Raw genomic sequence first — 70,114 nt, 5'->3', positions numbered from 1 at the left:
GTGAAGATGGATTAGCCACCTGCCCTTTTATAAAAGAAGAGAAGGTAAGGTGGGAGGCTAGCAGGCTAGCTTAGCTAGCTAATTTTAGTGAGTTTCACCTGATGCCTGTAATTTCCATAACCACTTGAACCGGCCACAAGAACCGCCCATCTCGAGCCAATTTCTTCACCACCATCATCGACTTCTGGCTCATCTTTCCCCGTTGGCATAAGAATCCTTGGTTCAACCGGGTTCAACCGGGCGGCTTGAACACTCTGTGCATGTAGAAAAGACAGCATCGCAAGTACTAAAATAGCCGACAAAAAATAGGCCTTGTGGGTCTCCATCGGAGAGTTGTTGACCTGTTCAAGAGATATTGATCACAGCAGCAATGGTCAAGAGCAAGAAAAAAAACTAATGAAGAAGAAAAAGAGCCTGGAGAGAAAATTAGGAGGAGCTAGCAAGCCGCTGGCTGGAAGAGAATCGGCGAAGGGGTTTATAAAGTGAGGGCGATGGAGCGATGTAAGATTCCATGCAAAGTAAGGGGTTGACACGTAAGCGAAATGGCTATAGAATGGTGGGTCCCAAAATAACTCAAGTGAGGGGGTGTTTTGATGGATGCTGTGTTGTTTTCATGTTTTTTGGAGCGTGTTAATCAATCTTTTGCTTTGCTTTTCTTTTCTTTTGTTGTGGGCTTGGCGTTCAGGTTTTAGAGATAGGAAAAGTAGTTTTACATGGTTCAAAGAGGAAGGATTTTTAGGTTAGGCCGGCTTTTGTTGATTTTTGTCCACTATTTTAGGGAGGAAAATAAATTGCAGACAGCTCACAGCTCACAGCTCACAGCTCAGTTATGAATTGATGGGTTAATTAAGAGTTAGGACTTCCCTGTGAGGCTAGCTGTCTGGAGCTATACTCACAAAAATAATAACCTCAGCGGCGGATGTATTCTCTCCTCTGTTATTCGAGCAATAAATTTAGAGAGTGTTTGGGAGTGTGGTAGCTGTTGCTTTTCAAATAGCTTTTCGTGCCAAAAAGCATGCCAATAATATTTTTTCATTTTTTAAAAATTATTTTTGATATCAGCACATCAAAACGATCCAAAAAGTACAAACCGTACTCAATTTTAGCAAAAAAAAAAATTTCAAAATTTGTCCAAAAGCAGGTTCGACCTCAGCCCCAAACGGGCTCTTACACCATAACGAACATGAATTCCCCGTAAATCTTGGCTTAGATTTAGATTAGAAAGATAACTTAGTTTTGATGATTTTGTCTTGATATTCTACATAATTATATTTATATTTTAAAATGAACTAACTACAGTAGAAGGAAGGAGATGCCCCCGCCCCTATCGAGAGAAGAGTGTCCAGAACCAGGATATATTAAGGCAGTTGATATCTAACCTTGTAAAACGTGTTTTGGAGCTTGTGAGGTGCCCAAAATAAAAATGTAAGACATGAAAGTCAGGTTAAGTTGAGTCATAACATACACTATTTTGCAAGGGGAAGTGGGCCAGGCCTTACATTTGTTTTCAAGTGAAGTTTGAAATAATACGAGATAAATATTAAGATATTTTTAACAATATAAGTCCCATTTATTAAAGCATTAACATGCGTCTTATTTTTTAATTTTCTCTTAACATTGAAGAAATATCTACATGAAATTAAATGAATGTTTTAATTTTGGTACAAGTTATCCAAGATGAGAAAATATTAACAAATTCCTACTTAAAGTCACTTCTTTGCCATCATCATGTCTTAGTAAGCGGTTGATTTTTGTTCTCAAGTGAAGCTTGAAATAGTATAGGATAAATGTTGAAATATCTTCAACAATATAAGCCTCGCATATTAAAGCCCCAATATGCACCTTTTTTTTTTTAATTTTTGCTTAAGGTTGAACATGTACTCAAGGTAGGTTGCATTGTTGTTCGATTATTTTTCTAGGTCAAGTTTATATTCGTTTGTCTTTTTTAAAGGTCTAAGGCATATCTTTCTTCATGAAAAAGTCTCTATCTTATTGGATGAAGTACTAACCGTTTTAAAATCTAAATTTTAGTATTATATTTATTTTGCACTTTGTATCTTTAATACCTAAGGGTGTACTTTATTGTGTAATTTTACACCCCCCAAATATTAAAGTTTATATCTAAACCCTAATACAAAATGAACAAAATAATTGGTTAAGAGTTTTTGATATTTTAACCAAATTCTAACGGATAATCATAAACTGATTACGATATCCATTTGTTTTGCTTTTTAAAAAACAAAATATGAGAAAGATGCAACTTTTTTTTTATGAAAATATGCTTAGAAAACTTTTTTGAAAGGGAAAATTAATTAAAAGTTTTGAAATTTATTAGAAATATTTTTGAGAAAACTAAGTCTTTTAATATCAAATCTATATCTTATAATATAAAAATACAATCTAATACTATGCAAAATTGATAGAAAAACACGCGAGAAAATCAAAAATATTTTGAAATAACTCTTGAAATGTTTTTTTTAATATATATAATATTATAATATATATTATTATTAAATATATTGGGCTGGGATAGTTGCCTAAACTGTCTTGAGAAAAAAATATTTTATCTAAAAAAACCTATCAAGATACTTATGTATTTATTTATCTCTAATACAAACTCTTCATACCAAAAAAAACTAAATATCTAACTCTTACTTAAAACAATATTTTGAGGTTTTATAAATAAATAAAAAATATTAATAGGTTTTACTTAAAAAATATGTAACAATGTTATCTATTTATAATATTATATTTAAAATACTTATATTACATGTATAGTTATATTTTATAAAATAAGCTATATATAAATATATAATATGATTAAAAAAAAATTTAACCATTACACTTATTATATCTCATTTTTTTATTGTAAATTATCAAATAGTTATATATAATGTTCTATATTATTTAGATAAGCTTGAAAAAAAAAAAATTAATAGATCATTTTCCAACTCATTTTTTATGATATAGCTAAACACTAAAAAGTGTTTTTCAATTTATTTTTTATGACAATACCAAACATTAAAAAATAATTCACTTGAAAAAATTCACTTTGTTAAAATCTATTTTCTATATAAATTACTTATAAAAAAAATATTTTCCGGCATATTAACATGTCCTAAGTTTGAAAAGAAATAGAGAACCAACCATGTACTACCATAGAAGATTTAATTATTAGAAAAGCATACAAGCCACAGCATGCGTCGTAGGAGAGCCTGATCCCAATTTATCTCGTTAAGGAAGCAAGGACCTCCACTAATGTAATTAAACGCAATCAATACATTACAGTCTATAGGATAACAAATTACTACATTTGGTAACGAAATAGAGAAAAAGTTGCCTGAGGAAAGAAAAAAAACCTTCTTCGGAATGTCACGTCACAAGTGTCTCCAGTGCATCTAGTTAACAAGATATTCCTCCCAATCAGAAAATCGCAGCATACCATGCCCCAAGTAGATCACGAAACTTCAAGTACCACTTCACACAGTTTCAATAGCATGCCATGCTATCATTAGAGAAAGATTCCACGAGTCATTAGCATATTTATTGTGGAAGACGATATCCTTATTGTAAAGGAACCAGAAATGTAACAAAACTCTCTCAAATGCCCTTGTATTTCGCTCACCCGGTTCAAAATTTTGATTCAAAGAATGAAAACGATGAATTTTTTTCAGTATTTTCCCCTCCACGAAGACCACTTTAGTTTCAACTGGTACGACAAAGGAGAAATACCCAGAACTCCACGTGCTAAACTTGGATCAAACACATCAAAATGTACCCGACTCAGGGTGTCCAAGAAAACTTGGGCAGGCACAGCTGGCAGAAGCACTGAACGAGCCTCAGTGGGGACTGTTCCAGCCAATGAACGAGCCTTCTGCAAATGAACATTGGCCACTGATGCCATATCAAATACAGCATTACATAGACTCTCGCGTAAATCCAAGCGGATTTCAAATCGACCTCCCTCCTTAACCAGCAACCCATGTTTGGCTGCCACTTCAGTAGGTATGTAACAAAAGTGTCGGTTGCGACTAGCATGATATGGAAGTGATCTAAGCAGCAAAAGAAGGCCACTTGCCTTCCCAGCATGTGATGCTGCATGATCAGCTGCAGTGGACCTGATACCACCAGCTTGAAGAGTCATATACAAAAGGGTTGATACAGTGTCCTCGGCATATTTTTCCAACTCTTCTATTGTTTCTGGGATGTCAGTAACCTCTCTCCTAGCGTCGTTAATCCGAGCTTCAACAGGTCGTTTCAGCCAGCCCTTACTAATTCTATTCTCAGATATCACTGATGAGAGAGCCTGGGCTGCTGGGTGCTCAATTACTTTGTTAGCGTAGATCTTATCAATAGCTTCTTGCCACCACAGAAGGCGCATAAGACCAATCCTGGGATCTGAAGCAACATCCATAGCTCTGGCAGTTTCAACATTGAAGGCACGGAGTGCGAATGCTGCCTTCCGGATGTTAGGAGGAAGTTCAAGGAGGCAGAGATAGTGATGGTAATCATAATTTCGCACTTGCTGTACACAATAGGAGAAAGCTGTTCGTAAGCTACTAGAAGCACCGTTCATCAAATCGCCACTGTGGTTCCTCCTATAAATGCATGATAGTTATACAAATGGCAAGTCTAAATAATGATTTAAAAGAACAAAACTCACTTTTTTATGTCTGGGTAAAGCAGATTATTTAGAAACCCATAGAGGAGAAAGATCCACTTTAGTTCCATGGGATCAGCAATTGATTCACAATTTTGTTCACTTAGATTCTGAATGGTCTAAGTAAAAGGACAGGTAACAATGAAAGGAGTAAAAAATTCATAAATTCATCCATGTAACTTGCAAGTTATAGAACTTGCCAGTAGTGATAAAGCACTTCTAGTCATGCAAGAAAGAGGTGGTGGTTGCTCTAACACCAAACCAAAGATGTTAGCGACAAACTTGAGATGTCAAGCATGTCACACACGGTAACCCTTGTATTAGTGATAAAAGCCATTTATTAAAGAGACTCACTGTGCAATATCTTATACTACAATTGAATTTTCTAACAGAGTCGGTTTCAGTTCATTTGTTGCTCGAGCTGAACCACTTGCATTATTCTAACTCTCCATGTTTTCTCTGTGAGCAAAGAAACAGCTCACAGAATTTCAAGATTTCAAAGACAACGATTCTCATGGAGGACTTCCACATATGATGTCAACGTACACGGGTGGGAACAATAGATTCATTGTTTCCTTGATATGTCCTGGCCATTGCCCAACATCTTTACTTAGAAACACAACCCAGTGCAGAAAACAGAGTGCTTCTAGGGAAATAAATTGTGCCCAAATTTAAGATTACTGTTAGTTCAGAGTGAGGAAATTACAGGCGGTAATCCTTATAGACCAAGCATGTCGATTTTCAAACCACACGAGACCCTAACATTACAGTTTCGTTTGTCTCTAGAAATATGATTGCATAACTGGAAGCTTTAAATTCGAAAATTGATGAGAAATTAAAATCCAACAAACGGGTGGTTGCTGGAAACTAGGAGTAAACACAGAGCTTACAAATTTGACAACAGATCATTGACAAAATGCAGCTTAAGCACGTTTCATATAGGCATTTAATCAAACGAAATGAGGGCATTCTAAAGCATTAGCCTTTTTGCCTTAAAACAGGAAGAGCACAAGGCAACCAAATCTATACGAGGAAGTAACAGTTATAGAGCAAAGAAATCAAGTAATTTAAGAATAATCTTCACGCAGAAATGATTGCAGCTTACCGATAGAGAGAAAAATCAAAGGTGAAGCTTTCAAAAGGCAGAGAGTCCGGATTCCTTATGCGATGTTGGAGAGAGAGAGAACATTAAAATGTTAAAATGATCGTGTGGCATCTACAAAAACCTACCTCGTGGAAGTGAGATTCAGGGCATTGATGTCTCCACGAAACGGCACCATCTCCAACAACACTACCTTCCCTCTCTCCCTAAACGCTGCGTTTTAGCCTTTTCCTATTTGTGTTATTCTCAACCATCAATCAAGCATATGGGATAAATTTATATCAAAAAATTTATATTTGATGTTTAATATTTTTTATTATTATGTATTTGATATAAAAATATTAATACTGATAATAAATTATTCATAAAAATTTAATTCAAATATTTTTTATTTTTAAAATTTTAAAATCCATTTCTAACATGATTTTATCACATTTATTATATTTTTATATTTCAATCATACGTAAAATATAAATATATTATTTTGATATTTATTTAAAAAAAAATTTATAATTATAAAAAAAAAATTTAACAGAAAGAATAATTTCAGTTAAAAATATTGAATTCATTAAGATTAATAAAAAGATTTATCTTGATTGAGAAAAAAATATTTTCAAATGATTATATTTTCATATTTAATAACAGTAACAAACAATTTCCTGAGACCTAAATATTTTTTAGCGTTTAAAGAAACTTTGTCATGTGTTGTGCACTGCAGGCAAACTAGTATTTTCACTATGTTATTTAGGTTAAAAAATAAAATATTCAAATAGAATTATAATATGTTACATTGTGTTTACATTTTTGTAATACTCTAGATCTCTAATTTGATTTGAACGTACTGCTATTTTTTTTCTTCTTTGAATGTTTTATTTGATTTGATAATCTGATATTATAATAGTTTATGTATTTTGCATCGCATATATTTGTATTTTAAATTTTGATTTTGTAATAACTAAAATAACTTGTTTTTTTATTTATAAATATTTTATTTTTATTTATTTTGCATGTAAAAATTTATTTTATAATTTTTTTAATCAAATATATATTTTTAAACTTATTTTTAAAAAACTATAACTAAAAATATATTTTTTAAATCTATAATTTTTAAATTGAAATTGTAAAACCTACCACAATATTAAACATACATAGTTTGCTGAAAGACAATTTTAAGACTATTATTATAAATAATTTAGTGTGAGTTTTCTTTATGTTATTTTGAAAGACTATTTTTAATATTTTATTATATAGTGCAACAGACAGAGATAGTTAGTTGAAACCAATGCGAAATTAATATTTTTAGCTTAATTCTTTTTTATTCAAGTTTCATACTTTTTTTTTATATCCTAAATATTAAAGACTGATTTTTTTTAATATATACTAATCACATAAATAACCCTTGTCATTTTGTATTTTTCTTTACATGAGGTATGATATGATTAAATAGGGATATTAAAAAAAACTAACCAACCAAGAAAAATACAACATGAATAAAAAAAATACAACAACAGTAAATAAATTGGAAAAAAAAAAAGACAATGAAAAGAAAGTCAAAAGAAGCAACGTGGGCCTATCCAGGTTAGCACTCCAAATATGCGACTTAGTCAAAATACTAGGGTAAGCCCGCTAGAAACAAATTGAATAAAACTATAAATCTCAGTTATCAAACAATTCAATGTTAAAGTGTGAAATTGAAGGGAAAATATCAATTTAAAAAAAACAACGAAAAAAAACTCAAGTCAAACCGGATTAACTCGTTAACCCCGTAATGATGGGCATAAAATTGAAATAACCCCATAGAAAGAAAAGAAAGTGAAAAAAAAAAAGACATGAAGACCAATTCTCAATCAAATAAATTTTAAAGATAAAATTATTTAAAAAAAAAATGTTGAAGGTACATGATAACGAAGCAAAAAATAAATGTGAATACGATAACTTCATAGAAAGCAAAATGAAAAAAAAAAAAAACATTCAAAGCTCAATTTCTAGCAAAAAAAAAAATATTGAAGGATTAAATTGAAGTAACAAATATAATCTAAAAAAAAAAAAAACTCAACCCAAGCTCACTTGGGTTAACATGCAAAATCTGCGACCTAGTTGTGATACTAAGATAACCCTATCGAAAGCATATTGAATAAAGTTTAATTATCAAATAACTTAACGTTAAAGGGTGGGATAACTCATATTATTTTCAAAATCAGTGAAAATTCAAAAGAAAGAAAGAAACAAAAAATCGATAGAGCACAATCTTCAATTAAATAAATGTTGAATAATGAAACTAAAAAAAACAAAAAATATGATCTTGAAAAAAAAGGACAAACCAAAGAAATCTCCTAAACTTTGGTTAATATTTCAAACTCACAACCCATGAAATCCTAGACATTGCTCAATTAAGAAGATCAATTTTCAAGCAATTTAATGTAGAAGCATAAAGCTAGAAACAAATATCAATTAAAAGAATAAGGATTAAATCTTATAGGAAAAAAAATAATAAAAAAAGGATGAAATTATGAAAAAAAATCAATTGTAGAAATTACATAAAATAAAATAAATAGCAATCAAAAGAATAGATACCGAATCTAACACAAGAAAGAATTAAAGAAGGGTAAGATTAAAAAAATTAATTATATAAATTATTTCATATAAAATAATTATTAATCAAAAGAGTAGATACCAAATCTAAAGAAAAAACAATTTGAAGAGTTGCTTTGAAAATTTAAAAAACTAGGTTTAGAAATCGATGAGGAGAGAAAACAAAAGGAAAAAACAAAGATCATCCTTGCCAAATCGAAGGTTCATTGACTACACGCACTACCCAAGAATGAAGGGGGCACAAAGATTATTTGAACAATGCCTTGAAAAATAACATTTAGTTTTCGGGCGATATCCCATGTGCTGCCCAAAAAACATAATAAAAGGTTGAAAAACCTTAGATGTGAGTTAAAGAAATTTGATTTGAAAGGTAGTTATGGGATTTCACTATGCTTAAAAAATTAAAAAGATTAAAAAAAACCCTTTAAGCAAGTTTATTTTTTTTTGCTTTTAAGAATAATTAAGTAATTTTAATGTGCTTTTCATAACCCAAGCTATATGACCTCTGTTTTTAAAATATCTTCCACGAATAAGAAAAACAAAAAATTAAAAAAATATATGTTTTAGATGCATTTCACCCATTCACATGCTTTTTTTTTTTTTTTTTGTAATTTTCAACTATTTTTCTCTTGTTGACGTCTTTTCAAAAAGTTAAACTCAAAGAATAAATTTTTGACACATTCACGTCTATTTGTATTTTTTTAATTACTTTTCTTGTTAAATCGATTTTAACATTCTTTTTTTGAGAAAAAAACAAAATATAAAAAATATAGGGAAATTAAGAAATCAAAATATGTAGTAAAATGCACTACTAGGCTAAAAGTACGAAGTAAGAAAATGAGAGACCAAAATAAAATCAAGTTATTTGAGGACCAAACAATTGGAAGGAAAATGATAAAAATATTGCCCTATTAATAATAGAGGAATCCTACAAGAAAATGGGGGCCACCATGGAAAAACCCTAACTACCATTTCGGCTAAAAAAACCTAAGATAGATAGAGTAAGATATAGAGAAAAGAAGAGTGTGCATGGAAAATTAAAAAATCAAGGGAAAAAGTGTGAACCTCTCTTTCTTGAAAACCTAAAATCAACTCTCTCTCTCTCTCTCTCTCTCTTCCACTCATGCTCTCACCAATTTTATTTATAAACAAATATAAAGACAACATTTATCAATCCCTTATTCTAGCACACAAAGATCAAAAGGAGAAGAAATATAGAAATAAGAGAGAGAGAGAGAGAGAGAGAGAGAGAGAGAAAAGGAAATTCGTGAGTGATTGCCTTTTCAACCCTTTCTCTCGCTCATTTCTTTTTCACTAACTGTTCATCTCTCTTTCACCATTGACTACCACACCGCTTGTAACATAATAGATTTGAATTAGTCTAATAAACTTCAAGATTGTCTATTGTTATCCCCGGTAGTTTAACAACGTCTACTTCATCTACGATGTTTCGTATAAAGCTTGGTGGAAATCTTCATAGTGGTGTGCTTTGAGATCCAATTTCATTTTATGATATTCATTTTCATGAAGTTCTACAAAAAATGAGGTGTTTTAAAAAAATTAATCTCATTTTGTGTGGGTATTTTTGATTCAACAAGTTACTCCAATAATTTATCTATTTCACCTCTTTCTTGGTTAATTGGTCTTGTAAACCAATATATTTTAATTTCAAGTTAGATCTTTAAATAATTTCGGTTAGATCAATTAAACAAAAGGCATCTTTTGATTTTGTGGAATCCCACCAAATTATCCTTAGACGCATTATTCTTTTCAACAAACCCTTTTTAACTTTTCAACAATATTTATTCACTAAAGTTCTTCAAGCATATAGGTAAGAGAAACGCTTTATTTGAGGTTATCATTGATTTTTATACCCTAGTGGAGAAGTTTCCTCAAATAAGGAAGTTTAATTACAAACCATCTCAACCTCTTGATATGTCCTATTTGTTCTTTAATGATGTTAGGATGAGAAAAAATCTCATTAAAATTGCCAAAAATTACTTTCCTTTTTAGTTTATCTTATATCCCATTTTATTATTCATAATTTTTTCTTTAGTTCAATTATGAGTTTGGATCTATGAATCCAACTAAATGCTTGTGGATCATGCTTTGATTAAAAATTTAAATTCATTAATTTTATTTATACACTTGATTCATGCTTTGAATCAATTGTACTTTGTACTTTAGCTTGATATTCGTAACTCACGTTTTAAAATTCACAAATAATTATCTTTTCATTTTTAATATTTGTCATTAGTTTTTTTATTTTGATTATGCATTCATTAATATAATTATCCATTCTCTTACACACATTATACCTTTTTTTTTTTTTTTTTGCTAAAACATCTTTTAGTCAATCAACTCTTATTTTACCTTTTTGACCAATAATTTATTTTATTCTAGTTCAAGCATTCTATTAACACTTTCAATGCAATATCATCAACCTTTCGCACTACAATCGCTCATCCAAAACAACTTTAATTTAACAAACTATGAGCACTTAATTAAATTAGAAATCTTAATATTGTCCAAGGCATGATCTAATTAAAAAATTACATATCAAATGACAAAACAAATAAAGACCACCCAAATTCCAACCTAATTGAAAATGGGGATTAAATTTTCAAATGTAAGCAGTGAAATAATAATGATATTGTCTTAAAAGCCTGCTTAATATTTCCCAAGATATCATCTTCCTTGTAGTTTATCACCTTTACATAATAAATAAAATTTACATACTTTGCCCTTTAACTATTATTTGTCACCTATTTCCCCCTCAAAAACCATGTCTTCTTTTCTGATTTTATCTCTAATCATTCTTGAATTGTCAACCTAATAATTAAATATTTTAAAATTCCAAGAACTTTTAATTCTTTTGTCAATTATTTTATCAATTTATTAATACACTATCTAGGGTAACCTAACCAATCTAACACAATCCTTTTTTAAAATTATCACCTATAAGTTTCTCTTCTTATTTACATCATCCTATACAACATATTGTTCATTGGTAATGCCTTTCAAATTTATAAAATATATTGAACCACAAGTAAAAGCTTTGTTACCAATTGTAACAACATGTAAATTTTAATGCATCTTTACTTATTTTAAGTTATCATACATGTGTAAATAAGATAATTTTCTTTATTTAAGAACCTTTCTTAGTACGGTAATACCCAATATTTATCACACATAATATTTTTTTTTTCATTGCATACATATCCATCTTATAAGAGATTTTATTTTTATTAAAGTAAGAGATTATTTAATTTTAATGAAATTTCGACAGAGTTTTCCATACATAAGGACTATATTTAAAATTTAATCTCATTTAAAAATACCTGCAAATAACCACAAAGACCCAAACAGAATAGCTCACATAGTTTATAATCATAGGTAGCCTCAAACATACCAGTCAAAACATAAACTCAATTATTATCATCCACCATATTTTTTAACCATTATATTTGATAATATCTTCTTAAGAGGAATGCAAATAAACATACATACATACATACATACATAAAAAATTTAAAATACTTCAACAATTCAACATTTTACTAATTACAATCTTAAGATATTTCAGCATAATCCAAACATTAATTAATTACATGTCATGATATAGAGTTTATAAATTTCTACCTAACAAGACTTAAAAGATCTAGCTATTATGATATTATTGTCATGGTAGATAAGATGAGCCTAAAATATATGTTTGTGTGTGTGTATTAAAGACAAAAACAATTAGTTACAAAGAAGTACAATTTGCACTCATATATCATAATATTACTTTAGATGCACATATAAATACAATATTTGGCCTTTTATATAACCATTCCCTTTTCATTTTCAACCTTGCTACTATGGTTTACTCATTTCTACATGACTAATTCTGATAGGAAAACTTACTAACTTTACATAATTAGTCCTCGTCAAAGCAATTGACTTCATTTATATTTACCAATAATTACCTTGCGACTAGTTTAACCACTCTTAATGTAAACTTCGCTCATGTAGTCCATTTAGCTTTCTTAAGAAAACAACCTCTATTAATGTGGCCAGCTTTTATCTTTTAAAATCAATAGTCCTCGTCTATATGTTTGATTTAATTATTTCCACTAGTATTTAGTTGTTGCTCGTGCGATTGGCTTAACTATTTTCTCAGATTATTACTCATCACTCATGCGATCAACTTATTTCTCTTTTTAATGATGATTTTCTATATTTATTTTTAAGAATCATTTCATATTTAAATATAAGTTTTTCATTTACATTGTTGTAAATAAAGAAGCGACGTAAAAGTCACCTACATGGTGCTTTTGTGGAATGTGATCCTTCTGCTTCAAGCTGAATTTTAATATGCATCTCAAATGAATGTCAAACTTTTCAACTCTATTAACATAATACTTTTCACATAATCTATTATCCTTACTCAATCATTTAATATCTAATGTTAGTTATTCATTTTTTTCCCAAATAATTCATTTTAATGCCTACAATTTAATCCAACATATATTTTCATATTTCACATTTCACTAACATGCCAATTTGGACACCGCATATACACAACATCATCTTGATTTGAAATCCCCAACTCAATTTTTAACATCATAACACTATTACAATACTAACATCTACATAATTTCACTAAATTTTCATATTTCCACTTTCTCACATTTAACCCACATAACCAAAAAGTCAAAAATTTATTTCACATAAGTCACCATCAAGATTAACTTGTTTGCATCCTTACATTTTTACCACCCATTATCCAAATTTTCAGGCATTTTATTTAACATGAATCACCATAATGAGCTATATTATTTCACCATTATATCAATAAAATTTAACACAATAACATCATTAAAACATTCACATTTACACAATTTTATCAATTCATATACCTCCCTTTTCACACATTACAAAATAATCCAATATCTAAACACTTTATTTAACATGAATTTCGATCATACTTCAACATAATTCCACCATCGTACCAAACTCAAACATCCATAATATCATTAAAAACATCCAATTCAATGTAATTTCATCCAATTTCCATAACGTAATTAAAGCATAAAAATTAACACAATTCATCCACATTAATTCCCATCAATTTAAACACATTACCATCATTCAAACCAATTTAAGCATAATAACATCACTAAACACTAAACATATACAATTTTCATTACTTTATATATTTCCAACATATCACTAAAACTAGTAAACTTTTAGTAATATGCCTTACTAAAACCAAATCATTCTTAAACAACATCATTAGAATACTAAAATCAACACCATTTAAATCAAATTCTCAAATTCACCAAGTTTCTTAAGCAGTCGACCACTGACACAACAACTTTCCATAAATTGGTTTTCAATTTCTCAAACTTAACCTTTACTTATGTCATACACATTAATGTGAAAACAATTAATATAGTTTAGCATTTCTCTTCAATATTCACATAAAACCTAAAATTAAAAAATTAAGGGTTTTCCATTTCTTCATATAATTGATCTAATTCAAACCATTACTATGCATTCTTATAACTCAACAAAAATTATAAATAACTCAAATTAACATCCTAACACAAAAATTATGAACCTTAATTTCAAGGACTAGGGGTTTTACAATTCAAAATCAAAATCAAAATCCAACTAGAAATTAAAATTAAATGGTTAAAGTCTCTTACCACAACTAAATCATCTAAATGGATGTGTTTCTTGCAAGGATTCCAAAGTTTCCTTATTGCTCTTTAATTATCCATATTTTTTATCTTTGAAACCCAAACTCCCAACCTCACTCTCATTCTAAATTTCCCCTAACTTGATTTTTTATAATGGATAAAAATCACTAAATCATATTGTTGTGCCTATATTCTAAGTGACTTTAGAGAAGAAAAGAGGAGAAAAATCAAAATCTATAAGTTTTTCCCCATTCAATATGGTAGCGGGTTTTAATATTGCAAGAGGAGGATTCCCCCCCTAAAATTACAACAATGCTACTCATTTAAAAACATAAATGGTATTTTCATCAAAACTATAATTGTTGATAGTTGTTGTTGTACATATTCTTATTTAGTTTTGCTTGAGATTAGTAACTAACTTACTAGGGATTTTTATCCCCAACCATAAGAATTGTTTTCTTAGTTGATTGTTTTTTAGTTGAAAACTCCAATATTAAACACAGGTTTACATGTTATGTTTTATTGAATTTTATTTTAAATTATATTCTTCAATAATTGATTGATTTTGAATAGATTTTCATATTTTTTTTTATCATATAATAAAATAAAATAAATTTAATTGAATCTAGTAGAGAGTCCATAACTTGAACCATGGGTTTGACAAATTGATCTAAGTTAACTTGAGCTTTTTTTTTTTTTTTATGAATTTACCAAGTCAACAAAATTATATTATGATAAGTTTTACATAATTTAATTTAAAAAATCAAATTAGAAAAGAGTTGGATTGAGACTTTTTAAATGTACCCCATTGTTCGAGGTTTGATAGCAATACCAAAATAAATTTTACAGCCTAAATCTTATTTGTTATGTTTAGAAAAATCTTGGTCCAATCTCAAGATAACATTTGAAATAACCTAGCATGAACAAAAAGATAATGATGAATGACCTTATATATTTTATTGTGGTTTGGCTAACATGAAAGAGAAATGATAAAAGTCAATTAATTTAACATTAAAAATTAGAAAAAAAATAAATCACAAGAGTTAATTTATCTAAATTGAAAAGATTATAAATTATAAATAAAAAATATTAGAAAGATTTCCTTCTTGGATTCATCCTTAATGTCTTGGATCCTTATTAATTAATTATCCTTATGATATACTCAATTTTATCTCTCTCAATTATTTTCCTTTTATCCATTTTCTTTCAACTTGACAAATAGAGTGTAAAATTTAAAATAAAACCCTTTTAAATTCCAAAAGATTTGATGACAATCTAGTCGAAACAAAAACGCACCTTAACCAGAGCCTTACCCTTACAATCCCCGTCACCAAACACCCTCTTCCCATCCAGCGAATTCGAATCCAATTAGTAAAAACCACAAGAAAGAACATTCCAGAACCCGCTTTCTAACCAGAACTCTCTCGTCCTCTTCTTTTCCTATATGACCCCTCTCTCCCTTCTCACTCTCACCTCTCTCTAAAAGAAAAAAAGTATCTCAAAAACCCCTCCTAATCCCCTAGCCGATTTAACTCGACGCCGTTCAACATGGCCGAAGAAGCCAAAGCCAAAGGCAACGCCGCCTTTTCTACCGGCGATTACACCGCCGCCGTCAAGCACTTCACTAACGCCATTGCTCTTTCTCCAACTAATCACGTCCTCTACTCTAACCGATCGGCGGCTCACGCTTCTCTCCACAACTACGCCGATGCTCTACAAGACGCTAAGAAAACTGTTGAGTTGAAGCCGGACTGGTCCAAAGGCTACTCTCGGCTCGGCGCCGCTCACCTCGGCTTGCACCAAATCCAAGACGCTATCTCTGCCTACAAGAAAGGACTTGAGATTGATCCTAACAATGAAGGATTAAAATCTGGCTTGGCTGATGCTCAAGCAGCTGCCTCCAGAAGCCGTGCAGCGCCACCGCCGAGTCCGTTTGGTGATGCTTTCTCCGGTCCAGAGATGTGGGCGAAGTTAACGGCGGATCCGTCCACGAGAATGTATTTGCAGCAGCCCGATTTTGTTAAGATGATGCAAGAAATTCAGAAAAACCCTAATAATCTGAATCTCTACTTGAAGGATCAGAGAGTGATGCAGGCTTTGGGGGTTTTGTTGAATGTGAAGTTCAGAGAACCGAATGCAGGGGACGATATGGAGATTCCGGAGGGGACGTCCACTCCGCAGCCGCCTGCGCCGGAGAGGAAGGAGGAGAAGAAGGTGGAGGAGGAGAAGGTGGTGGAACCAGAGCCAATGGAGGTAACGGAGGAGAAGGAAGCGAAGGAGAGGAAGGCGCAAGCAGTGAAAGAAAAGGAGTTGGGGAATGCTGCTTATAAAAAGAAGGAATTTGAGAAGGCTATTGAGCATTATACGAAGGCAATGGAGCTTGATGATGAGGATATTTCGTATTTGACGAACCGTGCTGCTGTTTATTTGGAGATGGGAAAGGTAAATTAAATATTTTTGATGGGCTCTATGATTTTCAAATGATGTTAGAATAAGCTCTACATGAGTTAAATGATGCTTAATCTTATTGAAGTAAAGAAATTCTGTTAATGATATCATAAGCTGTTAAAGGGCGAGTCTTTCATGTCAACATAGAGCTCAGATTATAGCATTGAAAATCTCTCTTTAGTGACTATTTGAAAGGAAGAGTCTTAATGGAGACTGAGAGACACATAAGCATGAAAACAAATCTTCTAGTGGAGTTATATATCTGTTCCTTTCTGCTTCCTTTTATTAAACTCTATCATGAAGCAACCTGTTTTCTCTCACCCTTTCCTTCACAAGTTTGGTCCAAAAGGAGTTGCAAGTTTTGGCAATAATTTCAGTGAACTATATTACTTGAGAAAGAGATACTATTTAAGTGTTTGGAAATTTGCCTGGAAATTAATTGAGTAGTGTGAAATTGGGTTATGATGCCCATACTTGAATGGGATTTGGGCATATTTGTTCTGTTTTTCCTAATAGCAATCTAGAGAAATTTAGGTGATCACTTATAGGCTGATTAGCTTACTCTGCTTTGATGAAGTTTGCAATTATGCTAACAGGGACTGGCCTTTTGAGGCTTCTGTTTATGCTTTCTTCTGTCATAAATTTGTTCTTTCTGTTATGTTTTTATCTATATGATGCAGGACAGCTTTGAAGGCTGTTCTGAATCTGATTTTGTAGGCAGGCTGGTTGGGGCTGTATTGAAGTGGGTTTTTGCTGGGAATTGTAGAAACTATTAGAGTCATGTTAATAGGGTTTCTATGAGTCACTCCTAGATGATAGAAAAAAACCTAAAGCTTCACACCTAGGGTTCTTTGGAATCACTCCTAGGGTTCTTTGGAATCACACCTAAGGGAGATTGATTCACACAATGGAAAGCAAATTGCTGGAATTTTAATTCATAAACTGTTATTCATAATATTGAAATTCAACATGCGTATTTATAGAGTTCTAGTAGTCCTAATACATTAAGGACTTAGATTCCTACATAACAAAATACCAAGTCTATGTAGAATAGGAAAAACCTAATAAAGCTAGTTATCCCTTGGGATAAATAAAATACTAAATAGAAATTAAAACCTAGATTCCTGATTTTCTAGCAATTACAGAAATCCCCGTGCTTACAAAACGACAAGTTTTGTATTCTATGGTGTCCACATCATTCTCCCCTGTTTGGAGAAAGCTCGAATCCTTACCTTGATGCAACGCCTTTCAAATAGGAACCAAAAATTCTTGTTAGTTGGTGACAGTAATGATTATATGATTTTTTATTTTTTAACCAATTTCACCATCAAAATCAGGAATAATGAAGTCCAATTGTGTTGCTAATACCACTTTCTCCTTGCTTTCCTTGTGTTCATTAGCGTTGTGCTCAACATGTTCTTTCTTAGGTCGAGCTCCATCAAGTGTGACATAGAGCTCTTTAGGCTTTGTAAGAGCCTGATTAGAGAATTCTTTTTCATCTCTTTTACTCTCTGCATCAAATCTGAAATTCCATCGTTTCTTGTTGAATCTTCCTTTTGGGAAATAATCCCAGTTTCTGATCAACAAAAACATGTGCTATGAGAGTGGCTGTTTCAACAAAATAGTTGTTTAGGATAGCCTTTATCAGCCTATCTAATGCTGCTTGCTCCTTATTGAACCTGGCAGTAATAGATATTTCCATTGAATTCTACCTAGTCTCTGTAGATTTTAGTCTTGTTTCCAAATTGTGCTTGAAGATTTTGAGTTTTGAATTCAATTCAGTGACAGTGATCATGGTTGAAGAAGAATGAAACAAAGTTTCAGAATCTTGAAGCTTTGATACCAACTGATGCAGGACTGCTTTGAAGGCTGTTCTGAATCTGACTAAGTCTATGTAGAATAGGTAAAAACCTAATAAAGCTAGTTACTCATTAAAAATCTGGAATATGAAAAACCTAATAAAGCTGGTTACTCCTTGGGACTAATAAAATACTAAATAGAAAATAAAACATAAACCTAGACAAAGTTTCCAATTGTCCAGCAATACCCTTGTCTGCAAAAAGACACAAGTTTTGCTTCCGTTGTTGTTTTCGCATCACTGTGCATGGTTTTCCACTGAACACAGTAGTAGCATTTAGCAGCATTTGTTACTATTTGATTTCACCTTTACCCTCTCTCTGATCCAATTACTGTAATTTCCAGAATGCTGAATGTATTAAAGATTGTGACCAAGCTGTTGAAAGGGGTAGAGAGCTTAGATCAGATTTTAAGATGGTAGCAAGAGCATTGACAAGGAAAGGAACTGCCTTGGCAAAAATGGCAAGATGCTCGAAGGACTATGAACCAGCCATTGAGACCTTCCAGAAGGCCCTTACAGAGCATCGCAATCCTGACACATTGAAGAAACTAAACGACGCAGAGAAAGCAAAGAAGGATCTTGAGCAACAAGAATACTTTGATCCAACATTGGCCGAGGAAGAGCGGGAGAAAGGTAGCCATTCTTTGTTGATATTCAGTTGCTGGTCATTCCTTTGAATGGCACTTAATTAATACATTTCCTCACATATATGCATATTGTGTTGGTACGCATTTTCTGCAGGCAATGAATATTTCAAGCAGCAAAAGTATCCAGAGGCTGTGAAGCACTACACAGAATCTTTGAGAAGGAATCCTAAAGATCCCAAGGTAATAATAGCCATCCAAGCATTTTCTTATTTAGGCGACAAGTTTCAGCTGTTCCAACTCTAATTCATGGCTGGTTGCTATTTTCAGGCATATAGTAACAGAGCTGCATGCTACACTAAACTAGGAGCTCTGCCTGAGGGACTGAAGGATGCAGAGAAGTGCATTGAACTTGATCCAACTTTTTCAAAGGGTTATACAAGAAAAGGTGCTGTTCAATTCTTTATGAAAGAGTATGATAAAGCTTTGGAAACTTATCAGGAGGGTCTGAAACATGACCCCCATAACCAGGACTTGCTAGATGGTGTCAGAAGGTATTTATGTTCATCTAGATTTGTTTACATATAAGTGTACCCGCAGTTGGGAGAGTCTTGATTGCGCTCTCACTTATTTTACAGATGTGTGGAGCAGCTCAATAAGGCCAGCCGTGGTGACCTAACCCCTGAGGAACTGAAGGAGAGACAGGTAAGATTGCTTTTCTGACTGTTGTTCATTCTCAGAAAGTTAAGTGTTATCTGGATCGTGGTCTTGAGTTTGTGCCTTCCCTCTCGCCAGGCCAAGGCAATGCAGGACCCAGAAATTCAAAACATCCTCTCAGATCCTGTCATGAGACAGGTAAGGATCTAAACTGCCATATTCACTCTTTCCTGGCAAAATCCAAGATGGCTGCACTTGTGCTTGGTAATAATACATTTTGTCCCAATTTACAGGTGTTGGTTGACTTCCAAGAGAACCCTAAGGCGGCTCAGGAACACATGAAGAATCCGATGGTGATGAGCAAGATTCAGAAGCTTGTCCATGCTGGGATCGTCCAGATGAGATAGATTTTTTATGAAAAAAATAAACAGTTACATCAACATGTACCGTTTTTTGGTTTTGTTTTTACTTTTTAACCAGTGAATTGTAATTTCAAATGTGAATTTGAGTGGGACAGACGGTAAAAATTAAGTTGGAAAAGTAGTTTTTGAGATCTTTGATTTTCATATATTTGCTTGCGTGCGGCGGACACTTGTGCTTGCCCTTCATTAAATAGTGTAAAAGGTTTCTCTAGGCTTAGCCACGTTGAAATAGATTCAACCACCACCGAAGTACATCTGCTGTGGCCGACTTGACTACTTTTGCATGTGAAAGACCTGTACTCTGGGGTTCGATCCTAAATGATTGTTGACGTTGTCCTTGTCCCGGTCTCCTCCGTGACTGAAGGAATCCAAAGACAGCTCTACCCCTAACGCTATTCAAACAGAGAGGATGCCGTTTTGAGGTCGTTCCTAGGCATGGGGATTCTTCATTTTTCCTTTTCTATCTTCGAATTGGGGAAGGAAGCCTGAGATCCGTGACGGATGTTTTCAGGGCATCATTTACAGGTTCTAATATGAAGCTCCTTCACACGTGCAATTTACAGCAATTCATATATAAATTTTCTGTTTCAAATCACAATTCACATAAGTAACACAACTAGGTGTACACAATTCAATCCTAACTAACATAGTTAAATACAATTATTAACATAGCATAATATTTTATTAAAATTATATCCCATCATCTATATCTATTCATAATGTTTATGACATATAATGTAACTACAACCAATAATTACCCTAGTTTGTGGACAGTCCTGGAGCACCACCTTAACTTGCCTGACTAGAGGACTAGTGTGTAACATCCTTGTAGGTGTCGGGACTAATATCACCCCTACTTGTGAATGGGTCTAGGATGCTCGTGGAGAGACCTGCACCACCAACACAATTCATCCAACTCGAGGACAAATCTATAACATCCGTGTAAGGACCAACCCCAACATCACTCCAACTCATATATGGGTTTGAGACACTTGTGAATGGACCAATAACCCTAACACTCACACAATAAACAACCTCATCTTCTGCTAATGTTAATTCAAGATGTTCAACCTCTCTAACATTTTAAAGTCCATCACAACACAAATTAAAAGTAGTGTTGGCTATAATACATCTCATTTCATTGACGCCTTCATAGATAGTCATTGCTGCTTCTGAGCCTCTCGTACTAAGTAATGAATCTATATACATACATTAAAAAATAATTAGGACTCATCATCTATAATAACATTAACAATATTTAATAAATATTACATGTAAAAATAAATTGCTTACCAATCAATTATGTCTGCAATATTGGGGCACATAATGCATCGAATTGTGTTGATGTCTTAGAAAACACTACTAGATAGGTGTAATAAAACGTCGTGTAATGGTTAAATACCATCTCATGTAGGTATTTGCACCAATCGATAGATGTTACTATTGAAATATACGATCTCTTCTAGCATCCCAAAGATCTAGGTAAGTTGAATGACAACAAATTCCCCTTAAACACACCCTAACGACTAATATTATACATCTCGTTACCAATATCAATATAATTTGATATGTGTTGAGATAGACTAAATCATCGCATTACTCATTCATTACATCTGTATTGGTCATGCCCACTCACAACCTTAAATTTAAGAGCATAGGTTGTCATGTATTTATTTATAGGCTCAACCAAATTAGCATCCTCATCTTCCTCTTCAACCTCAACTCTATCAATGTGATAATCATATTTATCATCACTTTGTTTGGATTCTATATAGTAATATGGAGAACAAATATCATACCCAATTGAGGTTTCATAGTAAAAAAAATTTATGCTAACATTTGTCTCCTTACATATCTAACCGAGGTTCCATATTAACAATTTCTTATGTTGATGTATGTCTCCTTGCATTACCACCTAACCTAGATGGATAAGTTACTCGTGATGCATGTGTGGTCTTCTGAGTTACTAGAAGAGTAGAGTTTCCTTATCTAGGTTTACTATTAAGTAGAACTATAACATATTAATCTCATTAATGTTCACAAACCCAGACATAAAATTTACACTTCCATCACTACAGATGGTACACCGATATAACAAGCTCAACTAACCTCAATTGAAAATTTTCTCCAAGTAATTTCAACTTTATTTGAAGTATATTATAGCCAAGTTGATGACATAACATTTTAAATAGCTTGTTAAAAGATAAATGTAATTAGGAACTCATGACTTTCTTTATTATAAGTGACATCGTTTTCGATACTGACAATAATATCACCATAAAAACATAATATTTTAATATTACTAGATATTTTGTCAGAAAATACAACATTACATAAGCTTAATTTATTAATATTATGAGATTAATCAAAATGCATAATTTATCAACAAAATCATATCAGTAATATCATTAATTAAATTCATCAGATTTTGCCATCATGATTTTTTTATGAGATCATAGCCTTTTTAATTATGTTATAAAAATCTCTTTTGTATATTTTTTTCATGATTTTCTTATAAAAAATTATTTGGTTGTAAAATTATTTTTGAATGTTGTTTGATTAAATATCATTTTTTTTTTTAATTTCTTTTTAAGAAAGTCATAATGGGCCCACATCACTCACTCTCCTGAGCCACCATTTCTTAAGGCCTTGGATTGTAATTTTTTTTTAAAAAATTCATTTAAATAAAATAAATTTATTTTTAAATTTATCTTTGAATGAGATCCTTACATTTTTGTTATATTAGTGGACCTCTTTTTATGTCAATGATTTTTTTTTTCTTCAAGTTTAATCAGAATCAATTATGATTTAATAAATAATATTATATTTGAGATATAATTTAATTAAATTATCAATTTAATCAGCTCAAACTTTAGTTAGCTCGGAAACTTTTTTAGTAGTTCTAAGAGCACATGATTCTCAAACTTTCCGGAATCAAGTGTGTTTTTTCTCTTCTTTTCTTTCGCAGAATTCAGTGAAGAAATGGACGGCAAGACAATAGATTTCCAAAGAAAGACATTACAATCGTTATGCCATAGGGGAAGACATCAGTGCATATTGTATTAAACTTACGCCATACCATATTGTTGATAACAGCACATTGCAGGTAATTCACAGTACAAGAGTCCCTAAACACACTGTAGTATCCATTAACAAGCTTGCTGAATATTTCATACCAGAGGCCACGAAAGAAACTGGAGTTTTAGTTCAAGAAACCCAACCCAATTTGACTTTGGGGCTATTGCACTTAAAAGAACTGTTTCATATTATAATATCTAATCCACAACCATAGTTTTTCTGAAAACTAGATAGTATCTTCAGAAAATGCAGAAGACGGGGGTAATTCAGGCTAAAAATCCCTATATGCATGAGCTTTGACAGCTTGGGATTGGATTCCTTACAATTTCCACTGGAGGGAGATAAAATAAGGACTTAATTAAGGTAAGTTGGCTTGAGTTGAAGCATATATATTGACGAGAGCCAAAGCATTACTGGTCAAACGTGCAATTCTTTGTACGTGTCTCTTAACAATGGCCGTCACTTTTTTATTCATGACCCCTTCAGCAAATCCATCCAAGCAGGTATCATCATCTGTTAAGGCTGCACTAACCCATGTTTCTATATCACTCATTGCCTTTGAAAAATCTGACCCGCCAGCATGACCCATCTCTTCGATGGACCTTTGTAGCTCATACACTGAGTCCCCAACCTCCTCTACACAATCTAACACGGCTGCAACCAATCTAGGCTCTAGAGCAGGAATTTTTGACACCCTTATCATCAACCTTGATGTCGATTTGGTGTTTATAAGGCTCACATTAAGGGCAGTTTTAGCAAGTAGTTTAGGGTTGGTTTTGATTGTGCTAGCATAGATTGCAAGGGTATGGTAGCATAATTTAGGATAGATTGTAGTTTTATAACAAGAAGTTTTAATATATTCTATGTATTTGTTTCTTGAAGGTAAAGATGTAGTGGCTGAGAATGATGAGTTTATAGGGGTAGAGAACTGGAGAATGAGAATAGCTGCCAGAGCAAGGCCTAAAAAAGAAGTTTCCATTTCTCTCTATTTCGCAAACTAATGTAACTTTGTTGAATATGCGAAGGAAGAGAAAAAGATTCCGAATAATATGAAGGGTCAAGGGCGAACCTGATTTTAAGGATGAATGAGATAATGAAGATATTCGTTGGAAAGGCTTATGAAATTGCGTGTGAACCTTTCCTTAAGTGGCGCCCGTTTGACATTGACATTGATATTGATACTGAAGTTAAATCTGTTTTTTTTATTAATTTTTTAATATTTTTAGATTGTTTTGATATATTAAAATAAAAAATATATTATTTTAATATTTTTCCAAGTAAAAAATATTTTTAAAATAATTTCTATCATATTCTTAAATATCCATGTACTTGACAAGTTATGTCATTGCTTTGAAACCATAAATCATATTCAGATCCGAAAATTTTTGTTTTCTCATGTCATATAAGTTATTTTTTAAAGTATTTTAGTTTGAAAATACATTAAATTAATATATATTTTTTAAAAATTTATTTTTGACATCAATGCATAAAAATAATTCAAAAATATTTTTTTTTAAAAAAAGCAAAAAGATTCAACTTCTTTAAAAACACACAACATGCCCACAAAAATAAACGGACCTACATTTCAAAAACAAGACAAAAGAAAAAGTAAATTTCAAATAAAAAAATTCAATTTTTTTTAAAAACACGACATGCCCACAAAGATAAACGGACCTACATGTTAAAAGCAAGAGAAAAAGAAAGATAAGAGATTAAAAATCTCACCTCTAATATCATATATTATTTTTCACACTATTCTATTCAAAAAGTTAAAAAGTAACACATTCTAAAAAAAATATTTTGCAGTAACAACACAACCATTAATATATCATGCATATAGTCTAGTGGAGACAGACTTAAGTTTAAGAAGAAATCTAGTCATGTCAAGTTAATAAATTAACATAAAAAAATTATAACTTTAGATCTAATAATTAAATCAATCTTAATTTTTTTTTTTTTTGATAATTCTATATACCTAGTTCTATAACAAGCTTAACTCGTTGCAACTAGTTGAGCTCCAAAAAAACCCTAAAATTTGGCTCTAGACATATTATTTGTATCAATTTTGTTATGTTCTTGATTTTAAGTCAAATTTGGATTTTTATTTTTATTTTTATTTTTGGTTCTAAGATTATAATTTTCTATCTTATGAAGGTTAGTTTCTAACCTATTTAAAAAGTAATAAATTTTTTAGAGAGAAAAAATATATTCAAATTATATTTGTTTTTATTTTTTGTTCCTGGGAAAAGCTATTTTCAATAAAAACACCCACCATCATAACCTCTTTGTTTTATCACTGAATGGGCAGTCGTATAACCTCTACCGTAGGCTGTGACCATTTTAAGAGTTTGTTGTGGATTTGACTTATCTTCGATCAAAGTTTTTATCATGCCGTTTTCCAACTAGTTTCATAAATGTCAGACTAAAATAGATTTTAATCTTTGTTGAAGTTGACTCGTGATTAATTAACAAGACACATGATTCGATCAACGTTTACCTTTTCAACTCAGTTTCCTGCAAGGTATCCGTTTCTGTAATCATATCTTTCTAAATTTTCAGGTCATGGTAGTTTTCTAGCCCTTGTTGGTCACAGTCAGAGATTCCCAGCCAATATTATCGTCTCTAATGAGAACCCTATCTCACCACCAACCATGAATAAAAGACCAGAAGTTCTTGAACCAACCAAACTGCGTATAGAAACTTATCACTTTTGATAAAAAGAAAGAGAAACGGACAAATATTATATCAACATCCGATTGATATCAAATCATGCAACGCTGTTTGTATTTACTTGAAAAAACTGCCACAACCAATCAAATTGTTCTCCTTCCTCTCTCTTCTGTCCTTTTCTGGGATTATGAAATTAAAATTTGAACCGGGTAAGGTGTTACCTGAGGCCAGAAAAATGCAGATATCAAGGAACGAAGAAACATCGAAGATATTGTGAAATGTGTGATAAAATTGCCAACTATAATCCATAGATGATTGATTGATTGATTGATTGGGAGGGTGGTTGAGTGGGCCTTGGTTTGTTGGCTCGAAACCAATGATGAAATGCTTCGCTTAAAAATCAGGGTAATTTTACTTTGTCTTCTTCTAAAATAAAATGGATTGCATTGTTCATTAACGTCAAGGTGTTACTGCAAATATGCCAACAAATTTGGCAATTGGAACTCTTATCTTCTGCAATTCGGTAGAAAACCCTCACGGTTCTGCAAAGAAAAACAGAGACACTGGCTACGGATGGTGCTGAACGTGATCAGGCAGCAAAACACTTTGAATCCGAGGGGGAAACGGGACAATGTAGAAGCCATATATTACGTTGATTATGTATAAGAGAAATTTAACATGAAAAGGCCAGTCCAGCTAGCTCTTGCGATGCCACTGATGTTGTAAGATCATCAATATTTAGACATTAGCTAGCTCTGCTACTGCCTGATGTCTTTTCTGTCAGAAGATACATGCAGCTAGCTACTGCTGCTTGCCAATTCCGATTTGTGGGAGCTGCTGAAAACTCAAGCCACGAGGCATTTAAAATCTAACATGTATCGAACCCTATCCTGGTTTCTCGACAAAATACCTTGTTTCAAATCGAGTTTTTAATCCAATGTAACCATATATTTAATAACCTGCATAAAATTTTAATATCGAAAGCAATCTAGGTTCGGCGGCCCCATAGCTACGTGTTAACATACTTTTATTCCTTTTTCTTTCTACACCATTATAGTATTATGAAACTAAACGTCTCTTCACTACGTGGGACCATAGTTACTATCCTTAATTTAACTTCCCATCAGCTCCATATGGCCACACCTAGTTCTTGCCCATTTTCCTCTCCCTCCTCCTGGGCAGTTGAACCTCGCGTGATCATACATCACTTTGTGGGGACAGGGAAACTTCTTTTCTTATCGTGTGCCAGCTTTCATGGAGATTGATTTTGGCTTCCCACAATTCTTCTGAGATAAATATAATATGCCAAACTCATGGTCTCATGTGAAGTCTCCATCCCTCCTCAACTAAAGGGAATTTATTGTAGGAAGTCGTAAAGATTCCAGAGTTTAAAATGCTTTAGACTACTTCAAAGTCTCAGCAAATTTGGAAACATCAAGAGAATAAGCTCATGTAACTTTGAGGTAATAGATTTTGCACAAATTTGAATATATCTAATAATTATCTCTATTCAAAAACTTTAAATTCTTAAAAGAAAAAATTTAATTTTAATTTATGTTATTCTCTAATATATCTCTTCAAATCTAAATTATTTGAGTTTCAAACTTATAAAAATTCACACTGCTATATATTTAATTTTTATTAAATGGAATGAAATGATGGTATTTAAATTTATAATCACTTTATTAATAAAATTTTAATATCTTACTAAAAAGTTATTTCAACTCAAAAATTTAAATTTTTAGATAAAATACCAAAATTTTAAATTATAATTTATATTATTCTGAATAATTCTCTGCTTTATATGTTGGTCTTCAGCATCATTACCTTAAGTGAGGACTTCACTAGAACAGAGACTAGAACAGAGGGGCTTGGATATACCGTGTCCTTTACCATCGTCACCTTCAGTGCACTGCGACTAGCAGAATATTTTAGACAGTCGTCAGCTCATTCATATAAAATTTGCATGGATAACTTAGGAAGATAAGCACTACATAAAGATGTGCCCTACTTTTAACGCTTTAGATTGCATTTAGTGATGTGAAAAATCAACCAGAACCGGACTTGGTCGCCTTCTGGCAAGATAAATCCAAAATTGTCAAAAGTAAACTTGTTTATAATCAAATCAGTAATCATGCTTTAGCTTTAACTTTGTTTTGTTTTCTTGGCCACGGCTTATGGTCGGCCTGTAGCCTCGTTGTCCTCGTGCATAACCATAAAGTCAGCCAATTGTCGTTTCAGTGGTTAGAAAGACGTTATCGTACTATCATCAATAAACGCACTCCCACACATGAAAAAAAAAAAAAAAAAAACTAATATAGTTGCTACTAATTACATGGTCTACACTTCGTCCCGTGTTAAATTTTTATATAAAAAATATAAAAAAAAATTAAGATTTAATAATATTAAGTTTTTCTATAAAACTATATTTAAAAGCCTTGGGCTTGACTGCAACACTTGACCCAAAAATAATATTTATAATATTATTAATAATATTAAACTTACTTGATCCAAGTTTAAATGGATCTGCTTGCAACATCATACCAAAAAACATCAAGTAGATATGGGTATGACTGCAAGGTCGTGTCATCAAAAATATGATAATTAAATAGAAAAAAAAATTAATATTACAGAATGAAATTAAAACAAAAAAAATTAATTGAAATGAAAAAAACAACAAAACAAAGCACTATTCCAATGAAAAGTAAAATGCCCTCATGAGATCACAATAATCTAATAAAAAGTAAACAAAACAAATCATAAATTTTAATTCTTTATCAAATCGATATTAAAAGATGAAATTGGAAGATAAAAACAGCTTAAGAAAAACAAAAAAAAAATCTAAATCAACTGGTTTCACTCACCAAACTAGGTTAACTCGTTAAACTTGAGATCCATGTCATGAGAGGGTGATAATTAAATAGAAAAGAATTTAATATTAACAAACTAAATTAATTAGAAAAGGGATTAATTAAAAAGAAAAAAAGCAAAAAAAAAAAACCTATAACTAATAATATTTTTTCAAATTTATTAATTATTATATGAGCAATATTCATTATAATAATAATAATAATAATAATAATAATAATAATAATAATAATAATAATAATATTTATAATATTAATAATAATATTAAACTCGCATTACTCAAGTTTAAGTGGACCTGGCTGCAATGCCAAGTCTAAGAGCCTTGGGTTTTACTACAACACTAGAGCCAAGAGCCTCGGATGTGAGCCTAGCTGAAAGGTCGTATCAGAAAAGTTTGATAACTAAATAGAAAAAAAAATTTATATTAAAGAATAAAATTAGATAAAAAAAAATATTTGAAAAGAAAAAAAAACAAAATAAAGCACGATTACAACGAATAGTGCTTTGCGAGGAGGGGTACAATAAAATCCTTTCATGAGATTACAATAATCTAATAAAAAACAAATAAAACAAATTATAAAGTTTAATTATCAATCAAATGATATTAAAATATGAAATTAGAAGAAAAAAAACTAATTAAGAAAAAAAAATATGAATCAACTAGGTTAATCCGTCAAACCAGGTTAATCTGTCAAACCTGGGATTCGTGCCACGAGAGTGTGATAACTAAATAGAAAAAAAAATTAATATTAAAAAACTAAATTAAACAAAAAAAATTAATTAAAAAGAAAAAAAAACAAAGAAAAAAACAACAACAAAAACCTGTAACTAAAAGGTATATGTCTTTCACTATAGATTTGCATAGTGAAATTCACAGTGAAAGGTTGATCTCTTTTAGTTATAACTAGCTTGACTGCCCGCGCTTTGCTGCGGGCGATTTTAGGTTATGAATGAAAATACAGTTTTTTAGCAGAATAAGCATAACATGCATGAAAAATAATAATTGCTAAGCAATGATAAAAAGAACTGCAGCTAGGTATATTATCAAATGTTTGATAATATAGATAAAGTTATAAATAACAACAAAATGCAAATAAGCTGTCAGATTGCTGAGTACTTAAAGGACATTGTTTTTTCCAAACTATATCAAAATTACAGAGGCAGCAGTCATGATAATATAAATTAAGTTATAAACAACATCAAAAGTGAAAATAAGCTGCCAGACTCCTCTTCATGTTCTTGCTACAGGAATCTAAATCCAAGTCATTTGTAGAGGAATTGCTAGTTTATCTGTAATGTAAAGACAATAAAATAAATTATGTAAAGACAACAAATCCAAGTCATTGTTGTTTGTATTTTTTGGACATGTTAAATAGCCTTCACAAAAATGTTTTTTTTTTTTTTTTTTTTTATGTTATAGATGCAATTGAAGGTTGAAAATTCTGTGAACATTTGTGTAGTAGATGAAGTTAAATGTGTGGATGAAGCAAGATCTAAAAATTGACCATGCTTTTTTTTTTTTTACATTATTGTATATAAAGTTTACTTTTTTTCTCAAAAAACTCCAGCATCAGATTGCTGTGATTATTCCTTCAGTGAAGATGAAAGAGGGGAGCATTTGAAATCATGTGAGAAGTAACGAAACAAAAGTTTCTTGTGGCATTAAATCATAGTGATGAAATTGAGTGCAGTGTATGCATGGATGGTGTGCTTTCAAAGCCTACAACACCTAAAAAAAGGATTGCAGTCCTGCCTGAATGTGGATCATCCATTGTGCATATCATGTATCAGGAATTGGTGTCATGGTTCCCCAACCTCTGGGATGACTTTAATTTACAGCATTCACGAAGAAAGTAACCATATTTATTGAAATTGTTTAAGTAACATATGCATATATATAATTGTAATGATTTCTTCTTTATCTAAGTATTTATTGTGTGCACATAATAATTATGTCTTCTTCTCATTGTTGCATGTAAAGAAGAGAAGAACTCATGAATTATAGGCTGTGAAGTGAAGAGAAATAGGTAAACGTAAAATAATAAAAAACAAATAGAATTAGAAAATAAATAACAAATAAAAGGCATGTTGGACAAATTGTAAATTGATTTATAAGAATGTGAGGTTAAAAATCAAACCTTCGAGGATGATGAGGATGTTGCCCGTTGTTTTTTCAAAGGTGGAAGTGAGTGATCAAATGTCTCAGATGTAGCTATGTTTCCCAGGTTTCCTTGGACTTCAATTGCTTTGTCATGCTCATCTTCATGACTATTATAACCAAAGGAGTTAAAGAGATGCAAGGCAGAACCATCACAGGTTAATAACCATCAAATTTAGCACGTGTTAAGGAAAAAAAATGTAAAGAAAGTGTGGGGAAATGTAAACTTGCCTGAGCTGCTGTGTTGCATCTTCAAAATCAAGTGCACGTCGTGCTTCACTGTTTATGCTTGTTTCCTTGTTTGGTGATATGTTCCGAGGTGGTGTCTCCAAGGAATCAGGAGCAATCCTGAGTTGTGTGACAGTATTCTGTGGAGTTGATGGAGCTTTGAGAACCTGTTTCATATAGCTTAATGGAGTAGATGTCTTGGATGTAGGAGATGATTTAGCTTCTGGAGTTCCTGTTTCTAGAGGATGGATGCTTTTATTTGTGTTGTCGTCAAAGATATTAGTAATGATAACCTCACATCTGTTGGTGATGGATCTGAAAGCACCAAATCGAAGCTGAAAAATCATGCTTCTGTTTAACTTTGTTGCCATGGCAGGAGGAAGAACTGAGGGATCAATAAATTTTTTATCATAGACATAATGGTGGGCCGATGATCCAAAAAAGTTCTCAGCAGTTTTCCCAAATAGAAGAAAATTAATGACATCTTCTCCATCGGTAACAATGCATTCTAAGTGAAACCTATAATATAAAATTGATTACATGTTCATTAATAAGAAGTGCATGATAATGTATCAAAGGAATATGATTTTTTTATTTAACAACTTAATATTGCTTTAGTTGTGAAATTAGATGACTTACCATGGAACTGGAAGAGAGGTGATAGCATCATGATCCATGCATGTGTAATTCTTTTTGCCCCCACTAAGTTTTTTGTTGCATTTTGGACAGCTTGGATACCACCAGCCATTGGGAAAATCAAAGTCAACAATCGAAGCTTGACAGGTGAATCTTAGATGCTGGTAATGGAAAGGAAATATATGTTTCAAGAGTGTGGTTAAATGAAATTTTAAAAACTAATTATATGAATCAGGTAAAGTATGTTATCAAAGCTAATAATAAAAGGGTTTAAAAAATAACCTTGTGCTCATAAGGATTCATGCAAAGAATCTCATGTATTGTTCTCCTATTTTCTTTGATTTGTTCCTCTATCGATAAAACAACATTTGATGATGAAGGGAGTTGTTGTATTTCAATGGGTAGCTGTGCAAAGCTGCGTGTACAATTGATTAAAAAAGATGGTGAAAAAATAATTAGTTAGAAAAAAATTGATAATGGTAAAGTATAAGAGAGATGGTTGATGTTGGAATAACTTACAAATGTTTATATGCCAAGCATTCTGGTATGTCTGGATTGAAGTACCAAAGAGAGGCGGCTGTACTGTTAAGATTTGGTTTTCCTTGTGAACAAAAGAGTTTTTTGTAATAAAATGAAAGGAGAATTAGTTGGATCAGAATGATAATAAAAACGTTAAAAAGAAATTTTTTAGGAAAAAAAGAGATAGAAGTTAAAATTACCCTTAAATTCCGTGACACGAAATCCAGCAAACGCAATGATAACAGGAGATGGCAGGTTATGAAGATCGAGTCCAGCAAAATCTCTAGCACTATCACCCCAAAGAGTTATGCGAAGCTCCTCACCACTTTGAAAGAAAAGACAAAACAAATTTGATTAATAAGCTTGATAAAAGTGAGGTAATTTGCATTTAATTTATCAACTCACCGAATGTTCTCAAGCATGAATTCTCTCTTATTTTCGAGCGTCTGTCCACGAACCATAACTTGTTCAAGTGGCTGCAATGCTTTAAGTCTTCCAAGGACATCTTAAAAAATAGGAATGAATGCTTTTAAGTGATGTTATCAAGTTGAGTTCAATAATAGAAATGTTTATTAATAGTCTAAATGAATGAAATAAATGGTAAACCTGTAAGAATTCTGGAGCTTTTTGACTTGGTCATAATATGCGCATAGTCAATAAAATTAAAGTAGTATCTAGGAACAGAAGGTGTAATAGCTTCAATGCCTGTAATCTTTGTGTTAGATTTGAGATCAATCACAGCATCATGGGCAGCAACTATGTTTACTGCTCTGTTTTCATAAGTATAGAATCCTTTGATTTCATAGTGATTTCCTTCAATAACTGTTGCTGCAAATGTTGGGAGATCTCTTGTTTTAGCTACAGCTTGAATAGCTCCACCCTATATAAAAAAAAAGATTAACGTTGGAATGAAAAAAATAATTGTTCCCCATGCCAACAACCAAATGGAATAGAGTTTTTAATGCAATATGTAATAAGGTTTAGAATTTTAAATGCAATATGTAATAAGGTTTTGTAAATTATTTCAAGAAGATTTTTGATGACATTGGAAGTGAGGTATTGGTACTACTGGAACATTAAGTTGAAAGACTGTTTTTAATAATGAATTTAAGAGATTTTATGTCTTAATATTTCTTAAAATGTTTAAATTGGTTGTTACGTATTAAGTCTATGAATTTGAAGCAAGATTTTCTAAGTCAACAAACATGTCTTGAGGTGAAGACGAAACATTATTTCTAGCAGGATGCACATATATAATAATTAATTGTTGTAGACCATTGTATAAATGAAAGCTGCATATAAAAGATGTATAGAATAAAAAATAAATAAACTCTTATATGAAATCATGTCAAGTAATAGAATAAAGAAAATAGCTGTATGAGTGGACATGCATTATTCAAACATTTAAATATATAGAAAATAAGATTCATTAGTGGTTATATTTTCATGATAAATTATACCTGATTGTCAACAAAAACACAATTAAAACTGCTTGGCTGACCATTAAATTTAGCAATCCAAACTCGACAGGCCCTAGCTCGTAATGAAGGGTAGAAGTTGTATTTTCTAATCTCTTTTATAGGTAGAGCCATTGTCCTGCAAATGATTAATAAAAAAAATATTAGGAGCAATGAAAAAAAATAGCAGAGCTAATATTAATAAAAAGAACGACATGTATTGCAAATATTTAATTCAAAATGAATGGGGAAAAACAACAAATGGAAACATGCCCAAATTAAAAATGATAAATCGAATAATTTTTTTTTTGTAAAAAACATCACCTTAGAAAAGAAAAAGAGACAGGGAGCAAAAGATTGACAAAAAAATAACATGTGCTTCTGAGAGATCAAGACACTGATAAGGAGCTAAGAACATCTTTATACACAATGTTTTTCACATAGATTGAATGATTTCCTTCAGCATCACATGTGATAATCTTCAGTCCTTGTCTTGATGTAACCCGTGAAAGAGCAACATACAATTGTCCATGAGTGAAAACTTGATCCTTGAGAAAAACCCCGACAACTTTCAATGATTGTCCTTGACTTTTATTTATTGTCATAGCATAACACGGTCTTATAGGAAATTGTCTTCGTTTAATTGTGAATGGACATTTTGCATCATTTATTGGAAAAACAATCCTGGGAATAAATACACGATTGCCAATAAAAGAGCCTGTTATTATTTGAGCTTCTATGACCCTCTCAGCAAGTTGCGTAACAATAAGTCTTGTTCCGTTACATAAACCAGCTGATAAATTAAGATTGCGTAAAAGCATTATTGGTGTGCCAATTCTCAAGGAAATTGTGTGGGATGGCACTCCATTGAACTCAAGTTGATTGATAAATTCAACGGGATACAAAATATCTGCATTATCACCATCGCTCGATGTTTTGCAAACAGTATCAGTACTCAGGTAAATTCGCTTCATTCCTGGCAACATGTTTAAGATAAAATCGTTGATCTCAGAAACTGTAGCATTTCTTGGAGTTACAATTGCTCTCTCTCTAAAATAGCATGAATCAATATCGATATCACGAATAGAGGGATACACTGCTGAAACAATTGCCAATATGGGGTTAGATCTAGGTTCAAGCAAAAGATCTTGTGGTATTTTAATCATGGATGCATCATAATCATCAGGGAATAAAACATCATGTTGAGTTCCATCACCAATTGCAAGAATCCAGTTGGCAAAAATAGCAAGTTCTTTCTTTTGATCATTTGAAAGTCCATTGGATGATAACCTCATATTCTCTGTAAGAGTGAGAACTTTAAATTTAGACCACAAATTAGAGCTGCAAAGAGATGCATGAACAATGTCTTCCTTTGTTCCTCCGGGAATAACAGGTAAAATCTGCCTGAAATCTCCTCCTAATAAAATTGATTTTCCACCGAATGGTTTATCATTGGGCAAGTCATTACCATTTGTTAGGACATCACGAAGCGAGCGGTCTAATGCTTCAAAGCAACTTCGATTATTCATTGGAGCCTCATCCCATACAATTAGAGAGGTCATTTGTAGAAGTCGTGCAAGATCGGTTTTTTTCTTAATCTCGCATGATGAAGTATCAGAAACAGTAAGGGGGATCTTAAATCTTGAATGAGCTGTGCGACCACCAGGAAGCAAAAGTGATGCAATACCCGATGATGCAACAGCAAGGACAATCAAACCATCTGATCTCAACCGATTGATTATTGTATGCCACAAAAATGTTTTCCCAGTTCCTCCATGGCCATGAACAAAAATTAATTCTTGTCTTTTTTCAAGGACAGATTTAACAACACAATCATAAACATTTAGTTGACATTGATTGAGTTGTGGGAAAGCTGATGAATGTTGACATATAAGATCTGCAATATCATAGTTAAGCTCTTCTCTCAAAAGTTTATTCTTTATTTCTGACAATAAACGCCCATCAGGCATTGGAAGCTTCTGCTTTTCAAGAGATGTGCCAACAACATTGAAGAGAAGCTCAAGCTCATATAGAACATAGTTTTTAAGCTCATCATCGAATAATTTAAGATTAGGCATGGCAAAGCTGGATTTGAAACGGGTGATAATATCATCATACATTGAGCGCCAGAATTTATTGAGCAAAACTTCTGGATCAGCAACATCACAGAAAAGAACAACACTGACAAAGAGATTCCTAATTTGAGGAGATGTTGCAGTAGCCATAGCCTCACAAAAGACGTCTTCCCATTCTTTATCATCCCCTAAAAGTCCCAAGGTCTTGCAAGCAAGTTGAAATGTTGGATGCACAACACCCGAAACATTTTTTAGATAATCAAAGCTCAATGCTCCTCTGACATGGTTAAGGAGTAGTCTTAGAAAATAGAGCTCTCCTGAGGCAGGGTGAACATATGTTAATCGACCAAGACTAAAACCTTTTGATCTTGGAATCCATTCTTTTTTACCAGCATCCCAAACATATTTATGTGGAAATTCTGAGTAGTAAAGATGACGTGCTTCATGATCAATTCTATTACGTGTGAACCATTCTGTGAGCATTGTTTTTTCAATACCTGGTTTTCGAAGTATTGATGGTAGACTTTCATTTCCTGAGTAAACAACATTTTGATGCAATGGCAAATGGATTTGAAGTCTCTCAACAGGAGGTGATCTTGAATGTATTGGAAATTGTAGAAGACGCCAGACCGCTTCATATGGGCATATAAAACGACAATTCATATACGTATGGATCTCATCAGCACGATCTTTTTCAACAACAACTCTACATCTGTCAGATCCCTTGCTTACGTACTTAAAAAGATACTTAATTAACATTGACTGACAACAGATCTCAATATTTATGTGGGCATTATATCGTAATAAGAGTTCCCTATTATATGGAACAACATATCTGTTGTTGAGCTGAATGCCATTTTTTATAACAAAATTGTCTTTAAGATCACGACGCATGTAATAAACAAAGCCATTATCATCAAAAACAGTATGTGTCTTGAATTTTTTTGGGAATCTTTTTGAGCAAACTCCCTCGTTCATACACTGAGATTTTGGATTTGCAAGACCACATGGACCATGCATCATGAATCTTGAAACAATTTCATAGCATTTTGGATCTGTAAGTTTGTCAGGGATTTCAGCTGAAACAATGGAATCAACATCTTCAGGTGTACGACATTTAAAATTCGAGTGTAGCCAAATTAATATATGAGTGTGTGGCAAACCCCTCTTTTGAAATTCAATTGCACAAACATCTACAAAATAAAAAGAAAACTAAGCCAAACAATCCTAATAAGAATAGAAAGTTGTAATGTTTAGAAGAAATGAGATAAAAGATAAGGCACCTGCAATTATCTGACCAAAAGGCTTGCCTGATTTTATGAAGGCTAACATATCAATAACCTTCGATCTAAAAACACGTGTAATGATATCAGGCTTGTCTTCATGTTTGTATATTCGACCTTTTGTAAGCTCCCTTCGTATCTCAGGCCAATTAACATTACATGTGAATGTAATAAATAGGTCAGGATTCTCATAGGCTCTACATATAGCCATTGCATCCTGGTAATTATTGATCATATAACGTGGGCTACCAGTTAAAGAAGATGGAACAATGATTTTCCCAGTTGAGAATCCTTCAACATCCCCATTAAGCACAGCTTCATGAATACCTTTATAAATTTCTGAACGCAAATCTTTTTGATTAGCTCTGATATAATCAAGACGGTCTTCTTCAACATTAACAAATGCATCGACCAAGAATTGTTGGTACAAACGACCTCCTTTAATGATGGTATTATCGCACCCAGGCCTTTCATTGATAAGGTAAGCATAATAAGCTCGCATCGGAACTCTTGACCTTTTCCTTGTTTTTTCATGTCCTTGGTTAACAAACATAATATTACAGGAGTAGCCATCTTCACCATAAGGAAATAAAAGGGGATATTGTAATGCCATGAATTTTGGATGTAATTTTGAGATCCTTTTTAAAGAACCTGAAAAGGATTCAATAATTATATCTCGTTCCGAGAAAAAATCTCCAATATCTCCAACAACTAACCCACCAATGTCATTTGATGTAGGATCATCATATTGGCGCGAATCATGGTTTCGTTTTCCAAGCAAGCGAAGTTTATAATCAATAGATTGAATATTTTGAGTTTTGTCTCTAGCTTTGCGAAACAATTTGGCAAGCTCGTTTGTTTCATCAAGCATTCTTAAAAGATCCACAACAATATTCTCATCTAGAGATGATGATTTGGAGTCTCTTGTAAATGGTAAAAGTCTATTTGCAACTTCATGAGCAGTGTCAAACACATAGAGCTGTGCAAACTTTGGTGATTCTCCATCAACAGGTAAGAGGGAGCCCATTAAATGATGACAATGACCGCTTATCTTAAACACATATGGAGCTGGTTGATCATTAACAGAAGTATCAATCTTTGCACCCATTGATGTGAAAGCAAACATAGAGTTATAAGCTCGTATATTGTCCCGAAATTTTTTTGAGGCAGAGCCATTGCTGGGATCAAGAAGAAAATCAAGAATTGGAGGAGTTGGTTGCATAGCTGGAAGGGAAACTCGACCATTAAGGCAACAAAGGAAGAAAGATGGATTCTTTTTGGATGAACGTGCAAGACGTTCTTGGAGCCAAAAAAGCGCGTTACAATGGCGACATGTAAAAGTCTTATCACCAAAGTCAACATACTCGCATGTTTCCCCTAGAAATTACAAAGAAAATGAAAGATAATGAAAAAAAGAACATGGACGATATAAGGTAATATATATATATATATATAACAAATGAGAGCTGGGGAAATTTCAAGGTAAACTCACTTTTTCATTTTTTTTGGTATTCAGATTGGCCACCCAATAGGCTTAGATAAGCAATTGATCCCTGTGTGGTGCTAGTCTCAAAGCTAGTATTGTTATTGATATTTTCATCGATGGTCAATCCATATGCAAAATGTGCCTGACTTGTTGATGCTATCGATGAAGAAGTACTATTATTCGAGATTGAACAATTTGCTTGTAAGGAAGTAGAACACGATGCACCATCATCAGTTGTATGTAAAAGCGAGTGATCACTGATTAGATGATCAGAGTTGTATGGTGTTGCTTGCGTTAATGAAAAAAAAATTTCACCTAAATTTTCTTCACTATAAATATAGATTGTTGAGTTGTATGGTGAAGAAACAACAGGTACATCATGGAATGGTTGTAATCTTTGTCGTTTGCTTGTCATAAAGTCGTCGATTCTAAAAGTCAGAAGATAAATTTAAATGGTCAAAAATAGACAATCAAGACAATTTTAATAACATGGTTAGAATTGAAAATATAAATGGAAAAGAAATAAAAATTCCATGAAAGAATAAGAAATCAAACAGAAAACCTAATCATGAAATAGAGGAAACATGAACGCATGACAAAAGTACCATTGATTTGAAAAAAATGAAGCATAGAATGGAAAAGACAAATATAGCAACAAAGAAAGCATGGAAAAAGAAGGCCAAATTTGAAAATAAAGGTGCACCTATAGCTCCAATGAGATAGGAAAAATGTAGTGTTTTAGCTTCCTGCAACGTGGAGATAGTTGAGCAACAATTGAAATAACATGCCTGCAATAAATGGTGAAAAATAGAAAGTCATGAAGAGAACTTGAATTTGAGAGGTGGACAATAACAATAATAAAAAAAAATACATGTGACTACAAAAATCGCAAGCAAACAATTAGAAAAAACATGTTCATTATGCTGCAAAATTAAGAGTTGCAATGGAAAGAAGCAAATGCAATAATAAAGAAAGTGTGGCATTTGTTGGAATAAACAAAGGTGGTACGAAATGAACATTTTTTTTCTCACCAAATTCTTATTGTAAACCAATTTAACCACAAATTATATGCAATTCAATTAAAAGTGAAAAATGTGTTCATTGTGCTGCAAAATTTAGAGCTATTGCAATAAAAAGAAGGAAATGCAACCAAGTAAAGAAAGTCAGTGGAACTTATTGCAATAAACAGAGGTACTATGAAATGAACAAACTTTTTTCTAACCAAATTCTTGCTGTCAACTAATTTAGCCATTAATTATATGCAATTTAATTAAAAGCATTAATTCAGCCACCATTACATGTCCAAATTAAAATTATAGGAAGTAACAATATAATTTTAACAAAGGAAATTTTCTTAATGCAAGTATTGTTGAAAACAAAATTAGCTAGTCATTATATGTAATTGAATGAAAAAGCCTTGACATGAGCAATTTATATTGTTGTGGAGAAAATAGAACAAAAAAAAAAATGGTTAACCATAATGTTGTCTACCATTTCAACCACATTACTTGCAATCAAATGTAAAGTCATAATTTAACTGTCACTTATCTACAATTTAATTCGAAATCTAATTAAAATTAAATCGTAAGGAAATGATTTCTAATTTTCCAATCAAGCCAATTTTAATAATATGGTTAAAATTGAAAATTTCAATGGAAAACAATAAAAAGCAAATTACTGATGAAAGAAGAAGAATAAAAAAGTCAACAAAAAAGTTAATCATGAAATAAAGGAAACCTGAACATATGAAAAAATCTAAATTAATTCATAATAAAGCAAGCACATGATGGAAAAGAAAAATACAGTGATAAAGTTGCAGGGAAAAAACAGGTCAAGTTTGAAAATAAAAAAGTACCTATAACTGGAGTGAGACAGGAAAAATGTAGCGCTTCAGCTCCCTGCAACCTGGAGATAGTTCAACACCAATTGAAATAACATGCATGTAACATTCGATGAAAAATAGAAAGTCACCAAGGGAATTTGAACTTTAAAGACAATAACAACAATTGAAAAGGATATTTGATTATAAAATTTAAAAGCAAATAATGATGAAAAATGTGTTCAGTTCGCTGAAAAAATAATAGTTGTTGCAACGGAAAGGAGCAAATGCAACATAAAGAAACTGAGTAGAAGTTGTTGAAATAAACAAAGGCAATACTAAATAAATAATTTTTTACGACCAAAATCTTGTTGTAAAGTAATTCAACGACTAATTACATGCAATCCACTTTAAAGCAACAATTCAGCCGCCAATCACATGCAACTGAAATTGATTAAAATCATGGGAATTAACAACATAATTTCAGAAAGAGAATTTTCTTTATGCAAGTGTTGTTAAAAACAAACGTAACCAACAATCATATGTAATTAAACTGAAAGATCTTGATCTGAGCAATGTATATTCGTTGAGAGAAAATAAAACCCAACAAAACAATAATGATTAAGCATAAAGTTATAAAACATTTTAGGCATAAATCATGTGTTCAGTTGCTAATTATATATAATTTAATTCAAAGGCCAAGGGAAAATAAAACAACATGTCAAAAATTCTTCACTCAACCTGTAGCATCTTAGATAACCATGTCAAACCAATAAACAATTTAATTCACTGTTTCCAAGCATAGAAGTAATAACCTTGATTGACTTAATTATTTCATTACTTAACCTAGCAATTGACATTCAAATGGAAAAATCTTCTTATCTCTTATTTTTAAGCATTTTTTATTTTGGAATGTATCTCTTTAAATAACTTGTAACATGAGTTCAATCAGCTCTTTTTTAAAACACATATCACTAAGCATGAGTTCAAGCAACATCTTTTTTAAAAAAAAAAAAAACACAACAGCAAGCATCTATTTTCCAGCAAAGCAAAAGAATACCTCAATCTCAAGCTATCATTCAAACAAAGAATATCTTTAATGTATTTGTTTTTTAAAATCTTTATTTCAATATATCTCTAATATTTCATTAATATAAAATTTGTGAGGCATTGATTTAATATAAAAATGGTGAGATTATGAGAAAAAATTAATATAAAAATCATTTTTAAAAAGGTCCACCCAGCCCAAAAACTTAAGCTTTAAGTTATGCCTAGCCAATCATTGTCCCATAATTTTTCCAGCACTTGAAATATCAGAGAGCTTTAAGTTATGTCTAGCCATTCACTGTTCTTTAATTTTTCCAGCACTTGAAATTTTAGAGCAACTCAACACAATTACTTTTCTTTTTCCTTTAAGAGCAGTTACATTACAGGATTGAAACGCAATCCATGTATGCATTGAGGTGCTTTTATGAACGTGGAAAAAATTCAAGAACATCCAAAAATTTTATAAAACCAACAAATCCAACTCAGAATCAACATGTAGCAAGAAATCGCCATGAAATATCCCAACAGAACCAAAACCAAAACCAGTATCAAGCATCCAAATAATAGCAAAATATAAATCCAAGAAAACACATAACAACCATATAATTAAGTTATGGATTGAAACTTAGTTGTTGTTGTTCCTTTTTGCTACACAATAAAAATGAGTGGAAAATTCTTATATATACACAACAATATAATGATCTAGTCTATTATAAGGTGCTTAAGGAAATTCCAGGCTCTTGTGTGTTCACACCTCATGAACTATATGATTAATGAAATACATGAAAGGCAATTTAAACAAACCAGCTAAGTGATGACGTCGATGCACAACCAAACACCAAAAGAACGCCTCCAGTTATGAACTGTCCCCAACAGAAGATTTAAAACTTTGAACACTGGCAGATACAAAACGCAAGCTGAAAAAAAAAACATGGCAAACCAGCGCCTCAGTAACACAACAATAGCAAAAAATAAAAAGAAAAAGACAAACTTCAAGCAATTGAAGCCTAGAAAGATTAGGGAACCAAGACATGCTGCCAGACAATGCAGCTGCCAAACAATGTAAAAGGTCTTTATAAATCCAGAACTAAAATCATGCTATCCAATCATGAAAACAACATTTAAGTTCTTAAAAAAAACCAATAAAACACACAGGAGCCTCAACAAACCAAGGCACAACAACAGCAACGGAGACAATGAAAATTTATCAAAACAAAGGCAAAGAGCACCGTAACCACCAACTGTAAAATAGGCAAAAAGAAATAAAGTATCATTAATGTCAAGCAGCTGAAACACAGCTCAGGCCAACAACCCCAATAGAAGAAAAAAAAGCAGTGCTAGCCCCGAAAAAGAAGAAACCAAAGCCCTAACAAAGACACAATAAAACCAAAATGCGAGTACAATTTGATACAAAGAACCAGAAACATGCAACCAACAACAAACCCAAAAAGGCTGAACAATTTCAGAAGAGAATTCATATTTTTTAACAGACCAAACAACAACAAAGTGCAAAAATAAAATAGAGTACTCAAACAGGAACCAAGCAAAGAAAAAGACATTGAAAGGCCATAAACAACTAACCTGGACAGCATACGGACCCTAACAAATCCAAGCACAACAGCAGCAACCAAGCCGATGAAATGAAACAAAATAAAGGGAATGAAGATCCAATAACCAGCTGCAAAACAGGCACAAAAGAAACAAAGCATCAACAGGGACCAATCAACCCAATAGAATCCCTTAAAATAAAAAGCCTGCAAAAACAAAAACAAAAAACTAAAAATCTCAACAGAGACATAATAAAATTAAAATCTGAACCCAAGCCAACCACACTATTGTTTTCTTCAACCCAAAATAGAATCAAACAACCTACAACCAACCATAAAGACTGGTAAATTGAGGAAAACAAAACCAATAACCATGTTAAATCCCCAAGATAGCAAAACAGTTCCTTGCATTTGCAAGGACAATTAATACCTCAAAACCCCTAGAACAATTTTTTTTGATACCAGCCTATAATTCCAAAACCCAAACAAACACAAAAGAAACAAAGCATCTACACAGACCAACCCACCCCAAAACAAACACTTAAACCACCTGCAAACCTAAAACAAAACAGGCAGCTAACACATACATAATAATAGAGGCATGCAAGAGCAAAACAACATTACAAACCTCTCGAATATATCACAAAATGCATGCTCCATAGTCACCAAAACATAAACCTAGCTCTAAAAAATGGCAAAAAAAAAAAAACGAATTGAATTTGATAAAACACAAAGACAATGCCAACATACAGGCAACAAACCTGGCAAGCACAAAGTTTTTTCCAATTGTAGAACAGCAACCACTGCTGCAATTTCCCACCAAACAAAAAGCCCAAGGTCCCCAACAGCAACAAAAAAATTAGTTTAAATAACCACCAACAACCCTTGACAATCGAAGAATGCAACTAAAAAACAGAGCAAGCAAAGACAGATCAATAAATGCAACAAAAGCTCTAAAAGTGAACCAAGAAACAAAACATACATTTTGAATGCCACTATATACACACCCTGCACCTTTAAAAGAAAGAGACGACACCTATGATGCAAAGAAAAGAAAATAGTACAACAAAAGGACGAATACCCCACACGACCACAGTTAGAATCCACATAAAAAATTCATTGAGCAATTTTATTAATTTTTTAATAAACAAATCCCTGGATTTAAGCACACAATCAGAAATCTAACCAAAGTAGAGCAGAGCACAAAATTCACTGAGCAGTTTTATTTTTTTTTAATAAAAATATCCCTGGATTTAAGCAAACAGTCAAGAAATAACAATAAAAAATCTAACCAAACCAGAGCAAAGCACAAACCACCTAAAAAATCCCCAAAAACAAACAAACAGTATATAAATTATAATTACAAACCAACGAAATCAGAGCAGAGGAAAAAAAAACCTTATCTCCCATAAGCCAAACACGTCCAATCCAAGAGAACCAGAACAATACCCTCCTACATAACCAGCTGGCAACATGGCACAACCACATTTATTTAATACCAAATCGTGCAATACCCACCAATTATAAAAAATAAAAAGCCTCAAATCCTGCAACTCCCACGTCAAATCCTGCAAAACCAAATAATTTTAAAAAATTAGACACCCCAAACGCTACAACAGTCAACAATCTAAAAAAATCAAAGCCTCACCAAGAACCCAAGCCAAGGTAAGCCAAAACCCACCTAAACTCACAGCTTAGCTAAGACAAACGTTTCTTCTCTTGAGGAAAGCCACTAATGAAAAAAAAAAAAAAAGCTCAAAGAAGCAAATCAGAACATTGACGGTTCTGGGTTGGGAGATAAAAGGGGGGTTGGAAGATAAAAGGACGGCACAGTGGTGCTTGCAAAGTGGATCTGAAACAACAAACGCGCGTTCTCTGCTGCAAAAAGAAAGAGATGGGAAATATGGTAAAAAAGAAAGAGATGGGAAATATGGGAGCTTGCCACGTAGTCACTAAATTAATGAAAATAGTCTGCTGCAAATAGAAAGAGATTGGAAATATGGCAAAGAGCTTGCCACGTATCTACCAAAAGTAAGGAAGATTAAAATAAGACCCAATAGTTTGAATCCACAATTAAAAAAAGCACAGGAGCCTATAGTGATATTAGACAACTTTAGTTTAAAAAACTAATGAAAATAAGACCCCATACTTTGAATCCACAGTAAAAAAAAGCACAGGAATCCACAGTAATATTAGACACAATGTACAGGGATTTACTGAGCAGCTTTAGTTTTTTTTTAATTATAATATTAAAATTAAAATTAGAAGGAAAAAACTAATAAAAAAAAAAGAAAAAAATCCGAATCAACTAGGTTAACCTGTTAAACCCAGGATTCGTGTCATGAGAGTGCAATAACTAAAAAGAAAAAAAAATTAATATTAATGAACTAAATTAAATAGATATATATATATATATTGAAAATAAAAAAAAAAAGGAAAAAATCCTATAGGAAGAAAAAAAAACTAATGAAGAAAAAGAAAAAAAATTGAATTAATTGGGTTAATCCGTCAAACTTGAGATCTATGTCATAAAATTCTAATAACTAAATGATAAAAAAAAATATATTTAATATTAACAAACTAAATTAAACAAAAAAAAATAATTTAAAAAATAAAAATAATAAAGCATCAGTCTTTTTCATTATGAACTGCACAATGTAGTTTACAGTAAAAGACATGAAAAAAAAAAAATTAAAGGCATCAACCTTTTTACTGTGAATTGCACTATGTAGTCCACAGTAAAAGGCTAATGCCTTTTAATTATAGTTAATAATTACCGATGACAATACAAAGATTTTGGTTGAAACAGTACCAAATCAAGTAAAAAAAATTATCCAACAATTCTTATATTACTAGCAAGATAGAAAGATCTTACACAGAGTTCCACTTGTCAAGATTGAAATGACTCATTTTTACACTGCGTTCAAAAAGTAATCACTGTCAAATTTTTAAATTTTATCTATGCAATATTTTGTTGATAAAAAGATTGTGTATGATTTTATCAATGATTTTTTTTTAATATTTCCAACACGATAAAATCGTCGGTGAATAAACAATGGCATAACAACATTTGCAGTAATTATTTTTTAACTCTCTAGAATATACCAGCAAATTTAATTGTCGCCGCAACTTTGTCCTCTTGCCATGAGAGTACGACATCAACAAAGAGGTGAATGCAATATTATTTGTTCAACATTTCAAACCTGTTTTTTATGCTTGTAAACATAAATATAAACAAAAAAAAGGCCACAAATAACCTACTTTTAGGTCAACAATTTATAACTAGAACAATTATTTTCTCTTGGCTTTCCTTTGAAAACTTTTGCCTCTCACAAACTTGTAAAGCATAAAAAAAAACTTTTTTGTAAGCTTTTGGACGTCCACACTTATGTTTCTTATTGATATTTCTCTTCTTTTTTTTTTCTTTTTTCTTTTTTCATTCCCTTTTTTTTTCAACCCTTTTTCTTGATATTGAGTGGGGTATTTATAGGGTTTTAGAAGATATTGAATCCATTTTGACCTCTTGATCTTGAGGGAAGTGTTTAAATCATTGATAAGAATCCATTGATGAACCTTTGTGTGTGAACACGTAAAAACCAAATCATTTTTTGCAGGATGGTTGCACTATTAGGGCTTACTGAGTTGCCCACTTTCGAGGCCTCATCCGAGCAATTATGATTTCATCGTTTCTTGAGACCACCTGAAATAGGTAGAAGAGGTGCACATCTTTCGTTTGGATCTAACCTTGATCAATTTGAAGCTCTGTAACTCCATATTCATGCATTTAAAGTTGCCAACACGATCAGTCATAACTATCAAAATAGAGGTGCAAGCTAACAAATGACGTGTCATTCACCTTCTCTTTATTAAGTATGAACTACACGTGTTTAAGATTCTTAATTTGGGATTTGGAAAATTTCAATTGATTTCTTATTCTTCCAATTGCTTTTAATTGTGCTCGTAATTGCCTCTACACTTTTATTTTTATGCAATTTTACTCTTGCCAAACTTAATTGTCACCCTCAAAGTTGATCATTATTTTTATTTTAGTTCTTAATTTTGAATTTATGCATTTTGACCCTTTATTGACCAATAAACTTCTAATTTCTTTAATTTGGTCCCTATTTTGGTCAATTTTAGCCAGTATATTCACGTGTCTTTTTCAGTTTGGTCTTTGGTTTTGGATTTCTTCAATCAAGTCCCTAATTTCCCATCAAACTTCAATATTTATACAATTAAGCCTCTGATTTGACCAAATTAACTCTTTAAAATTTCAATTCAACCACTAGACTTTAATTTATTCCAATTAAAACCTAAATTGACTTCAAAAATCAATTTCTCTTGCAATTAAGCTCTCTCTATCAATTCAATTAAACCTTGAAAAAATCTAATTAAGTCTCTAAACATCTCATTTTGAATTTTCATCCTTCAATTGAATTTTTCTTTACCAATGGAGCCTTCATTAGTAAAAAATACACTATTAAATTTTTCAATCTTATATATTTTGATCTTCCTTAACCAGTCTTTAGCTATTTCTTAGGCATTCTAATATATTCATCTTACTGGTATATTTTTGTGATTTTCTTTCCAGCATTTTGTATTTTCTTTTTTTTTTTAATATTTTTTGTTTATGTGGGGCCCTAAAATGGATAACAACACCTCCAAATTCATAAATCTAGATAAGTTTTGAAGCATGTCTATTAAAAAAATGGAGACTCTTAAACCTTTGATAGATAAGTAATTATGCATTCTTATTTAAGGCGAAACTAGTTTTGGCTTTATGACATGTGACTCATCATAAACCAACTCTATATTCTTACGATGACAAAACAAATATATATCCATTCTAGCCTTCATGTTGCCCTTTGTTTGCCTTTTCACATCCATAAATATGTTAAAAATATTTTCAAACATATTTTTTTCAATATGCATGACATCAAGATTATAGCAGTGCAAATTAATCTTTCAATAAGAAAGCTCTCAAAAAATACTTTGCTGTATCAAATTATAGGTCACACCAAAACCAGTAAACTTATTCCTACCGAATTAAAAATCAAACACAATGTCATCATACTACGACACCACGTCGTACAATTCTTCACTCGATTGTAGTAGTAGTGTAACATCTATTTCAATTCTACCAACAAAGAAGTTATTTTAATACTTGTGATCTGTCGATAAGAACTACTAATGGCAATAAAAAAAAAAAGATGTTACACCATCATTTATTAACATGAAAGCCTTATTGTTTTCCATACAGTATAGACATGCTAATTTTTCATGCATTCTCCAACCAAAAACCATTGTATATGCAAAAAAAAAAAAAAATCATTAATAGTCCACATCAAAGTTGCCTTCATCTGAAAATTTTGTTTTCTCAAGATATCATAAGTTAAAGTCCCGAATGACCACAACTACTTCGACTCATCAATCAATGGTCAAATATAAACATCTATATTTCGACATGAACTATTAAGATTGGGTATGACCATAGATAAAAACATATACTCAAGCCTCATACATACCTCGGTGGCAAATTGGTTATCATAAGTATCATCGGCCAACAAGAATAAGGAGCAACAAATGACCCGAATAGATTGAATTTGTATGTACATAACCCAAGATATATGTTCCTTAATTCCATTGAAAACTAAGAATGCACCTTATTAAAATGTTTTTAGGCTTGACTATCAAAAAAGTGCATCATCACTCCATCCATCATATCATGTGAATGATGCCATGTCATGTGCTCAATAGTCTTTGAAAACATGAATAAACTTTGCAGTCTAAAAGTGATTTGGAAGTATCTAAGTTTTTTATATGTGAGAAGAGTCATTCCCCTGCTAGTTTTAGATTTCTAATGAGCATGCCCACATGTTCTACACTCGGTCGACTTTGTATTTTCAAGGTAGTACAATATACAGAAGTTTGGACACATGTCAATTTTCTAATATCCTAGGCTGAGGGGTTTCATCATGGATTTAGTAGCATAAAAGTTCTCTTTCAGCTTATTCCCTTCAGGTAAAATGTTTATCACTCATTTGATAATTATATCGTAAGCAGCCTTAATTAGCCCATGGTTTGACTTAATGGTAAACACATGTGCAATGACTGATAATTTATTGTGATTTGTGCACTCATCCAATAATGGTTCGTAAGAGTCTTTTAAAATATTAAAAAACCTAGTTGCATCTATATATGGTTCTTTATCTATACTTAAACATTCACATGCATAACCCTGATTCAATATCATTACATTCATAACCATATTCTTATAAGGATTACTATTGTCATCTACAACTTCATATACGTTGCTAGAACTAAAAGTTGACCTAACCATCCTTTCTAGCATAGTCTTATAAAAAACATATGGTTTTTATATGCAAACCAACACAAGTATTTCTCCATGAACTATTTTGTAGAAGATGCATTGTTAAAATATCTGGATCAAGAAATGTTTTATTTTTACACCTATTACGTGGACATCTAATACCGTCTTCACTAATATTTCTCGAATTAGATAATGCGTAATTAATAAAATCCTCAACTCCATTATAATAATCCATCACACGCAACCATTCAGATGAATCTCGATACATCTATGAACGATCATCCATTACTTATATCAAACCTATATAGAATATTGATGACAACATGTATTAATTAACTATATAAACTAAATAAATTAGTTAATATTGGTTTAACTCAAAACTTATTTAATCTATTTTAATAGTACTTTTAAATCATTATCAATTATCTACATAAATTTAAATTCCTATATATTTACCAAAATTTTCAACTCAACAATAAAAATTCACAAAATATAAACCGGGTCATTAAATAAGTCATTATTTATTTTATTACAGAACATCTAAGTCACAAATTTGAAATTAATTTCATCATATTACAAACAAATATAATTTGTTAAAATCTCAAATAAACCCTATTATGTACAAATCATACATTCATACAACAAATTTCTATAAAAAAAATTTATAAAACAAGTAAACACATAAAAAAAAATACTAAAATAAATGTTGGTGTGGCTGAATTTGTGGTGATGGGAGTTTGGTTTGTTATAAAATAGGGGGTGGTTTATTTGCAGAGAAAAACAAAGGAAGAAGAAGAAATGAGGAAGGGGAAGAGGGGTTATTCGCCAAATCATAAATTAAATATTACTGATAAATTTATGAACATATTTCACTGACGGGTTAATTCAATTTGTCACGATAATTCTTTCTATATAAATAACATGTCATTGTATATTTTGATTTTTTTTAATTATTTATTTTTTATTATAATTTTCTCGATATATATTGAGAAAATATTTCTATTGTATCTACCGATAAATACTGTATTGAACTATTTTGTTTATAAAATTCACCATAATCTAAAATTTCGTTATATTTTCGTTAGTATGTTCTAATTTTCAAAGATAGCGTCCTCAACAAGTGTCGTAAATATAAAGTCATGCGCAATAATGATGAATATTATTTGAAAACGACAAAAACTAGCGATTAGGTGGTTTCAGAAAGCAAATTCAAGCATGTGATTTTTTCACCTATTTTCCTAATGAACTGACTGCTTCACTTCAGCAAAGGTTTGGAGAAAAGTTATAGTTACACGGGCCATGAAATAGACAGATGGGTGAAGTGTTGCATGTAATTTTTACAGGAAACAGAACAATGGTATCACACAACACTAACAGGAGCTTGCCAGAAACTTAAGGCCATTTATCTTACATTTACATAGAAGTTGCAAGCTCAAGCACAAAACTTGGCAACACATATAACCTACTCGTAACTCCTCATGATGATCACACATGACAGGAACCTTTCTGCCTCGACGAAATCTAAGAATTTTTGGCACGGTGTCTAGACGCAAAATGATTGACCAATGCAAGCGCATTGCTAGTGACCTGAGCAACATTGGTGATCCGGAGCTTAATGGCAGCCTTCACATTTCCATCCATTAGATGGCTAGAAAACCCATCAAGGCAAGTGTTCTCATCAGTAAGTGCTGCACTAACCCAAGTCTGCACAATATTACTCATATGCCACCCAAAGTCTTGACCAACAGCTCGACCCATATAACCAATCTCCCTGACAGACTGGCTTAGTCGATCCGCAGTATCACCCATGTTTTCGAAGCAGTCCTTCAGCGCTTGGTATTCTCTAGGCTTCAGCCCCCCTATATGACTTTAGTCATCTTGGTCACAAATGCTTAAGCTAGCTGATATAGCCCTGGCTAGACTCACAGACAAGGCGGTTATCTCGTTGAATGCCACTAGCATAACTTGACAAGCACTCAACACATAACTCAGGATAGTGAGTGGCCTTGCATGAGGCATTGATAAAGTCTCTGGGGCTGTAGCCAGACCCTGCCATGCTAACCACGTAGAGGGTAAAGGAGAGCAGTAGTAGATAAAGGACCCGTCTTGCCATGTCTTTGAAGAAGATAGATGAAATGATTTCAATGAACTGAATGAAAGCATGGGATTGTCATAAAGAGCTCCAAAGGTGGTATATATCTTCCAATTGATTATATAATATTTAGTTAAAATTATGGTTTAATTCAATTGATATTTTTAATTTATATAGTATCATTAAATAATATTAAATATTAATTTTTTGAATATAACACAATTAAAAATAAAAATAACATAATTTTTTTTTTAACTGGATCGAATCCAATTCAATATTAAACTGAATTCAGTCCGGCCGAAATAGTAGAGAGTGTCTTTAATGTTTACGTGAACAGTGAACAGTGCAACTCTTCAATGTCCACATATTGAAGTAGCTTGAAACTATTTTCAGCGGCATAGAGACGCACCCACAAATTCTAGCAAGTCTCTTTAATAGTAAACAATGGTTTATCACTTACCAAATAACTAATACTTTTGGGGCACCTAAACGACGTAGCCAAACACATTCTAGCCTTGCCTCCTAAAATGAACAAAGTATATATGGTAACTACTTCTATTTAATCAATGATGCTCTAGCTCGACTGGTGGCAACAATCCCCCTTTGAGGAGGGCTTGCGGGTTTAACTCTCCAAAGGGAAATAAACCTCAATTCCAAACCACCAAAAGAAAACTAACAAATCCACCTTAATTCTCCAGATGACATGGGAACTTGGATTTAAGGGCTTTGCAATGAATACTGGAATGCGCTCCTCGGTTAAAGCAAAGTTATGGACAGTGATAACTGGATTGGATCGAGCTCGCTTGGTTGCTTGGTTACTGGGGTTGAAGAAAGTAATCTTGGAGTCAGATTTTGCTATTGTGGTTGTGCTTATTACAAAGGAGATAGTAAAGATAGACATGAATTATAGCATGATCGTGAAGGCTAAGAGTTTGTTTGCTAGGGAGTGGAAAGTCTAGATAGTTATAATTATAGTTAAGTCAATGCAGCTGCAAATTGGCAAGCAAACCATGGGCTCAATAAGAACACAATAGATAGAAGTTCTTGTGTTGTTAGTGATTCTCCTCTGGGTTTTTTTCTGATCTTATTGAATCTATCGTTCCTCGTTTAATTTAATTGGACAGTACACGCAGATTCTTTTAAGAAAAGAAAAAAATACATCTATTTGATTGATCTCAAGTGGGACCAAAACACAATAAAAGCAAGATTTGGCAAAAAGAGCCAGAATGTGAAAAGGAGCGAGTTAAGGAGGAAACTAAACGTAAACCAGCAAAAAACATAGGTTCACCCACAGAGATCCTTATTTTATGTGTCTTCCACTCCACATCACACCCAATAGCAGCCATAAGCAACGTGCTAATCCCAATGTGTTGGCTCATTTCACTGACGAAAACACCTTGGTCCTGCGCAAATCGTTCGAGGCCTGCACAAATCTTTGACAATTATCATTTGTATGGATAATCCAGTATAGTTTTTAATCTTTATCCTTTTAGATAGGCCAGTAGCAAGCCAGTCTTCACTCTTCACAACTCGCATACACCTGCGTGGAAGTGAGATGTCTAGAAAATTGTTGTCGCTTCTAGGTGTACCGAAGCAAGGCTTCATCCTTTTCCACAATCAGAATTATTTTCACTAGATAACCTCTACTGTAACTATTCAGCCCATAATGGAGACACGTAAGGTCCAAAACATACTTTATTGCATAGAACTTAATTTATTATAAGTGCTTATAATGATATACATTTTCATAAGACTATATTACTCGAACAGCATTTGGCTTCAATACAATGAAGAAAACTTTTATGATGTTTAGAAGGAATGTGATTGAGATACAGTTCACATGTTATGGTGTTTTGGACAAGAAATGTAGCCCTTGCAAAGCACACCAACCTCATGTTATAGAAGCTTTTAGCTGTGTAAGAATTCCAATTTCAGTACCATTTCAGTCTGGTGTAAGGAACTACAGGTAAGTTTATGTAAAAAGTTTTAATCAAAGCAGAACTTTATACATTCAATCAATTGCTTTCATTTAATACAAGATTGATCTAGCTAATACTCATAAGCCAAATACATTTTCAAGCTAAATTCATTAAAAAAACTGCATCATAGTTGAAAGGTACCATTATTCATCACCTTCGTGCTAAACTGTCATGTACTTGAGAACAGCTGCACGCAGCTTTTCCATGAAAGCTGCCGCTTCTTTCTGCACATTACGAATCATTTAAGAGTTCAATCTAACTAGCAAATCATTAATCATTAAGTTTAGGACTTTTGTTCCTTCTCCTTATTAAAAGGAAAAGTTGAAGGGAAATGTTTATAAATGTTGAATGAGTGGATATACTGATAGAAATTTTATTCGAAAAACATGCAAGCAGTGTTACAAAATGGAGAGTACAACGCACACTCCTTTAGAATGTCAGTTCTATAAAGAAACACCTAGAGAGCACCTAAAGTGGAAACGCATTTATAAATTCATAATTTTTCTCGTATGTTTGGTCATAGTAGCTCTTAGAAGAAATCTGCTCCAATATATCCCCCATCCTATATGCTGATTGTGGTGCCACATTCATATCAATATGATTTTTTTTTGTGTTCCTCGACCCCAAAGGCAACACTGAAAAGAGAGAGATTGCAAAACAGGTTGAGAAGAAAATTTAGTCTCCAGCTCTTACCTGTTTACCTTGGTTGGCGCTTGCTATGTTTTCATCAAGAAGCGTTAACAATGATCTGTTAAGTTCATTCTGCTCAACCATTTCCAGCAACTGGCATTGAAACCAAAGATGCAAAATCAACCTAATTAACAACGCAAAAGAATAGCAAAATATTTGAATTAAAAGATTGATGAGTGAAAAGGGTGGTGCATACAGTGGCTTTTACATCCTTTGATGTCAATATTTTTGTCAGGCTTTTCTTTGCTTTTACAAGTTCACCTTGCATTTTATCGTAGGCTTCTATAACAGGACAAGGGACACAGTTCCATCAGTTTCCAGTAAGCTGGAAAAAGTTAATTCTTCTAAGCAAGATTGCAGAGACTACAAACCTGTTCCTTCCTTCAGAGCTTTCTGCAGTGCTTCCAACTCAATCAATCTGTCTTCCATCTCCTACAACAATCACCAACATTTCCATAAATAGGTTTGATATAGTTATGGAAAAGGGGTTCAACTTTCACGTATAACTCTTGAGTGAACCTCAGTTTTTGCAACAGCAAAACGAAGCTGCCCCAGTTCAAATTGTAGCTGCGAGAAAAATTCCTGGTTCAATCTGCAAATTCCACAGCCATTGTTTAAAGGCAAGATTTGAGGCCAGTAAATAAAAATAAAATCCCATTCTTATGCTATAATGAGTATGACCCTAAAGTGGAACTTCTCATGATGCATAGTACTTAACATTCTTCCTTTACTCTGTGCATGAGAGTGAATTGGGACAACTAAAAGGCAGCTACGAGCTATCATAGCAATGAAGCAATTGATGGAAAAGAAGGACAATTCAAGAAAAAGCTATTTCCTCCTTCAGAACTGGAGTTTGAAACTAACTTTGCTTACAGTGGGAACGTAATACTTGAGAAAGCCCATATCAAAACAGGGAAGGATCATATCATTGGTTTTTTAAAAAAAAAAAATAAGTGTCAAGAAAAATAGCTTAGCCACCGGAGAACAATTTCATTGGAAGAGGCGAAATCTCAAACATATTGCCTATAGTAACAACTCACAACATTATCCGTAAAATAAATAAATAGTGCATCAGAGCTTAAAACTTAAAAGGACTAACCGTTGCCTCAGTCTAGCAATCTCAAACTCAATCTCTTGAGCTTCAGTATCAAGAAAGTACTCTATCAGCTTTTCTGAAGTGTCCGGTATCACCCTAGACTAATCCAACGTCCACAAACACCACAAAAATCACAAATACAAAATAATAATAACGAATATTTATAATAAAAACGATTAATTAATTGAATTATTACTTGGCGAAGAGCGTGGCGACGCTGTTTTTCTTCACGGGCTTGCTGCTCAAGTGCCTCGCGAAACTCTTCGTCTTTCTCGAGCCTTCTTTTGATCTCCCGTCGAGCCAAATGGCCTGTTTGTGGTGGCCCATACAGCCCCTCTGGGTCCTTCCTTTGCATAAAATCAAACAAAAACAGAAAATACAAAGGGATTATTGAACGCGGAATGGTTTATAAACAAATTGGAGATGAGATTGAAAAAGGAAATGAGAAGTTGAGATACCCATTTAACGCAGGAGATTCTGCAGGGTTTGTGATTGGTTCTTGTGATTGGTCTTGTACGGACAGTCATGCTGAAGCCGCCTAGTGTAAGAGAGGCCATTTGATGATGGCCGTTTCAAAAAGCTCCGTGACTGCAAGTGAAGAAGCTCTTGTGTTTTCAACGGTTTTGTGGTATCTTGTGATGTTATCTATCTGATTTGCTTTTTGTCGTGTCGTTTTATCTGTTGACGATGGCGGGAATTACAACCGTTGGATGTGATGTTGCATCATCATTGCCAATTGTTTGATGAGGGGAAAACCATGGATGCCCCCTCCCTTCCCCCACACTGGAATGGGCCTGGTTTGTTAAATTAATACGAGGAGTTTTAAGTCCAGCCCAACTTGAAGGCCCTACAATCTGGCTCGTTAGACACCTTTCAGATACACTGTTTCACATTCACCGGAACAATGTAATGGTAGATTCGCACCTCACACCAAAAAAAACTTAATTCTAGTCATAGGGAGTATTAATATCTATTCACATGGTATATTAATTATTATTAAATTAATTGAAGATATATATTTTTAATTGCATAGTGAAACAAGCAAAATACCATTGGAATCAAAAAATTTAAAACTAGAACCAAGAGGCAATTTTGTATTTTCATAGTAATTTTTATGTAATTATCACATCAAGGAGAAATTTAATCTTTATTAAAAATAGTAAAAAATAGATTTATATGCAAATATTTATCGTGTATACCATACTACTTGTTGATTTTTTTTTGTTTAATAATATAGTGTTAAAAATGGATTTTTATATATAAAAAATGATTTAAATTATGTATAAAAATATAATTTTTATTCTAAACTGTATCTTGCTCATTCATGTATTTTTATTAAAAAACAATATATCTTTTTTTTTAGTTATGTAGTTCGTTGTATACAAGCTAAAGGCAATTAATAAAAAAAATATCCCAAAAAATGATGATGATTTGAAATAAGGAGAAAAATGCATATCTTTGATTAAAACTCTTTTTCCTTATTTATGTTTTCCTTTTCCTTTTCCTTTTCCTTTTCCTTTTCCTTTTCCTTTTTCTTTTTCTTAACAAGAAATATATCTTTCTTCTTATCACAAGCATTAGTTTTTAAATGAAAGCTAATCATGATCTTAAAACAAAGTTGTAATAAAGTAACAAAAACCATTAATTGATATATTTTTTAGATGAAAATATTAATAAATATATTCAAAATAAATTAAATAAAAATTATATAAGACTTTTACAATAAAAATAATAAAATAGATATTCCATTCACATTGAATATTCATTAGTGAAAGTTTTAGAAAATCATGCATGTTAGGTGTAGATATAATTATTTAAAAAGTAATTGTTAATATTATCATAAATAATATTTGAGAATAATGGCATAATCATATAGTTATTTGATATCATTTAAATAAATTTATTTAAAAAGAATCTTATTATAAAATACAAGAAAAAAAAAGCAATCAAATAAAAAAGAATTGGAGTGCCATTATAAAAAAGAAGGGTCAAACATGCTTACGCAAAAGAATGGGTTTGTGAGCCTAGCCCACAAATACAAATATTGGCGCGCCTTGGTCTAGAAGGACAGCCTCACATACATGGGTTTTAATTTATTGAAAGGTAGATGACATCTTGTTCATTTTATTTTTATTGTTTGAATGGATAATGTGTCATCCTCTGGCAACTTATTTTAATTTACTCCAACGGCTGAAAAATCATGTTTCAAATTTTTGGACAACGAAAAACTATATTTCAACCATTTTCACTCAAGATATATTAAAAGAAAAGGGCATCCTATCTTTTAAAACTCATTCATAAAAACAAAATACATTTTAATTGGCTTAACATTCAAAATCATAACATTTGAAAAACAAATTATTTTTGCTCTACTTTTCCCAATATCATTGAAAATAAAAACAGTCCCCATCAAGATTTTTTTAAAAAATCGAATTCATATACAACAAAATCCATCAAAGTCTTAACTAGTGAAGGATATAACTTATAGTTTTAAAATCCAGTTGATCTGGGCCTGAAATCAAGTCAGGTTAAAGAAAAAACAATGAAAGGAAAAACTTGGCATTCGTTTGACCCAGCAAGATCCGGTCAAAAATTCAATTGCAGCTCGTTGGTTTTTTTATTTTATTATAATGACATCGTTTTGATTTTAAAAAAAAAATTAACTTGGTCAAAACCTAGTGGACCGGGTTGGCTACCGAGTCGGGTCTAAAAACTATAGAATAACTACACCTTGTGTGAAAAAATTCCTCAAAGTTAAGTAAGTTAAAAAAAAAAAAAAAAACATATACAGTTAGAAGAAACAATTGTGGCAATACAAGAGCATCCACACTTTAATGGACATGGAGAAGAATCCAAGTTATTGTCAAAATTCTTAATTTAACTTTCTTTTATAGGAACATGTTGTCCTGTATTCACGCACAACAAGAAAATGGATCGTACTATTAGGCTCGTTGATCTAAAATTTAAAAAATGTTTATCATTGTTAATTAATCTCTTCCACAACCCAGAACAATCACCAGACTTTTAGTGGGGGAAAAAAGAAGAAAAACCACGATGAGAAACGATAATAAATAGTTGATAAACAACAATATAAATCTAAATACAAGATGCATGTAAATTTATAAATAAAAATAAAAATAATGTAAGAACTAAGGGCAAGATAAATACAAGTATTTGTAACAAGGTTTTTTTTTTTAATTAAAGGAAAAATAATTAGATTGTTAATTAATTTCCATATATATTTCAAATAGTATAATTGAATTGAATTTTATGGTTTAGCATTTTATTTTAAATATAAAAATTATAATTTGTTATCAAAATTAAATTCAATTTTATATGTGATTTGATTTCAAATATACTATAACATAATCAAAACCAACTGTCTCGATCTATTTCTTAGATAAAAGAAGAAATGGACGTTTTTTGTATTTTTCTTCTCTCCTCCTTTTTTAGCTTCAAGAACACTTATATACGAGGAAAGCACTATACATATTGGCCACTTCCTGCGGAAAGAAAAACTATATCATTCATTGATTAAAACATCATAAATAGGACCTTTCATGTTGAAGTTATAAACTTCCATTGTTTCAAAGTTGTTGTGATTGTATCTTGTTAACAAAAACTAATTGTGAGGGGAATTATGGTTTTTTTTTTTAATTTTATTATTTAATATATATATATATATATATATATATATATATATTAATTTTGGTATCATGACTTTGATTTTGAACTGGCATGTTAATTTGGTTTGAAATTAGACTTCATAATTTTTTTAATTTGCTTTTTATAAGGTTATTTCGGTTTTATTATCTAGATCATGGGTCTAACAAGTTGACTCCAGTTAATTTTTTATTGTCCTTACTTTAAATTGAATTTTTTTATTACTTTTATCATTGAACATTGAATTGATTGGAAAGTAAGTTTATAATTTGTTTTGATTTTCTTTAAGATTACTCTAGTCACATAACCTGAGTTACAAGTTTGACATGTTCATCTAGGTTGAATTAAATTGTTTTTTTCTGGGTTTTTTTTATTTGATTTTTTTTTTAATTTCAACCTTTAACATTGGGTTGATTGAGAATTGAGTTTCATAATTTTTTTCGATTTATTTTCTATAAGATTATCCCAATCTTATGACTCGGGTTGTGGATTTGACAGATTAATCTAGGTTTACCTAAATTGATCCAATATGTTTTCATCTCATTATTAAAAAAAAAATATTTTAAAATATATTTTTAGTTAAACTATATTTTTAACAGCTGTTTAGATTGTCTTTGAACTTATAAAGTTAATCAGGTCACATTAGATTAACTCTCACTCAATTTTAATTTATTTTTTTCTACTAGAAAATACATTAGTAATATCTAAAAATTTTTTTATATTAAAAATAATAATCTTACAGTGTGTTTGATATTGAGATTGTTGTTGTGGTTGTGGTTTTAACAAAATTGTTTTATAAAAAAGTACTTTTAGTTGAGATTGGTTTGGAAAAATATAAATTTGGTTAAAACTGTGATTGAAATAAAGGTTGAACAAAAAATAGTTTAATATGTTGGGTTAAAAAAATACTTTTCAAATTGAGGTTACAAAATAATTAATATATATATATATTAATTATTTTTAATTTAAATATTATAGATTGAACTGTTGTTATTACATCATGAAATAAATAATATTGATATCAAATATTTTTTATTATTCCATTAAACTATGTGCAATTTCATCACGTATGAAATTTATCAACAAGGACTATATTTTCTATGGTTTCTTAAGCACGCAACAACAAAAATTTAATTTTTTATTACATCATCAAGCAATCTCCTTTTAATTTTTTTTTGAATAAAACACAGTTAAAAATAAAAATAAAAATAAAAAATGAATTTTTTTTAACTAGGTCGGACCCGGCAAGAACATGATTGGAATTGCGATTAAATTCCGCAAATACTACGTTATCATGCGATATCCTTCTAAGTTTATGTAGTGTTATTAAATAATATTTAATACTAGTTTTTCGAGTAAAACAAATTTTTTTAAAAAATTATCCAAGTCGAACGCAGTTCAATCAATAGTTAAAACACTGTTCAAATGAATAATGCCAAGTAAATCAACACTGTTCACTTCAAGGGCATACTACTCACTCTTGAAGTGAATAGTGTCCAAGTGAATTAATTTCACCTGAGTACTAGACGCGGTCTTATGAGAAGTAGTTGAGAGTTGCTTCTCACAAACTAGCGGTTTTAATGGGTCCCATATATATAATAATGTGTGTTTTATTATTACCATACGTATTATTTACATGATTTGTTTTTAAAGCAGTCCCAGCCACCAAAACCGTGTAAACAAACAGCATCTTAGAAGTGGGGGTTAACAGTAGAGATGCAATGACAAATGAGGAAGTTTTAGACATATTCTTTCTATACTCCCAGGAAAGGATGAGACCAAAAAAACAAAAGGCCAGAGAAAAGGAAGAAGAAGGAACTCAGTCTTTTGACATGTGTCCCGTAACACAAAAATTCTTTAAAATATTATTATTATTATTATTATTTTAACCGGTGAATGTCAAGATCAACTTATAAGATATCTTAATTAATACCTTAAGATATAAAAATTAACGATTAAGTAAGTCTCTAATAACCCTGAAATTTGTAAAACTCAAATTGATGATTTCTAGAAAATAAATATAAAACTTGATTAATTGAGTTATACTTTTCTATTATTATTATTATTATTATTAACCTCGATGCTGGCATTTAGTTACGGCGGAACTATTTTTTTATATATAAAAATGATTTTATTTAAAAAATTGAAAATATTTAATAAAACTTGGGAGGAGCATTTATAATTTACTGTTTTCATGACCAAGGTCCACCGAACCAAGAAGTGGAAAAGTCTCCATGTGATGTGAATGGCCGGTGGCTGTTGTTCTGAGTTTATGGTTTATGGCTCTTTTCCTTGCTGACATGGGGAAATCCACCCACCCTCCACCACACGTGGCTTTTCTTGCTTTATGAAAGGGAACGGGTTTTCTTCGAGGTTTCTTAATGACCAAACATCTGAACTACTACAACGCTTTTCTTAATCGCTGTTGCGTCAAAAATCGTACCAAACCTCATGACAAGATTTTTAGCTCCGAGACTTTTTCTTTCTTCTTATAATTAACCAGTTAATTACTTTCTTGACCTGGTGTCCGCAAAACACCCCCCCAGAAAATAAAAATTCTTATTTACCCCGAGCTAAAAAATAGATAAATAAACTGAAATGAATTTCTTATTTGACCTGGTGTCCTCCCTACCCATTCGATCATAATAGAAAAGATCCATATTAAAATACAAAAAAACTAGATTAATTATGAAAAAAAGGTTAATTTAATAAATTTAATGTGCTATGAATTTTTTTATATTTTCTAATTATTATAATGACCAATTTACCTCTCTCTATCTATCTGATTATAAAATAAAAAATCCAGATAAAAATATTCCTTAAAAAAAGTTAATTAATTTTGAGACCGATGCAATAAAATATGAGATTTAAAAAAGTTCCCTCGAAGCCAATTATCAGGTTTTTTTTTTTTCTTTTAGGTGTAATGAAGGTATTTTGTTGTTCTAAAATAAGAAAAAGTCATTTACACCTTTAATCAAGACAAAAAAAACAAATGAATCACATGACAAATATCATTTTATCCTTGAGTTTAGTTTTCTTAGTTGATTTAATGAAGGATAAAAATGTCAATCTAGTAATACAATTCACGTTAATAAGCTCTATCCGATGCTACACCATATTTATTTTTGGTATGTATTTATTCGATCAATTTATTTTAACATCAACCCTTTTCATTCTGAACATTGAAGTTTTAGCACCTGATTTTATTTTTCCTACAATAGTTTGAGCACCTAAAATGTCTTTTTAATTGTCAGAAAACAAGAAAATCATTTGTCGGCTGCATTGGAGGCGAGAATTATGCATTAGATTGTTACTTTCTACTTAAGAAATGGGACAAAAACTCACAAGTGTGAAACACACCAGGAGTTCCATAGCACGGGAATGTGACCTCTGCAGCTTCCTGCCATGTCGAGGGACTCCCGCTCGCTCGCTGTGCGTACCTAACACCGGTTTGCGTGTAGATTTCAATCGTTGACTTGACTTGCCTTGATACCCGGAGGTCCATTCTTCAAATTGAAATAACCAGGGAAGATCACTTCCATTCTAGAGCTCAGCTGGGCCTTCGATGATATGACCGGCTTCCAGCACGTCACTTTCCAGGCAATGCTAAAACGGACTCGCAAGTCTATTTTCAAATTTCAGCACGCCTTCTGTCCCTGTTCAGTCTCTGCTTCCATTTGAAATATCAACGGACGCGCCGTGATAGTTTTCTACCTCAAATAATAGTAAGAACACATTTGTTGACTCCATATTAATAATATTAATTATTAGTATAGGATAAATCTCAAATTAGTTGTGAGACTATTGTTAATTTATCAAAGCAGTTCCCTAACAACAAATTTCCCCTAGTGCTCTAGATTGGACCCTTTGTCTAAAATCATTGTAAATATTTAATGATAATGTCGAATTCTCTAATTTAGTATGGATGGGGGACTTGACTGAGAAAAGTTTTATTTTAGAAAATTAATTGAAAATTGGTGGATGGTATAGGAAACCATTCGAGCTTTTCCCTTAATTATACAAGACTAGAAGGTATGAGTTGCCTTGCCCGTCATTTATTTTGAAGCTGATATGTTCCTGTAAGTAAAGCATTTCCTTGCACGATTTTAAAATCCTGGAACTGTTTTACACGGAAATAGTTTTACTTGGTCGCACCAAGAAAAATCAAAGAGGGTGAGTTGGTTCCAAGTTCTAAACTACATGTGTGTTAGGTACTGTAATGATGTATATTTTTAAGAGTATTTTTTTTATTTAAAAATATATTAAAATAATATTTTTTAAAATTTTTTGATATTAATATATTAAAATCATAAAAATATCAATTTAATAATTTTTATGCTAAATATATTTTTTTAAAACATCCAGATATATGTTAAAATGCCATGCCAAAGAGCCGACATCTGCTAGTAAACTTAATTCTTAAAATTGAAACGGGTTAAACATCTTCATACTAGAATTAAAATATTAAAAGAGATTGACAAAAGGATGCGAGGAAGAAGTTTTTGAAATAGATGAACGTAATTGATAAAATCTATAAGTTTGGGATGCAAATGAAAATGGGGTTGGGATTAAATTGAGGTTTCTCACATTTTCAAAATAGAAAATAATTGCTGGGATTAACTAATATAACCCTTACGTATTCCAGAAGAGCGTGGTTTTGACGCCCTTTGAGGTCATGTGGGTGTCTAATTTTCCCAGTCTTTCTTTTATCATTAATTTTCCCACTTTCTTTAACGACACACAAACTATCCAGACGGCCGGCTATACATAGGCCAAGAAATTAATTAGTTTCTCCTCACAGGCAGTAACAAGAAACAAGGAAATGGCTTCTTCTCTCAAGATTTCTATTCTGGCGATGATGGCTGTAGTTTTTTTTTCAAGCGCGACAACCTTAACGAGAGCACAAGACCAGAATACTGCTTGTGCATCTAAGTTAGTACCATGTCAAGCCTACCTCAGCACCACAACCCAACCACCAGACAGCTGCTGCAACTCCATCAAAGAAGCGGTTGCAAATGAGCTTCCTTGTCTTTGCAAACTCTATAACGACCCCAATTTGTTTCAGAGTTTGGGCATAAATGTCACTCAGGCTGTCATGCTCAGCCAGAGATGCGGTGTCACCACTGATCTCAGTCGTTGCGGTGGTATATATTTTGGATTCTGAGTTTTGATAGATTTTTGAACCTCTGGGGTTCAAGAAATTGCAATTTGATTTAAAACTACGTTAATTTTGTCTCTGATAAACAGAAAATTAAAGATTGTAGATATTAATTCTCGTCTTTCAACTTATGGTCATTCAGATTTTGTTGATATTCTCATTTTTCTCGATTAGAATATTTTTTTTAATATACGTTCTTGAACATGAAACTAATTGTTTTCTTGTCCTTGCTTACTTTTTACAGCTTCAGCTCCAACGCCAGCTGGTTCAGGTAAATATAATAATTTTTTTTTCTTGATACTATAAAAGTAAAAATTAGGTTTTATATCAGTATCTGAGTATCAATGTTCCGGGGATATCAGATTATGATATTCTGGTGGCAGGCTGTTTCTGATTTTTTACCAGTTAATTAATTAGAAAAGTCACTTCAAAGTTTAGGCTGTTTTTGGTGAAAATTAAACCGTGCTTACTCGGCTGCTACATTAACGTGTCATAATTGAATCCTTTAGGATATTGTAAGGGTGAGTCGATATCATGATGCCTAGCGTGCTCTTTCGGTGCGCCACCAATTTTGCCTTTATTTTCTCAGTTTGAAATTGCGTTTAAAATATCGTTTTATTTTATTTAATATTTTTTATATTTTTATATCATTTTAATATAATCATTACTCCACTTTCAAACAACTCTTTAATTTACACTAATTTATAGCTACCAAACACACGTTTTCGGGGAGAACACCTCATATTTTGGCTCTATTTTGGTGGTCAGGGATAGTTTATGAGGATGATAAAAAACAAAAAAGGATAGAATCTTGAATGACATATTGATGCACGTTAGAAGAATTATAGAATGATTTTGTTGTATATAAACCATATTTGCTGCCTTGTTGATTGTATTCAACATGTTCGCTCCTTTTCCTCTCTATCTATCCCTCTGTGAACACGCTTCCGAGAATATAGTAGCGATGAACTGAAAAATTGGCACCCTCTAGGATTGGTGGTCATAGCGCAGTAGTGGTTAAATCATTTCAATTCTGTGTAGGCTATAGTAGTTTTCCATCTAATTAATCATCATCAACGCCTCTGTTTAACCTTTACAGCAGTTCCTGGAAACGACGGAAATGGTGGTGGCAGGATGTCACTGTCGACTGGACTTTCAGGCTTGCTCGTATTATTGGTCGCGTCTCTCCTGCATTAGGCGATCGGAATCTGTAATTTGTTATTTACAGCCATCAGGATAGAATTACCAGCGTAAATAATGTCGAGAGCATTCATGTAGTAGAGAGCCATATTTCCTCCATTCAGGGCTTTTTTGCGCATCTCTTTCTCTGGATTGATATGAGCATTATCGTTATTGTATACTCCCTCTTAATAAATTCAGATCATTTGAGACTTCATTTATGATGCCTATTACATTTGCATTTTAACATTTGCGTCTGAATGTTTCTTAGCTTCAAATTTGTTATTTTATGACAATGGGTTTTGTTTCTACACTAAGCTTAGTTTGCCACATAATATGGTTTTTTTTAGATTAATGTGAGTGTTCGATTAACTTGAGTGTATATCTCACGAGTCCTAAAGTTAATTATCATATAAGTTTTTAGTAGTTTTAAGGTTTATGGAACTTAAATTAATGACCTTTAAGGATCAAACTTAAAACTTAAAACCTGATCAGTTAAGTTATACGTATCAGAATTGACACTAGCTTATTTTAGATTCAAGGAAATGTTACAAGAAAAAAAAAAAAAAACCATCTTCAACCGCAGCAACTCGGATATATGCATGTAGCCCTCCGAATTCAATTGGAATAGGAAAATAAATTGTAGTTATGTGAAGGGCTTGAGTCTACATGGTTATCATGAAGGATTTAATTTTGTGCTGGTGTTATTCGACTCGATGTAATTTAATACGTATAAGCATAGAATTACTAGTAAAATTGCAGAGGAGAACTAAACTTTGAAAAACTGATTTCAATTTTCTCAGCGGAAACAAGAACCTAAAGCTTTAGAATGACAATAGAAAGAGAAGGAAAGCAGAAGGCAGAAGGCAGAAGAGTTGATGTTATTGTACTAAACAACCTCCCTACCTTTCTACCCTTATTTATATATATTTTTGGAAAATTAATCTTTTTATTACCAAAATTAATTCCCACTGTTTTTAACCCTCAATTATAGGTCATAAAACAAAATAAAACCTAACAATTTTACCTCAAAACCAAATCTTTAATAGATCAAAAAATTAATCTACACCGAGCCATGAGCCAAGCACATTTAAGTCCAAAATCCACTTAACCTCAAGCATTTCCCTTCCGCTTTGATGCCCTACCTTCTCAATTTTAACTTCTCAAATTCTAATTTTATAAATTATAAAAAATCTTGTAAATTTTCAACGAGAAAATGGAGTTTTTTGAGTTTAGAAAAGTTTGTCAATTAAAATTATTTGAGATTAATTTTTTATTTACTCACAAATTGATTCTAGATATATAGATGTTGGATATCAAAATATTTATGTTGAAGAATAATATCTAATAAAATTTTAATTTCAAAATATAAGTGAATTCTATGTTTAATTTAATATTAAATATACCAATTAACAATATTTTTTAAATCAATTTTCCAACATTTTGCATATTCCTGGACCTTGTTTGAGAAGGCGCATCTTAAAAGTTTTTGAGTAATGATTAGTGGCGTTCAATTGACATTGCTTGTTTTTGTTCATCGGCTTTTGGGCAGAAAAGCCTTCACTTTAGTCTGATTGCAAATCATATTTTATAAAAATTTATCTTTTTAGTTAAAATTAATTTTTTTTATATATTTTGAATCATTTTAATATGCTGATTTTTTTAAAAAAAATATATATTATTTTCATATATTTCAGCATAAAAAACATTTTGAAAAACAATTATAACCACACTTTCAAATAAACATACATATTAATATTATCATTGAGTTTCAAATTATGAGGTTAAATAGTTGTTATTTTTTAAAGTGTTTTTTTTATTTAAAAATATATTAAAATAATATTTATTTTTTAAATTTATTTTTAATATTAGCACATTAAAACAATTCAAAAGCATATAAAAAATAAATAAATTTAATTTTTTTTTTTTAAAAAAAACCACATTATCACTGCAAAAACAAATAATGTCTAAAATACAATACATTTAGTGCTCTTGAAGTTTATATTTGGTATGTATGACGGCTTACATTCGGTCACCAAACCAAAATTTTTGGACTGAATATCAGTACTTTGTACATTGCATTATATTATAATTACATTACAAATATAAAAAAACACTAAAACAAAACCCAATTTTATTACGAGTTCTATCTTAAAGCACTATGAATGATACTGTCCATTCTACAATTTGTTTTTGGCCCTTGAATTGTTTTTTGGTTATTTCATCCTTTCACTGCATCGTTTTATATCTTACAATTCACTTTGATTTACATTCTATTGCATGTTCGATGCTTTAGAGTGTTTCGCATATGACTTAAATATTAATTTTATGAAAAAAGAATTTTAACTTATTATTAAGAAAAAATATTGAAAGAAATCAAAATAAAAAAAGCATTTCATTTTCATTGTTTAACATGGAAAACTATAGTTTGATTCTTGAATTTTTTTTTTACTTGTTTGGTCATATTGTTTAAGGATTTTATATTTCAAATTTAATTTTAATTGTATTTGCGCTTTCATCCCCGAGTCTTGAGGGAGAAAAGAGAAAATTATTAAAAAATAAAAGAGAAAAACAAACTTATATATCCACATTCTATCAAAAAAAAAAAAAAGTCAGTTTCTGTGAACAAGTAAATTTTAAATAGTAGTTTCATGGAGGTGATTTGAAATTTTTATTTTACAAAAAAAATATAAATTTAAGTTCAGAAAAGTTTTTTTAAATCGGTCTAACTTTTTATTTATGGATCAAATTTATGGTGTTTGAATTAAATGAAGGTGGAAGGGTATTATATAAAATAAAAAAAATTGAATTCTATCTATTATAAGTATTTTAATTTAATTTTTTTATTAATTGATAATTAAATTAAATAACATTAACAGGTGGCTCTTTCACAAGGAAAATAAAAATAAGGAAATGGGTGCATTAAGAAATGGGCTTTGCCTATCTCCAAAAACTAACCGGGCCTAGCTTCATCAAATGCTACCATCGATATACAGTAAGCCCGCGCAAACCCTTCAGATGATCCCCATCCAATTATAGTTACAAGCTACTAGAAAAACCCAATAAATAATAATAATAATAATAATGAAAAAACAAACAAGCCGCTTTCCATTTCCATTTCGAAAGAAACGCATAAATTAAAAACCCTATTGTAAAGCCCTCGACACGCGCTCTCTCTCAAAAGCAAAAAATATCTGAAGGATGGACGCAACAAAACTAGAAGAATTGAAGCAATTTATTGAAGAGTGCAAATCCAGTCCATCCATCCTCACCGATCCTTCCCTTTTGTTCTTCCGCGACTACCTCGAAAGGTATAAAAATAATCATACTAATAATTACGGAATTATTTGAATCATTTCACCTCATATCTCTCTCACTTCCGATACCGTTTCTTTTAGTCTCGGCGCTAAGCTCCCCGCCTCTGCTCACAAGAAGAGCTATGTTGTCGAGGAGAGTGATGAAGAAATGGAGGAGAAGGAAGAGTCACAAGTAGAACCTCAAGTCGAAGAGGAGGAGGAGGAAGAGGAGGAGATTATTGAATCCGATCTTGAGCTCGAAGGCGACACTGTTGACCCTGATAATGATCCTCCACAGAAGGTATTGCTTTCCTTTTATTTCTTCAAAACAACTGTAGTACGCTATGTATTGGTTGCTTTTTAGTTTTTCTTTTTCCTTTATGATGGACTTGACTATTTGTAGATGGGAGACCCGTCGGTAGAGGTTACAGAGGAATGTCGTGATGCTTCTCAAGAGGCCAAGGCTAAAGCCATGGAAGCTCTCTCTCAAGGTATGGTATACAAGCGTCCAAGTGCTCAAATGCATTAACACGTGGAAATTTTTATTACTTGCGTGCGTGTGTAGTAGTTTAAATTGGTTTTATGCTGAGATTTGTGTATGTAATTTAGTGCTTCATGCTGTGCAGGTAAACTTGAGGAAGCGATTGAACATTTGACAGAAGCAATTTCTCTCAATCCTTCATCAGCAATCATGTATGCCACAAGAGGTACATTATCATTTTTTTTTTTTGGTAAGGTTTCCTGTTGGTCTTATGGAAGTTGCATGAATGAGATTTGTTTGTACAATTTCCTCTATGTTTTTAATATTGTGAACTTGTGATGCTTTACAGCTACTGTTTACATCAAAATGAAGAAACCCAATGCTGCTATCCGGGATGCTAATGCAGCTCTAGAGGTTGTTGTCTGCCCTATTTACTTACACTTTTTACATCTGTAAATAATCTAATCATGTTTTTGTATGAAGGGATACTTTGAGGTGAAGTTCATCCTACTTATAAATTTAATGGTGATTTCAGATTAACTCGGATTCAGCTAAGGGATACAAGTCTCGTGGCATGGCACAGGCAATGCTCGGTCAGTGGGAAGATGCTGCCAAGGATCTTCACCTGGCATCGAAGTTAGATTATGATGAGGAGATAAGTGCTGTACTTAAGAAGGTCTCTTTCTCTCCCCATGCGTGTTTTGTACCTTTTGTTGTATTTCCTGTAATGTCAAATTTTACAATGATGGAAGCAATGGAAACTGTTTATGAAATGATAGATATTCCAATGCAGTATAATATCACCTTTAACATTTTGTTCTCCATGCATATGAAATGCTTGATATTCAGCTACAGTTGACAAATGCTAGTCACATGTTACGTTTCTTGCTGAATGTACTTGGGAAGAGATGGGGGGGCATACAGCAGGAGATTCTCCTGCCTTCCCTATTTTGAATAGATAAATGTGATGTAAAATAAGATTACCCTTTATTTAATTTTAAGAACAAAAATTTTAAGTTTTGGTTGGGAGTGGGATTGTTTCAATGTCCAGATCATTTAATACTTGTAGATTAATGTACGCATGACAGTCAGTCTATCTTTAGGACTCACATGTGCAACTGACACTTTCCATTTTCAGAAATTTTAATTTCAATGGCATGAGTTTTACCAAACCAAGTAAATTAGGAACTGAACAGCTTGATTTTTTGTCTAGCTGGGCCCTGCCTTCATAAAATAAGTCAATACATGTGTGGTTGCTTGCTTTT

The 70,114-nt window shown here is 31.9% G+C and overlaps 10 protein-coding genes across 21 annotated transcripts in view; 3 read left to right on the top strand and 7 right to left on the bottom strand.

The window, feature by feature from the left end:
- Positions 1-773, bottom strand: part of LOC118036111 (vacuolar-processing enzyme) — a 6,111-nt gene extending 5,338 nt beyond the window's left edge. Inside the window, exon 1 of the mRNA XM_035041821.2 lies at positions 99-773. Coding sequence (XP_034897712.1) covers positions 99-326 — 228 coding nt within the window. The 5' untranslated portion in view covers positions 327-773. The remainder of the gene's footprint in view (positions 1-98) is intronic.
- A 2,378-nt stretch (positions 774-3,151) lies between these two features.
- On the bottom strand, positions 3,152-6,005 carry LOC118036110 (uncharacterized). 2 transcript variants are annotated; one of them, XM_035041820.2, is made up of 2 exons: positions 5,766-6,005; positions 3,152-4,598 (listed from the first exon to the last, which is right to left on the bottom strand). In XM_035041820.2, the coding sequence occupies exon 2, from the start codon at positions 4,574-4,576 to the stop codon at positions 3,671-3,673; it is 906 nt and encodes a 301-aa protein (XP_034897711.1). In that variant the 5' UTR covers positions 4,577-4,598; positions 5,766-6,005; the 3' UTR covers positions 3,152-3,670. The 2 variants fall into 2 exon arrangements, with proteins under 2 accessions (XP_034897711.1, XP_073265729.1); XM_073409628.1 differs by having other exon boundaries at positions 3,152-4,525.
- A 9,434-nt stretch (positions 6,006-15,439) lies between these two features.
- On the top strand, positions 15,440-20,144 carry LOC118036109 (hsp70-Hsp90 organizing protein 3). The gene is made up of 7 exons (XM_035041818.2): positions 15,440-16,486; positions 18,695-18,983; positions 19,092-19,177; positions 19,265-19,488; positions 19,573-19,639; positions 19,730-19,789; positions 19,885-20,144. The coding sequence occupies exons 1-7, from the start codon at positions 15,593-15,595 to the stop codon at positions 19,996-19,998; spliced, it is 1,734 nt and encodes a 577-aa protein (XP_034897709.1). The 5' UTR covers positions 15,440-15,592; the 3' UTR covers positions 19,999-20,144.
- A 9,570-nt stretch (positions 20,145-29,714) lies between these two features.
- On the bottom strand, positions 29,715-33,762 carry LOC118036087 (uncharacterized). Of its 2 annotated transcripts, none has more exons than XM_035041787.2 (10): positions 33,631-33,762; positions 32,777-33,050; positions 32,576-32,675; positions 32,371-32,495; positions 32,171-32,252; positions 31,934-32,066; positions 31,655-31,812; positions 31,019-31,534; positions 30,768-30,897; positions 29,715-29,919 (listed from the first exon to the last, which is right to left on the bottom strand). In XM_035041787.2, exons 1-10 carry the CDS (start codon positions 33,760-33,762, stop codon positions 29,911-29,913), a joined length of 1,659 nt encoding a protein of 552 aa, XP_034897678.2. In that variant the 3' UTR covers positions 29,715-29,910. The 2 variants fall into 2 exon arrangements, with proteins under 2 accessions (XP_034897678.2, XP_073265229.1); XM_073409128.1 differs by having other exon boundaries at positions 32,876-33,050.
- On the bottom strand, positions 33,753-45,014 carry LOC118036108 (uncharacterized). Of its 3 annotated transcripts, XM_073409133.1 has the most exons (9): positions 44,533-45,002; positions 44,283-44,452; positions 43,867-43,920; positions 43,646-43,690; positions 42,919-43,015; positions 42,142-42,254; positions 40,327-40,376; positions 39,175-39,259; positions 33,753-33,766 (listed from the first exon to the last, which is right to left on the bottom strand). In XM_073409133.1, the coding sequence occupies exons 2-6, from the start codon at positions 44,370-44,372 to the stop codon at positions 42,145-42,147; spliced, it is 396 nt and encodes a 131-aa protein (XP_073265234.1). In that variant the 5' UTR covers positions 44,373-44,452; positions 44,533-45,002; the 3' UTR covers positions 33,753-33,766; positions 39,175-39,259; positions 40,327-40,376; positions 42,142-42,144. The 3 variants fall into 3 exon arrangements, 2 of the variants coding, with proteins under 2 accessions (XP_073265234.1, XP_073265231.1); XM_073409130.1 differs by lacking the exons at positions 33,753-33,766; positions 39,175-39,259; positions 40,327-40,376; positions 42,142-42,254 and adding an exon at positions 42,389-42,578 and having other exon boundaries at positions 44,533-45,014; XR_004685306.2 differs by lacking the exons at positions 33,753-33,766; positions 39,175-39,259; positions 40,327-40,376; ... (1 more) ...; positions 43,646-43,690; positions 43,867-43,920 and adding an exon at positions 42,389-42,578 and having other exon boundaries at positions 44,533-44,912.
- LOC140955969 (uncharacterized) lies at positions 34,017-38,356 on the bottom strand. The gene is made up of 2 exons (XM_073411544.1): positions 36,986-38,356; positions 34,017-36,895 (listed from the first exon to the last, which is right to left on the bottom strand). Exons 1-2 carry the CDS (start codon positions 38,205-38,207, stop codon positions 34,017-34,019), a joined length of 4,101 nt encoding a protein of 1,366 aa, XP_073267645.1. The 5' UTR covers positions 38,208-38,356.
- Positions 45,015-50,531: 5,517 nt separating the features above from the next.
- Positions 50,532-51,382, bottom strand: LOC118036107 (pectinesterase inhibitor 9). Its single transcript, XM_035041815.2, is given in 2 exon segments — positions 50,532-51,157; positions 51,159-51,382. Coding segments are annotated over 2 exon segments (591 nt in total). The 5' UTR covers positions 51,329-51,382; the 3' UTR covers positions 50,532-50,736.
- A 938-nt stretch (positions 51,383-52,320) lies between these two features.
- LOC118036105 (uncharacterized) lies at positions 52,321-55,719 on the bottom strand. 7 transcript variants are annotated; one of them, XM_073410136.1, is made up of 9 exons: positions 55,531-55,719; positions 55,269-55,415; positions 55,076-55,173; positions 54,496-54,568; positions 54,348-54,408; positions 54,173-54,258; positions 53,980-54,069; positions 53,428-53,510; positions 52,321-52,847 (listed from the first exon to the last, which is right to left on the bottom strand). In XM_073410136.1, exons 1-8 carry the CDS (start codon positions 55,627-55,629, stop codon positions 53,448-53,450), a joined length of 717 nt encoding a protein of 238 aa, XP_073266237.1. In that variant the 5' UTR covers positions 55,630-55,719; the 3' UTR covers positions 52,321-52,847; positions 53,428-53,447. The 7 variants fall into 7 exon arrangements, with proteins under 7 accessions (XP_073266237.1, XP_034897703.1, XP_073266244.1 ...); XM_035041812.2 differs by having other exon boundaries at positions 52,321-52,730; XM_073410143.1 differs by having other exon boundaries at positions 53,441-53,510.
- A 7,750-nt stretch (positions 55,720-63,469) lies between these two features.
- Positions 63,470-65,289, top strand: LOC118036104 (non-specific lipid transfer protein GPI-anchored 7). The gene is made up of 3 exons (XM_035041809.2): positions 63,470-63,879; positions 64,138-64,164; positions 64,993-65,289. Exons 1-3 carry the CDS (start codon positions 63,558-63,560, stop codon positions 65,088-65,090), a joined length of 447 nt encoding a protein of 148 aa, XP_034897700.1. The 5' UTR covers positions 63,470-63,557; the 3' UTR covers positions 65,091-65,289.
- Positions 65,290-68,172: 2,883 nt separating this feature from the next.
- Positions 68,173-70,114, top strand: part of LOC118036103 (FAM10 family protein At4g22670) — a 3,550-nt gene continuing 1,608 nt past the window's right edge. For both annotated transcript variants that reach the window (XM_073407593.1, XM_035041808.2), the window contains exons 1-6: positions 68,173-68,383; positions 68,471-68,669; positions 68,772-68,859; positions 68,995-69,075; positions 69,199-69,263; positions 69,385-69,525. In XM_073407593.1, coding sequence (XP_073263694.1) covers positions 68,274-68,383; positions 68,471-68,669; positions 68,772-68,859; positions 68,995-69,075; positions 69,199-69,263; positions 69,385-69,525 — 684 coding nt within the window. In that variant the 5' untranslated portion in view covers positions 68,173-68,273. The remainder of the gene's footprint in view (positions 68,384-68,470; positions 68,670-68,771; positions 68,860-68,994; positions 69,076-69,198; positions 69,264-69,384; positions 69,526-70,114) is intronic.

The sequence above is a fragment of the Populus alba genome, chromosome 1 (genome assembly GCF_005239225.2).
Source record: "Populus alba chromosome 1, ASM523922v2, whole genome shotgun sequence".
NCBI classification, from domain to species: domain Eukaryota; kingdom Viridiplantae; phylum Streptophyta; class Magnoliopsida; order Malpighiales; family Salicaceae; genus Populus; species Populus alba.
The sequence above is the reverse complement of the archived record's forward strand: the minus strand, read 5'-3'. Positions and strand labels throughout refer to the sequence as shown.

Excerpts from the sequence above, each read along its gene's own strand:
- LOC118036108 (XM_073409130.1), bottom strand. The coding sequence starts at position 44,372 with ATGTGGTTGTGCCATGTTGCCAGCTGGTTATGTAGGAGGGTATTGTTC. Across the intron at positions 43,016-43,645 it reads AAAAACTTTGTGCTTGCCAG|CTGGTTATTGGATCTTCATT; the intron begins GTTTGTTGCCTG and ends CCTGTTTTGCAG. Across the intron at positions 42,579-42,918 it reads AGGGTCCGTATGCTGTCCAG|TTGGTGGTTACGGTGCTCTT; the intron begins GTTAGTTGTTTA and ends CCTATTTTACAG.
- LOC118036105 (XM_073410136.1), bottom strand. The coding sequence starts at position 55,629 with ATGGCCTCTCTTACACTAGGCGGCTTCAGCATGACTGTCCGTACAAGA. Across the intron at positions 55,174-55,268 it reads GTCGCCACGCTCTTCGCCAA|TCTAGGGTGATACCGGACAC; the intron begins GTAATAATTCAA and ends ACGTTGGATTAG. Across the intron at positions 54,070-54,172 it reads CAAAGGATGTAAAAGCCACT|TTGCTGGAAATGGTTGAGCA; the intron begins GTATGCACCACC and ends TTTCAATGCCAG.
- LOC118036109 (XM_035041818.2), top strand. The coding sequence starts at position 15,593 with ATGGCCGAAGAAGCCAAAGCCAAAGGCAACGCCGCCTTTTCTACCGGC. Across the intron at positions 16,487-18,694 it reads TTTATTTGGAGATGGGAAAG|AATGCTGAATGTATTAAAGA; the intron begins GTAAATTAAATA and ends TGTAATTTCCAG. Across the intron at positions 19,489-19,572 it reads TTGCTAGATGGTGTCAGAAG|ATGTGTGGAGCAGCTCAATA; the intron begins GTATTTATGTTC and ends CTTATTTTACAG.
- LOC118036104 (XM_035041809.2), top strand. The coding sequence starts at position 63,558 with ATGGCTTCTTCTCTCAAGATTTCTATTCTGGCGATGATGGCTGTAGTT. Across the intron at positions 63,880-64,137 it reads TGATCTCAGTCGTTGCGGTG|CTTCAGCTCCAACGCCAGCT; the intron begins GTATATATTTTG and ends TACTTTTTACAG. Across the intron at positions 64,165-64,992 it reads TCCAACGCCAGCTGGTTCAG|CAGTTCCTGGAAACGACGGA; the intron begins GTAAATATAATA and ends TAACCTTTACAG.
- LOC140955969 (XM_073411544.1), bottom strand. The coding sequence starts at position 38,207 with ATGCAACCAACTCCTCCAATTCTTGATTTTCTTCTTGATCCCAGCAAT. Across the intron at positions 36,896-36,985 it reads TTTTGGTCAGATAATTGCAG|ATGTTTGTGCAATTGAATTT; the intron begins GTGCCTTATCTT and ends TTTATTTTGTAG.
- LOC118036110 (XM_035041820.2), bottom strand. The coding sequence starts at position 4,576 with ATGAACGGTGCTTCTAGTAGCTTACGAACAGCTTTCTCCTATTGTGTA.
- LOC118036087 (XM_035041787.2), bottom strand. The coding sequence starts at position 33,762 with ATGGCTCTACCTATAAAAGAGATTAGAAAATACAACTTCTACCCTTCA. Across the intron at positions 32,067-32,170 it reads TGCTTGGCATATAAACATTT|CTTTGCACAGCTACCCATTG; the intron begins GTAAGTTATTCC and ends TTGTACACGCAG. Across the intron at positions 31,535-31,654 it reads ACCTCTCTTCCAGTTCCATG|GTTTCACTTAGAATGCATTG; the intron begins GTAAGTCATCTA and ends TTTATATTATAG.